The sequence below is a fragment of the Setaria italica genome, chromosome V (assembly GCF_000263155.2).
Source record: "Setaria italica strain Yugu1 chromosome V, Setaria_italica_v2.0, whole genome shotgun sequence".
NCBI lineage: Eukaryota > Viridiplantae > Streptophyta > Magnoliopsida > Poales > Poaceae > Setaria > Setaria italica.
In genome coordinates, this window is record NC_028454.1 from 17,317,687 (window position 1) to 17,389,134 (window position 71,448).

Sequence of the window (71,448 nt, forward strand, 5' to 3'; positions counted from 1 at the left end):
GACAGAAGCAACTCGAAAGCAAAAAAAAATGAAGAGTACCTTCTAGCCACACGACAGTATTCGAGTACTCGAAGACACCATAACTGCTGCTTGGAACTACTCGCATAGTGACTTCTGAGTACTCAGAACTGTGCCGCTCGACTACAAAGTACTCGGGGGCTTCTCGGGCATGCATCCCAGGCCCACGAGTAGGCCCTATGCGGCCCACTAAGGGGCGCACTCGGACATGATCAAGACTCGGGGACTACGCAACAAAGCGTATCCTACTCAGACTCCCAAAGACTAGTTAGGTATACATATGGAAACTACTCTGTCTACACCGAGTAGAACTCTGTAACCGTACACGACTAGGATTCTAGCTTGTAACCCTGCTCCCCCGACTATATAAGGGCGGGCAGGGACCTCCTCAAAAAACAACTCCCTCAACTCACCCGAGTTCAATACAATCAAGACACAGGACGTAGGGTATTACGAGATCTAGCGGTCCGAACCTATCTAAATCGTGTTCCTTACATCACCAGTGACACTTACCGCACAAAAGACCACCTAGGGTACCCCCTAGGCGGGTTGCCGGTCTGAAACATCGACAATAACTGAGAATTGCAGTGATGCGGACCGATTTACATCCTGTAGGAGATACCCGACTACCAGCCGTGTACAACTGTCCGGGTTGCACATAACAACCTTTCGATTAGTCGTACCTAACGATCAGAAATATGACTACCCGAACCCTGGGACGCACCCCCACATGGGACCCCACGTCTGGCCTGATCTCCATGTGAATTTCAGGCTACACCCCTTCCATTCCCTAGCACGGGTACGAAATATTTCCGATCAGAGAGCCAACTAACCTACAAGGCTTTGCTAGTCCCATACACAATAAGCAACCAAGTAAACTTACTTGATCAAAGGTTAAGATAACAAACCAGCCTTAACCAAATTAAACTTACCAGATAGAACTACTATCTCTAAGTTCTATCCACATTTCCAAAATCCCAAGCTATTTTCCTTAATTAACACGTATGAAAAAAATTAACCTGAAAGTTGGGTAACCAAAGTTACTTAAGGTATCTAAGCATTGCTAAGCATGGGATAATTACTAGTTAGTTGAACAAGTGGCAAAGATGTCCTATAAACAAGGTAGGATCATGCACAAGAGTGGTTTGCAATGAACTCTTAGACTTAATGCATTCAAAAGGAAATAACCAATAGATGGACACATGAATAATAATTTCTGAAAGTAGATAGGCTTAGATGCACCGGGGCTTGCCTTGATCCAAAAAAGGTTAGTATCCTCAGAAGATCCTCCCTTACAAGGGATCAATTCAACCATCTCTTCGAATTCATGAGGTTCTTCAGATATTTCCAAAAAATCCACTTCGGGGCCTTCAATGTCTATGATAGATTGCATGCATTAGTTAGAGATGCAAACTTTTTGAAATCAAAGACTATAAAACTTATCTTCATGATAAAGTTGCAAGCCAACACAAAGCTACCCATAAAGATTAACCCCTACCTTAAGCATTTTCTTTTATTTAGAAAAGCATTATAATTAATTTTTGATCTGAAAAACTTAAATCCTACGAATTAATAATTATTTATAATTAATAAAACATTATTCAGAATTTTTATTCATTTTATAAAGATTAAGTATTTATTTAAATACCTTAAATAAAGGTACTCAATAAATACCTAACTTAATTATCTTTTCCTAGGGTATAAGAATTTTTAATGCATAAAGGAAAATAAAAACCTAACAAAATTGGTTTCACTATTTTTGGACATTTCTATAAATTTTGGTGAATTAAATATGAAAACTGGATTTAAAACTAATATCTAAAACATCTAAATCTATTTTTCCCGAAAACCCCCTGGAAACTCTTTTCTCACCCGCCCTCCCCCTACCCACACTCGATGACACGCGGGCCTGTTGGTCAAGCACTGACGCCTGCCCTTGACTGCGGCTTCCCCGACGGGTAATGCCGGCAACTCGCAACCGGTGACCTCACTGGCGATGAGGACTAGATGGGTGGACTCCCTAGGGTGTGGCGCATCTATGGGTGGGGTTCTTGGCCTGGGCAGTGGGTTGAACAATGGCTGGCAGCGGCGGCAGTGGAATAGGCAGACCCGGCCGGCACGCAAGAGCGGCGGCTCGCCGGCGATAAGACTTCTTGACTAGCGACATCTTTCCGCACCCCCTGATGGTGTATTAATGGTGGTCATCCTCACTCTGATGGCGGACTTCACAAGGTGAATGGGGCATGGCGGCGACGATTGACCGGCGGCGCATAGCTCACCCGTGACAGCGCCAAGGCGATAAGCTACACGGTTAACACTTCTACGACCCAAGCAGTGCAGCGCTCGCCTTTACCCGCGTTAACCGTGGCCGGAGCAGACCCTTCCATGGGGGCGGCCATGGCCGACACGCGGCATGCGGTGGCGTATGCGTTCCGACCAAGCCGGTGGAACTCTAAGAGCACAAGACGAACCAAAACACTCTCTAGCTCACACATGACACCCCCAAACACCGAGACAAAGCCCGCGACCCCGGTGACCTATACCTCCACGGCGGCACCCTTACCAGGCAGAACGGCAACCGGCTCTGGAGAAGAACATGGTGAGGAGAAAGCTGTGGGTGTTGGGTATGGACGGTGACTTGCGGGACGGGTTGAGGAGTTCATGGCAGTGGTTCTGGTGGAGGTTGACGAGCTGGCGGCGGTGGAACAACGACGGTGCATGATAGCGATGATTGACTAGAGTGGCACAGTGAAAAGCAGGGGAGCACTGTCAAACGGGATAATGCCAGCGGTGGAAAGTAATTTATATGAAAAATTACCGCCTCTCGTCCGCCACATCCTGCCTACTACCTGCTTCCATGGGGGCTCACCCTTGCCAGCGGCAGCGCCACGCTAACTGTCAATGGCGCCCAGCTGTTCTGCAATGTGACCTGTCCTGTTCCTCTCTTCTTTCTTCCCAAAAACTCAAGATTTCAATTCAAATTTACGACTGAAATTCCATTCAAACTTTCAAACATTTTTTAAACAAAGTGGTAGAGGATCCTTTGATCTATACTTGATTGATTCGCACCGATGACTAAGGACCACTCTATCACTAAGAATTTTAATATGAAACTCGAGCCATAGTTCGGTCCTGTCAAAGCTCAATCGCCAGTTCATTCAGTTTTGTCAGAAACTTTTTAAAGATTTTCAACATTTTAACTGACTTTGGATCCATTTTTGAAAAGGTTCTGCTGAGATTTTGGCCAAGGCCCAACGGGTGAAGTTGTAGTTTAGGTTGTATACTACAACTTTTATAAAAGGTTCAGATTGAGTTCGGTTTCAAACTTCGGAGAAAATCATCATGCCAAGTTGAAGACTTTCACTGTTTTAGACTTGAGCTGATGTGCTCAGTTAGAAGTTAACGCTGAGTTTATCCTAGAATTTGAACAGTATCTAGGGTGATTTAGCCCAAGCTCCAATTAACAAACTTGTTCTCCAAAATGTACTCTACAACTTTTGTAAAAGCTCCAACTTTATATCAGCCCTAGAATTTAAAATAACAGAAGCCAAACTTCTCCAATCAGCTATGTTTTTCAGGACTTAGTGATTTTGAATATGTGTTTGAATTGCTTCTGAATTTAAATCTAGTTTTTGAACCTCTTCCTCTTTAAATTAGACAAAGTGCAAATAAGAAAAGTTGTTTGTAAATCAAATCTCTACAACTCTTAGATTGACAAAAATTCATGTTATTATATAAAATTTCAAATTTAAGAATTGGCTCCAAAATTTAGCTTTTAAAGGGCATTTTTGACCTTTCAAGTGCTAGATTGGTTCATAATCCTTCTAATTGAGTTTAGGCAAGCTAATTAAAAATAGGGTTGTTACACCGAGACCTGGTCGTACTTTGGTCCGTGTGGGAGAGAGTGACTTGGGGCTCAGACGTGCGCTAAGTTTTTGAAGTGTGGAGCATGTGGAAGTGATAAGCCCGAGAGAGAGTTCAGACGGGGAGGGCCCATCCCGTTTTATAGTAAAGGGGACGACCTTAGAGAGAGAGGGAGAGAGTACGTGGGTGCTGCCTAGTCTTGTCGAGGCCCACGTCGTTGGGTACGGTATGGCCGTCGTCCTCAGTCCTTGTTCACCTCGTCAGGCCACTCATTGTAGCGGGTAGGTTGCGGCAGCACACTACAGGACGTGCGCAGGTCGTGGCGTGGTACAGTTCCTCGTACGGTAGTTGACCTGGGTGCTTCCTCATATCTATTCCACCTGCTCCCTGGGTCCACACTGATGAGGACATCACCATGCTGGACACACATGAGTCATGGTCTTTCCCAAGTTACAAGTAGTCACCAACTCGGTCGTCGCATTCATTTCGGATTCAACCGACACCACTACACGGTTTTGACCATATCTCCCTCATACGACATCAAAACAAGGAGGTTTTTGATGCGTTGGAACGGGGACGACGATGCCGTTATTTTGGTTTTGGTACTAGCTCCAGAAGATTCATGGATCATTATATGTGACCATGACAAGGTGCTGTGTGGGCCAACTTGGCTTTGTGTCATGTCGGGCCTTAAGCCCAAGTTGTGGGCGCCCCCTTCCTGGTCACCCCCAACCCTAGTTTGCCCCTTTTGATATAAACTCAGTAGCCGCCACCTTAGAAACTCGAGTTTTGTTTAGTTCTAGTTTTCCTTTGAGAAACTAAGATTGATTCGTTGTAACTATGGCGACAAGTCCTTTTACAGTGATCCAGGGCCCCCTGTTCTTGTTCTCCTCGACTGTGTCAATTCGTCCTTTCAAATTGAGAGCTTGAACCCTTCTTAATTCATTCATATTTGCAATATTAGATTGTGTATTTATACTTCCTTGCTTGTGTCCTTCGATTCGCTTGCAGGGAAAGCCTTCTCGGCGAGGTTAATCAAGTTGTGCTTGGTTGATAACCAACGGAGCAGCGGTGTAGTGGTTGCAGGGATTCGAATCGTGTTTGATTGGAAGCCTGGATCATCAACGTTGAGTCTCCAACAATCGAATTTATCACTACCTTTCGGAAGATCAGGCCAGTGCTACATCAAGTGGTATCAGGATTCCAGCTTACCCGTGAGGTATACTATCGTATTTCCCCTTTAGATTCAGTTCGTGTCCAACACCTATAGTCCAAAAAAACCCACAAATATTTACACTTTCCGTTGTCCTATCGCCTTTTTAGCCTTTGCAATTTCTATCTCAGATTCGCTTTGTTGAGTTTGTATCTGTAGTCGAGTCTTGTTGCTGGTTTAGTGTGTTCGTGGTCGTAGTTTCAACCACCCGTCGCTGTTTGATTATTTCCGCTGTTATCCTATCCACCTTTATCCACACAACAAGTCGAGCCCCCACATTACATGACTTGCCCCGCTAGCCGTCTTGTGTGAACTCTCGCCGCGCAATTCCTAGATAGGTTGCATGTTGTATTGTGTCGCCTTTGCATTGCAGCCCTTCTTGATTCATCTGGTGAATACCTATTTGTTGATGCCGGATTTTGACACGTGTGAAATCGGCGTCAAGAAAGGAAGAAATCAGGAGATGCGGCAAGACATAGAGGTCACGGTTGGAAATCGGCCGATTGGTGCTACAGTTGAGGATCGGCCGATTGGTGCTGCAGTGTTTCCGCAAATGGAGTTGGTAGAAATCGGCCGATTGGGAGGCTGGAGCAATTGGGCCGGTATGGGCTTAAAAGTGAATTATGAAGATAAAGAAGGAGTCAGCCCATGAGAGCATGATGATCAACTCCAGTACGAATCATACTTGTAAATATTCGTTTTCGTTTAAAATTAGAGATAGAGTTCTAGTCGGTTAAGAAATCATTTGTAACAGGCTATAAATAGCCACCTTCATAGATCTGTAATCATCACCAAAACAATACAACAAACTACTATTTCCTTGCACTTACTTTCGAGCAGGCGACTTCGCAAATACTTTTCTTCTTTTCACGAGTTCATACGGGTTGGCGGGGCTGCATCAACTTGACCTTCGACTGATTATGTAAGTTCCGTTTATCGAGTAATATCTAAGCTTTAACTTCGAGCGCATCGCTGTCGTTTCGTTTAGATTTATTCACTAGTTATCGATATTCACTAGAATCCTAGGTCTTGCCTGTTGTTCTAGTTTTATCACAAGTTATCCAGCTAGGAATTGGAACTTTCGGCTTTCTTGTACTTCGTTACTCAATCTATTGTTTTCTGCATAGCCGATTCAGATCTATTCCTAGTGTTGTTACTGTAGCGTTGTTTAGATTACTCTAGCAGTTTTCTTTACTAACGCTGCCCGGTAATCGGCCGCATTATAGCCGATTTCTTTATTACAGCAAATCGGCCGATTCGCTGATAAGCTTTCTCGAGATCGGAACTTTAGCCGATTGCAACCTCTGGGATCTGACATGTTTCTTTCCTTGCCAATCAACAGGTCAGATTGGCTGGCACGCTGCGCGAACCGCACCAGGGCGATCATCCGAACAGGAGTTAAGCAGATTCTCCCGGGTCGTGTGTCCGACGCTAGAGATTCGATCAGCCGATTTCTAGCGCCAACACTATTATTGCATACTAGGGATGTTGGTGCCCCTATATTGCTTGCTGAGAAGGTTTGCTCAGTCGTGATTGGCGTTGGAAGAATAGGGAAGCTTTGCCCTAGCCGCCGCCGCCCTACCAGCCGTGTTGTGCCTTTCCAAAATCCTGATTCCGGCGACCTTCCTTAAAACAGGCATAACTTTTCACTCAAAACTCTGATTGAGGTGCATTTTTTTTCAAATTTTCAAAACAAAAATTTACACATACAATACAACCCCTTCGGTATTTTTCTGATTCTCAGCTTTCCCAAAAAAAATCAGGAAGTGGGAGTTTTCAAGCCTCTAAGTTGTTGCACGGTTTTCAGCAAACGTGTCTATTTTTCTGCAGACCACATCATACCTCTGTTTAAGGTGAAAATTTTTGTGGTTCCATTTTGTGTGATCCTTGTTTAGAGAAAAATATCAAAAAAATAGTTGAGAAAAATAAAAAAGTGGCTTCCTACTAGTCCTGGAGGGAAAATCATGGAAAAGAATTAAAACAATTGCATGAGTTGCTGGTTGCTTGTTCTTTGAGTTCTATCCACCATCTTTCATTCCATCTTGTTGTGCTACATCTAGGGACACATCTTAGCCAGCAATTGTGACTTGTACTTTGGATACTTATTGAATTTGGCTAATCTGCTTTGGCTATTGTTTTTCCTTGCTACCATATTATGCCTGCCCAAAGCTCCACATATACTTCTGTCAGTAAAGGTTCTCCTTGCAACTGTTACACCCAAGCTTGACAACAGATTGTACCACCCTTTTGGCTTTCGTAAAAACACTTGCAAGATGGTAGTAAGCCGTTTGAGATATTACTTTCCACTTTCACCACCACCCAGTAGTTGCTAGTTGATAGGGATAATACTTTTGTGTTGTCTTTTGCTGTCTTCTAACCATGTCAGGGAAAGAGAAAGGAGTGGAGTCCCCTTCGGACTTCAATGAGTGTGTGTCCAAGGACGAGCTTACGAAGCTTCTTCCTGACCAGCGCACCTACGTTGATGGGAAGTTTGATGACTTGATGCGCAACATTAACATTCTGGTTACCCGGATTGAACATGTTGAGCAACGACCTCCCCCAGTGCCGCCCCGCCGACCCACCTTTCATGATGATATTTTGGAGGATGATGATGATGCTGATCTTATTGATGATGCACGTGACATGGACCATCTTCGGCGTAATCGTCGTGGTATGGGAGGTAATAATCATCACCGTGGTACTAATGATCCTTTTGCTAAAACTAAATTTATCATGATTCCTTTTGCTAGTAATGCTGATCCTGAGGCTTATTTAGATTGGGAACTTGCTGTTGAACAAAAATTTAATTCTCATTTAGTTCCTACTGAGCATCGAGTTAGGCTTGCTACTAGTGAGTTTACTGGTTTTGCTCTCTTTTGGTGGAATGATCTTTGCAATAATAATAATGCTAATGTTGTACCTCAGACTTGGAATGTTTTAAAACAACGTATGAAATCTCATTTTGTTCCTCCTTATTACCAACGTGATTTGCGTATGAAACTGCAAACTTTAAAACAAGGTGAAAAAGGAGTAGAAGAATATTATCAGGAATTGCTCATTGGTCTAGCATGTTGTGATATACATGAGGATGATGAAGATACTTGTGCTAGATCTTTTGGTGGTTTGAATCGTGATATACATGATATTCTTGATTACAAAGATTGGAACAGGTTCAACCAGTTATATCATCTTGCTCTTAAAGCTGAAAGAGAAGTACAGGGACGTCATCAACAACATACTTTCAGGTCCAACCCTGGAAGATCTTTCCAGCAGCAGTGTTCTGACATCAACAAAACCAAGGCTTTTGTTGCCCAGCCACCAGCGACACCGTCTTCTACTACACATGCTTCCGAGTTGAGCAATTTGTCTCCTGCGCAGTCCTAACCGTGGAAGAAAGCTATGGCCCCTGGTACGTCATCGAACAACTCCAACAAAATTGTGTGCCACCGCTGCAAGGGCATTGGACATGTCATGAAGGATTGCCCAAATCGTCGTGCTTACATAGCCACCATTGATGGAACAGAATATGTAAGTGCTAGTGATGTTGAGGAGGAATTGGCTCTTGCTGCTAACATTGTTGTAGATGAAGCGAATAAAGAGGAGGAGGTTGCCATTGATTCTCTGGCTGCCTCGGTGGGTTATGAGAGCCTTCTTGTGCAGTGGGTGTTGACTTCCCAACTAGGGCATGAGGAAGAAAAGCTCCAACGCTGCAATTTGTTCCACATGTTTCTCATCGTCAAGATCACCGTGTTCTCACCATAATTGATAGTAGGAGTTGCAACAACTTGATGAGTTCAGATCTAGTCGAGAAACTTGGCTTGACCACACGTGCGCACCTGCATCCGTACCATCTACAATGGTTCGACAATACTGGTAAGACAAAGGTAACTAGATCAGCGCGTGTGCATTTTTCTATTGGCTCATATAATGACTATGCTAATTTTGATATTGTACCTATGCAAGCAGCTCTCTTTTGTTAGGCTGTACATGAAAATTTGATGTTGATGCTTTACACCATGGTAGAACTAATACATATACTTTTATGCATCAAAACGAGAATATTACTTTCCTTCCTTTATCTCCTGCGGATATTAGGAAACATCATAACGAGCTTACTGAAATTGTTAAGAATGATCATACATTAGTTCCATCTCACGCTACACATAATGGGATTAAGTTAAAAGAGGGTGATTATCTTACCACCACTGCTCCTATTGCTACCTTATGTGATAATCATGATGCACCTTGCTATACTATGTTTTGTCGAGATGTTTGTGTTACCGATAATCCTATGTCTCGTACTTTGCATCATGTTGTGCCTAACCTTTTGCAGGAGACTGATGATGGGATGGAGTCAAGGACGACTCCAATTCAAGTAGGGGAGTATGATGAGGATGTCGTCATACTAGACACACACGAGTCATGGTCTTCCCCAAGTTACAAGTTGTCACCAACTCGGTCGTCGCGTTCGTTTCGGATTCAGCCGACACCGCTACATGGTTTCGGCCATATCTCCCTCATACGACATCAAAACAAGATGTTCTTTGATGCGTTGGAACAGGGACGATGACGCCGTTCTTTTGGTTCTAGTTCTAGCTCTAGAAGGTTCGTGGATCATTCTATGTGATCATAACAAGGTGCTGCATCACCAGTTTTGAGCCAACTTAGCTTTGTATAGTGTCGGGCCTTAGGCCCAAGTTGTGGGTGCCCCCTTCCTGGTCGCCCCCAACCCTAGTTTGCCCCTTTTGATATAAACTTAGTAGCCTTTACATTAGAAACTCGGATTTTGTTTAGTTCTAGTTTTCCTTTGAGAAACTGAGATTGATTTGTTGTAACTATGACGGCAAGTCCTTTTATAGTGATCCAGGGTCCCATGTTCTTGTTCTCCTTGACTGTGTCAATTAGTCCTTTCAAATTGAGAGCTTGAATCCTTCTTACTTCATTCGTATTTGTAATATCAGATTGCGTGTTTATACTTTCTTGCTTGTGTCCTTCGATTCGCTTGAAGGGAAAACCTTCTCGGCGAGGTCAATCAAGTTGTGCTTGGTTGATAACCAACGGAGCAGCGTGTTGCGGTTGCAAGGATTCGAATCGTGTCTGATTGGAAGCCCGGATCGTCAACGTCTAGTCTCCACCAATCGAATTTATCACTACCTTTCGGAAGATCGGGCCAGTGCTACATCACACACTGAGCGGGCGTCCCCGGTCGATTGTCCCAGTCGGCCCCGGCCGTTCCGGTCGGGGGAAGTGGTGTGGTTGGTACGACGCATCCCCGGTCAGGGGAACTCGGTCGGGATTGGGTTGTGGTCCCACCCCCGACTAGACCCTTCTGGTCGGGAGCCTGGTCGGAGGATCCGGTCGGTGGTCGGATCTTAGTCTCGACCTGCGTTGCGTTGCTAGGCCGGCCTAGAGGCGCGTCGCCGCCATGCCTCTCGTTGGGCCAAGCGCAACGGGAAGACGGTCCCATTAGGGATCCCAAATCTACAGACCCGTCACTCTGTGTCTTGCATGCTGTCAGGGGGAAATTCTGGGAATCCAAGGTGGTAGATTGTATGGAGGGAATCGTCGTACCTAGAGCTACATGGATGAACGCAAGGACACTGGGGACTTTACCAAGTTCGGGTCATTCAGATTGGTGTAATACCCTACATCATGTGCTCGGGGTTTGTATTCTCAGCATATTGAATATGGCTTGGATTTTTTAGGGGTCCCTGCCTGCCTTCTAAGTACGGGAATAGGGTTACATATCCGTTTCGATCTAATCCTAGTCACTTATTAACTTTCAGCACAAGCTATCTCTTTACATACTTGAATAACCATATCTTTAACTATATCTCTTCACGCTGATCCTTCATCTTGATCCATGTGTCTCTTCAAAAGCCATTTGAATGGGCCGTGCCACCCCCTTGAGGCTATCAGGCCCGTCCGAGTGGTACGTGAGGGTTATATCCCTAACGCAGCAGTACTGGAATTAACAAATAATGAAATTATTCATTGTATATGAAGCTATTTTAACTAGGAATTAAATAACACCTTGTCACGTTTTTGAATGTAAGCCCTTGTTTACCTCACCCCCAACTCCCAACTTTGACACTATGCAAAAAGAAGATTCCCCATCACATCAAACTTGCGGTACATGCATGGAGTACTAAATGTAGACGAAATCAAAAACTAATTGCACAGTTTTGTTCTACTTTGCGAGACGAATCTTTTGAGCCTAATTAGTCAATATTTAGACAATAATTCACAAATACAAACGAAACGCTACAGTGTCGCATTTATGGCAAAATGCTAATTTTGGAGCTTCCAAATTGGCAAGTAAGCAAGGCCTATGAAATGGCCATTGGCCTGGAAAGCAAGCGGCATCGCATAATTGCTTCGTGGCGCCCAAGATTCTTGCGAGGAGCCCACGACCCAACATTCACGAAGACTTTATTTTTGAGGCCAAGATTCACGAATACTTTGCCAACAACTCCTGCCGCTAAAGCCACACGCCGCACCACTCCGCCACCACAATTAACCCAGCCCAAACCCTAAGCCCACCAGGCCACCACTCCCTCCCTCCCCTTCAGCCGCCGCCGCCACCACAACCCCAGAGGCCAGAGCGCCAGCACTCCTCAACATCCCCGTCTCCATGGCCGCCGACGCCGCGGCCTCCCTCTGCGACGATCTGGAGCCCGCCACCGTCCGCACCCGCATCCGCGACGTCCTTGCAGCGGGCGCCGCGCGGGCCGGGGAGCGCGTCGTGGTCGGGGGATGGGTCCGGACGGGCCGGGAGCAGGGGAAGGGCTCCTTCGCCTTCCTCGAGCTCAGCGACGGCTCCTGCGCTGCTACGCTCCAGGTCATCGTCGATGCCACCGTGCACCCTCTCGCGCGCCTCACCGCCACGGGCACCTCCGTGCTCGTAGAGGGCGATATCAAGGAGCCGCCGGAGGGTACCAAGCAGAACGTCGAGCTCAAGGTCAGCCGCGTTCTCGAAGTCGGCGAGGTCGACGCCGCCGCTTACCCGCTGCCCAAGGGCAAGGTCAAGCTCACGCTCGAGAAACTCAGGGATGTCGTTCATCTCCGCTCGCGGACCAACACGGTGTGTGGCTTTCCTTTTTTATTATGCCCAGATCTTGCAGTTCTATAACTGTTCAACAAAACTGATGCTAGGGTTCGTCAATTCTGTGATTCCGTGGATCGGTCAAATAAGAAACATACATGCTCTTGCGGTCTAAATGTTCACTCCAACTTATGACAATTTATTTTGTGTCTCTAAATCATCTCATTTGAGCCCTGCCTTGCGTCCATAACCATAGGCGAAGGTCTGCATCCCTGTTACATCAGAACAGTTGCCTGATTGTTATGTGTAGTTTCTGAATTCCCACATCCTACAATTTGCCAATTAGGAGCTTTGATGGTGTCACGCGAGTAATTTCCAACATTCCTCTTTCGTTCGGTAACCAACGCACTTGAATCCCTGCATGAGCTGAGCTTTTTGAGCAAAGCTTATGTTCTAACTAAATGAACCTCAAGCCCAGATTTTCAAACTCAAAGATCTGTTGACTCTCTTGGGCTCAGTTAATAGGCACTTGGCAGCCATAATATTGACATCCTTAATGAGAATATGGCACATTAAACACATACCTGGGCTATCAACTTTATATTGAGTGTGTGGGGTAACATCTTGTATGTTAATTTGTGCATGGACCCCTTGCTGACTGTTGATATTTCTTCAAGGCTGTTTATGGAGTGATTGGGGGACCTTCCCTTTCCCACTGATTGCTATTTATCTATGGTCACTGCTCAGTTTTGATTTTTCTCCTAAGGCTGTACAATTGTGCTGTTTGAACTGAATTGCTATCATTTTGAGTGGACAAGCCTGAGGCTATTGACATGTGAGAATTTTATAACATTCATTTGGTTTTTCATTTCTGAGCGGTTTGTTAGTCACTGTGACATGATATCTTGTCAAAAGAGCTTTTCCTTGCTTCTTTTATTCTTTTGGATCTAAGATGTACTGGCACCATGGTATTTGTTTCCTCTTTCATTCAGTAATATTTTGAGATGATATGTTCTTCTAGTTCTGTAATAATTTCTGCTGCGTTTTATTGATCTATCCTTTTAAATTTTTATGCTCTTCCACCACCTTATGCCAAACCATTTTTTCAGATTGGAGCAGTTGCTAGGATTAGGCACCAGTTAGCCTGTGCAACACACAGGTTCTTCGACGAGAATGGGTTTCTCTATGTACATACACCAATAATAACTACAAGTGACTGTGAGGGTGCTGGTGAGATGTTCCAAGTGACAACTTTGTTTAGCCAGGCTGAAAAAACTGAGAAGGAATTGAAAGAGAACCCTGCACCTTCTGATTCTGAAATCGAGGCAGCTAAAGTTCTTGTCAAGGAGAAAGGAGATGCAGTTGCACAGCTTAAAGCCGCAAAAGCCAGCAAACAAGACATATCAGCTGCTGTTGATGTGCTTCATAGGGCAAAGGAAAATGTTTCGAAGCTGGAGGAGAGGTCCAAATTAAAGCCTGGGATTCCACGCAGGGATGATGGATCAATAGCTTTTGAAAATGACTTCTTCAAGCGTCAAGCTTTTTTGACTGTGTCCGGACAGCTTCAGGTTGAGACATACGCATGTGCTCTTAGTAGTGTGTATACCTTTGGACCAACATTCCGGGCAGAGAACTCACATACATCACGCCATTTGGCAGAGTTCTGGATGGTTGAACCAGAACTCGCTTTTGCAAACTTGCAGGTAATTAAAGCTAAATTGAATTTGTCTTTAACTGCTGCTGAAATATTTTTCCTTTTTGATGGTACAAATTAAACGAGAATTATTACAAACAGTTTTGCAGGGATGTTGATTGTGTTTTAACTGTTTTGCAGGATGATATGAACTGTGCAGAAAAATATGTACAATACCTTTGTAAGTGGCTGCTTGAGCATTGCCGTGAAGATATGGAGTTCATGGTGAAAAATTATGATAAGAGTGCAATTGAACGTCTAGAGCTTGTTTCCTCTACTCCTTTTGTGCGGATTTCATATACAAAGGCTGTGGAGCTCTTGAAAAATGTTACTGACAAGAAGTTTGATAACAAGGTCGAATGGGGAATTGATTTAGCCTCTGAGCATGAAAGGTATACACATCAGAATTTGATTGGCTATTTTTTTTTCTTTTTAGGGGATTATGGTTTACCTTTTTCAAAGGTAGATTTTTGTGCTTTGTTTGGAATTTTAATTCTTGTCTTGCCATGTTGAAGGTATTTGACTGAGGATATATTTAAGAAGCCAGTGATTGTCTATAACTATCCGAAAGGAATTAAGGCATTCTATATGAGGCTCAATGATGATGACAAGACGGTGGCTGCAATGGATGTTCTTGTGCCTAAGGTATAGCTAAGCCTCTCATACATCAAACCTGTGCCCATATCAGTGCACATGTTCAGTTCTTGTGTTGTGGGGAGGGAAGTTGTGGTTATTAGGGTCAGTGGGATATTGACCTGTTGAATTGCTGGTTTTACCTTGTCACTCATTTTTGTGCTGGAATGATTTTTGAAGGTTGGTGAGTTGATTGGTGGAAGCCAAAGGGAAGAACGTCTAGATGCTCTCAAGCAGAGGTAATGTGGCACTCAACTTAAAGATGAAGACATTTATTTATTTTTTTAACTTGCCCGATGGTCTTCAACTTAAAACTGGTCGAAATATACAGTATTGATACTTGTCTTACTCTTTGATGTAAGCCACATTTTATCTGCATTTGGAGTCTTATACATATGAATGTGCTTTGGGTATATGTTTAACTACTTCCCCCTCAGTTTAGTTGACTGTAGGTGACAATATCTATGTAGCACAGGCTAAATGTTATGTAAGCATGCCAAAATATTAAATTCTTGTACTGTTACTTTTATTACTAACCTGATGTCCTGATTTTCCATTACTCGTTTGTTTTTTATTTTAGTCGATTTCATCCATCTGCTCAGTTGATAATATGACAAATTTTCTTGACAGGATACTTGATGCTGGCTTGCCTTTAGAACCCTATGAATGGTACTTGGACCTCCGCAGGTTTGGTTCTGTAAAGCACAGTGGCTTTGGGTTGGGTTTCGAAAGGATGATACTTTTTGCTACTGGTATGGAGAACATCAGAGATGTCATACCCTTCCCGAGGTACCCAGGGAGGGCTGACCTGTGATCTTTGAAGACCTTGGTTAAACAGATGCGAGTTGATTCCTAGTGATTTTGGAATGATTTCACCGATCAGTTTGCCCTACTTTGCACATTGGATTTATTGGAGGTGTCATGTAATTTTCAGTGTACTAAATTTGCAACTGGAGATCAATTGATCAACATTTTGTCTCTGTTAGTTAAATGCTCAACTAGAGCCAAAAGTTTAATGGTAACACTGTAAGGAATTATAGTCATGTAAGGTAAAGTTGGTGTTTTGTTTTACCTAGTTGGTTATGAAATATTAATCTTGCAACTTTAAAGTTTTTGTTAGATTAAAGTCACGTTTTTGCTTGTGCATTTTAGCTTACATTCTGCAGGTTCAAGCAAACAAGACTTTAGATTGTAACAGTCCACCGGTTAGATTGTTACACATGAAGTCTTAGTGCCTGTTTGGAACGGAACGGAGGAATATAAAACATTGGAAAGGGAAATAATACATGAATATGATAGGAGTGTAGTGATAAAACAGAGGAAAGAAAAAATACAGGAATTTTACAGGAAGAAGTGTTTGGAAAGCAGGAATATTAAATATAGGAATTTTATTGGAAGAAAGAAATCTCATTCATTTTAGGACTAATTCATTTTTTTAATACTATTCATTCGTTTGAGAGACTTCTATGGTCCAATACCCAGGCCCAAAAGAGGTGTTGGGATGCTCCGATCCACCCGTTCTTCCCCAGAGGCGCATCCTTATCTACTTGACAGGGAAAGAAAAAAAGCAGCACATCACAGTTGTCACCGTCCCTTCGGCGACGGCAACCTCAACCAAGAGTGGCGGCAGACTGCAAGATGCGTGAAGCTGGGTCACGGCGGCGCCCAGCGCAGCCTTGAGGAGCTCTGCGACCTCAAGCACTAGCGGCGACGAATCCACGACCCCGAGCGACAGCGACAACGGCAGCACGCAACATCCGTGAGGCCGTGAGGGCGGATGAGTCCTTTCTTCTTGTTCCTCTGTTTGTCTCTCTTATTACTCCTAACTGATTTTTTGGCAAGAAGAACAAGCTTCTTTTTATCTCATCTCGCCTCGCCTCAATCTTCCGCGAAAACCACGGCTCGCACTGGATGCTTTTTTTCCTTTGTTTTCTGAAGGAAGCCATTCCTTTCCTCTGGAACGGCAAAGGTGATTTCCTCCATTCCAAACGGTGTATGATGTCAGCAAAACAAAGGAACGCTTTTCCTTTAAGCCCTTAGATTGTAACAGTTCATGGGCCAGAAATCAGAATGCTACAGCCCCTCCCCATCTTGCCTATTGACAATCCATAATCTATAGGCTAAAATCCTAAAGCGCGCAGGGCTTAATCTCGTACTTCTACGGCTCCGAATTGTTATGTGGAAGCAAGCAAAGCAATCTCTGCTCGTGCGTACCAGCTTGCTGCCTTGCTGGTCTGGAGGGAGATTACTTTTACCCCGATCATCGAGATGCGACAGATAGAGTTTAGTCAAGTCCAATGGATGTGTATGATGCTTCTGAAGAAATTACAGGTTTAATTCTATGTTCTTAACGGGGAATAACAAACGAGTGTAACAAATAGCTGCTGTTTTGTTCGGCAAAATGTAACATAATAGGATTACTGATGGTAATAACGTGTGAGCAACTCCGCTGGCAACCTCTTCACCGCTCCCATCTTGGGCAACTGCTTGCTTTCTCTTTCCAAGATCTGCAATCGAGATGGGAAGCCAAGCCTGCAGGAGGAACGGCGGTGTCATCCATGGCAACAGGAAGGTCGTCCTCGACGCAGTGGCTCCCCTATCTTTTCGTTGTTGCTCATGATTTTTCTCTCGGTGGCTGTCTGATGTCTTGTGAAGATTGGGCTTTTTTGTGTTCAATTTCTTCTTATATGTGTAGATTGATTTTCTTTCCAATTGTCAGTTCAATTTCTCTTGAAACTGGATTAGGACTATCTTTTTGAAGCTGCATCTTTTGTTGTTCATCAGGTTCTTCCTTCCGTTTGTATTTGGATTTCGCAAATTGAAAGAAAGCATACTATCTGACAATACTACTGCAGTTGAACTAAACAAAGAGCGTAATCATCCATTTCGTCGTTGAAAGCACTGCAATCCCGTGGAATTTGCATTTAGGTTACCCTCTACCAACACCATCATAGTTCTTTTAAGCTTTTGTTAACAAAAAACATGAGTTAATAATTTAGATTATTTAATTTGAACACAGATGTATCGGCTAATTCAACCTGAAAAATCTAGACTAATGGAAAATGTAGCAATTTACTTATGCCCCGACAACCATTTTTGGGTTGCGTCCACCAGAATTTAAACTCAAGGTCCTAGCTTGACACCATATTATGGCTTCAAACCTTTTTAAATTGTTTCCACCAAGATTTGCTACATGTACCTGCTTTATCAACCTAAAACAACTAATGGAGAAAAGTGGATATTATTCTTTAAAAATTATGAGTATAAAGTTTCATCTTTGGAGACATGAGATCGATCATATGGGAGTTTTGAAGAGCCATAGTTGCCTAAACTGAATTCCTATGAAATAAAATTGTGAAAACGGAAGGGTGCTGTGCGTATCAAGATTCAGGGACCATTTATGTCATGGATACAGTATCTATCTGTCACGCGAGCGTTGTAGAGTGTTGACTATTTCACTTGTCAAGCAAGTCGACGTCAGAGCCATCATAAGATTATTATATATTGGGTAAAAATCCTTATTATTAAGAACACACCGACCACGCAAAACACTTTCTTTATTTTCGACGCCGAGGCAATCTTTCATAGCAGTGACAAGAACCATTCTTGTTATCGCCTTCTTCACCAACCAGATCACTGGCCGTCCATCATCGCAGCGACCCTCTGCACCGCCGGGCGGGCCATGAGGTCCTGCCACCACGACCTGACGCGGGGGAACGCGTCGAACACCGCCGCGTATGGCATCCCCATAAAGTAGTGCGTGTAGGGGAAGTGGCTCAGGTCCGCCAGGCTGACATCGTCGCCGGCGAGGTACCTGCGCTCGCCCAGCCGCGCCTCGTACACCTCCAGCACTTTCCTCAGCTTCTCTACGCTCTCGCCGATGACCTTCTCGTCGGGCACCCCGCCGAGCGCCGGGACGACGCGGTGTTGCACGAACACCGCGTGCACCGCCGGCTCGTACAGCAGCGCCTCCACGTCCAGCCAGGCGTCGACGAGCGCCGATCCTTCGAGGTCACCGTCACGAAGGAGGTTGTTGGTGCCGGCGTCGGGCGTCTTGAACTTGCGGAGAACGTACCGGGAGATCGCACGGGACTCTGAAGAGATGATGCAAGAATTTTCTCATGTCCTTGTTGAAAATTCTAGATGAAAAAAAAAAGGTGCTGTCTAACTTTAGCTGAAAGCGAGTCGACGGATGCATAGTACGACGCCCACCGGGCTTAGCTCCCAGGCCGTCGGTGTGGGGGAAGATGAGGCCGCCGGAGTGCGGGAGCTTGTCGTCCATTCACCAGGACGCGAGGGGCATACGTCTGTAGCGGCGGGTGTAGATGGAACGGCGCTGGTGACGAAGGCATACGCCGCGGTGGGAAGGAAGAAGGACAAGACGGAGGAAGAAGAAGGGGAGGATGAAGATGAAGCCGAGGAGGCGCCCGTCGACAAGCAAGGACGAGACGCGGATCGCAGCTCCATCTCGGGACACCATGTCCAGGTAACTAATCAACTTCCCTTAGCTCGTCCTAGCTCTGCTTCGCCTTCCGCTGTTCCTTGCCCACAAGGTGTTCGACGCTTTGTGCCTGGAGAAGCAGTGAGAGAGTTTGAGGACCAGAGTGTGAATGCTAGGCCAGGTCGGCGGCGGAAGGACGAGACGCGGATCGCAGCTCCATCTCGGGACACCATGTCCAGGTAACTAATCAACTTCCCTTAGCTCGTCCTAGCTCTGCTTCGCCTTCCGCTGTTCCTTGCCCACAAGGTGTTCGGCGCTTTGTGCCTGGAGAAGCAGTGAGAGAGTTTGAGGACCAGAGTGTGAATGCTAGGCCAGGTCGGCGGCGGCTTACGCTGGCACCGAGAGTGGTGCCTGTCTCACAACGAACTTGCTCTAGCAAGCTAGTAGCAGTATTGGCCGAGGTAGAAGATGAAGCAACAGGAAGGGTTACGGGATGCAAGAGTTTGGAAGGGGAAAATTGGAGCCAGAAGGAAGAAAATGCCTGCAAGAGATCGTCAGATCCTCTTCTAGGATTACGAAAAAATGATACAGGATCTCGCTTCTGGCCATTGGCAAACGATGAAAACTCTGTAGATGAGGAGGAGGAAGACAGTAATATTGAAATTCAAATTAAGAAGAAGGAAACTATATGGATGGGAAAGAGGTGCTGTGAGTCCCTAGTGGAACAAAGGGCATCCTCAAGCAATGGAACAAAGGAGAAAGAAGACAGCCTAGCACAAAATTTGGGAATTAAACTGAGAAACAGAAATAAAATGATGAAGACTGGGAAGAAGATCAAGCCGTGGATTGGTCCGTTGCCTAGGAGAGAACATCCAGTAAAATGCTCACTAGGTGACATTTGGGTGAAAGATCTCCGGGCATCAGCATCACCAAATGGCTGCAGAAGTCTGGAGAAGTTCTTAGCAGATGAAGAAATAGTCATAATTGACGGTGAAAGCTCATCAGAGAACTGGTCAAAGAAATTAACAGATAGCAATTTTGAATTAAAAAATGAGCAATTGTTTCATCTTCAAAGCCCAATTACATGGGTGGGTGAAACAGGATTTGTTCAGATAGGGGCCCACTCTATGTTTCAATGCACTAATGGCCTTGGACGGCTCTTTAAACATGGAGGGAAGCCCAAAGGGTTCAACAGTTATTATCACACCAATTACCAAGGTGGTGCCTCGACAGGGGGGAGAAAGGGAAAAATGATAACTGGGGATAATAAAGACCTCACCTCTCAGCATCTCCCCATCCTCACTTTTGCCCAGACTGAAAACCCATCTAGTCAGGAAAGAGGCGCGACTGTGGCAGGAGGAGACGCCAAGATGTGGCGAGGCTATGGAGCAAGAGGAGCGACAGGAACCAGAAATGTTCAAGGAGGCCGAGCAAACTGGGATAGGCTGCAGGAAGGGGAACAGAGAGAAGGCTTTGGAAGGGGGGGCGGTTTGGTAGTGGCCACACCATGATCGGGGACAGAGTAGGCATAGATGAGGCTCCTGGAAGAAGGTTTGTGTCAAGAATTAATGCTGGGGCTAACAGAATTCGAGAAGGACAACACCAAAGCTATGGAGGATGGAGGGGAAGACATGGGTCAGGAGGTCCTAGGGAGAATCTGAGGGGACATGGGGGATGGAGCAGATGGCAAGAACGCCCACAAAGACCAAACACGCAAAAAGAAGAAGGCAGAGGGAATATGGGGGCAGGAAAACAGCAAGAAGAGGAGATCAAAGGAAAGATGAAAATAAGTGAAGGTGAACAGAAGAAGGAGGATGGGGAAACAACAGAAATGGACATCTTGATGATAGGAACAGCAGGAGAGGAAGAGAAGGGAGATGACACTAAAGCAGGTGTCAAATGTTCTAGATGCACAAAGAAGGGGCATGTAGCGGCAAGATGCACAAGTACTGTGTACTGTGTTATTTGCAATAGTGAGGAACATGTTAATCACAGATGCCCACTGTTGAAACAACCTCGACCTGTGGCACACGCTGTGGGATATGCTGTCCATGGGTTGGGTTTCTATCACATTCCACACCCACCATTACCTAGGGCAAGGAAGGACTCCAAAATGGCCCTGATCAGAATTGGAGGTGGACAGTTACCCAAGGAACAGGTGATTACACAGCTTCAGAGATTGTATCCTGGAAAATGGAAATGGGAGCTTGAGGAGAATGAGGACAACACTTTCATCACTAAGTTTCCATCAAAGGCTGAACTTCAGAGGGCTATAGCTTTTGGAGGGGCAGATGTTAGAGAAGAAGGGGTGCAGACAGGACAGAGGTTACAATTTGAAGCATGGCATGAAAAGGAGGAAGGGTTTCTACTCCCTAAAGTTTGGGTAAGAGTGTTTGGCTTGAGGAAGAACTTGAGAGAATATATGAACTTATGGGCTGTGGGGTCAATGTTGGGATCGACCCAAACTGTTGATATGGAAGTGACTAGAGAGAATGTTTTTGGGAGAGTATGTGTGGCAGTTCTTAATCCATTGCTCATCCCCTCACACCTAGATGTAGTGATAGGGGATCATTATTTCGAGCTAGACTTTGAGGTGGAAAAGTTGGGGACAGATGAAAATGGAGAAGAGGCTATTTTTGACTGGAAGGGTGATGCAGCAGGAGAAGGGGAGGGAGAAGATAGTGAAGAGGATCATATGCAGGATGATCCAGAGATAAATAGAGAAACAAAAAGAAGGAAAAACAACACTGATTATAAAGGGAAGGAAAACAGCAGTACAGACAACATACAGGCTGATCAAGACAGGGAGCAAAAGAATTCACTGAAAGAGAGAGTTCAGAATATGAATGACAATGAATTCCTGCTGTTTCTTAAGGAAAAGGCTGGGGAAATAATAGATAAGGCAGTGGATAAAACGTTGGACAATTTGGCAGATCAAGTGATGAATGAGAGAGATGAAGGGCAGGACTCAGAGAACAGTTGGGAGGAGGAAGAGGGAAGAGATGAACTACAGAAAGTGGCTGCAATCCCAGAGGTAATAATCACACCAACAAGGGCTAGTCCAAGGTTGGCTCAATCTGGAGATGAGCACATCCTATCAAAAACAGAGAAGATGGCGGCAAGAAAGAATCTGGAACATAATGAAGGTAACACTGAAACTCGCTGTTGCTTATCTTTTCCTATGAATACAGCCATTCATAATGTTGAACAATTAGGAATTAGGGTGGGAGACAGTAGGCAGGAGATGGAAAAGATGATAAAAGATTTATTTATCTTAGAAAGCAGAGTTAAGAATCAGAATGATCAGGTAGATAATCAGAGTGAAATGACCATAGATAGTGATAAAGAGGAAGAAGACATAGAAGAGATAGAAAGTAAAGCTTTACAGTTCCTTTGTGGGGATTTATTGGAAGAGGTGTTTGATGATAATAGTAGCTATATGGGAGAATATACCAAAGTAGGAAAATACAAGTCATGTGCTAAGTCACATAGGAGGTACAAGTCATGTGCTAAGTCACATGGGAGGACTTGTAAAATAAAAATATCTAATGTTAATGCCAAAATTGTTTCTAAATGAAAGGAATATTCTGGAATAGCAGAGGTCTTAGTGACTTGGCTAAAACTAGATTCCTCACCGATACTGTTAAAGAGCAGAACTTAGCTTTCATAGCTCTTTTGGAAACAGGAAAAAAAGATTTCACCCAGTCCACTTTAAATAACTTTTGTGGGGGAAGAAATTTTATTTGGCATTGGACACAACCACATGGCAGATCAGGAGGTATTCTCCTTGGAGTTGATCTAGATGAGCTGGATGTAGGAAGTATAGATGAAGGAGTTTTTTATGTAAAATTTAGACTGAGAACTAGGAAGGATAACTTTCATTTTGTGTTGGTGGCTGTTTATGGGGCAGCACAACCTGAATACAAAGAGGCTTTCCTCACAGAACTAGTTCATGCCTGTAGCAAGGAAAATTTACCTATTGTGCTTGGGGGAGATTTCATATCATTAGGAACCCAAGTGAAAAAAATAATGAAAGATATGATGATAAGTGGCCTTTCCTCTTTAATGCTATCATAGATAGCTTAAATCTGAAGGAAATAGAGATGTCAGGAAGAAAATACACTTGGGGTGGTAATACTGCATGAGACAATACATGAGTTGTGTAGGAAAAAACAGGACGGGATAATTCTCAAATTGGACTTTGAAAAAGCCTATGATAAGGTTAACTGGACTTTCTTACAGCAGGCTCTAAAAATGAAGGGTTTCTCTCCTACATGGTGTAAATGGATTGAAAACATAGTTAGTGGGGGAAGTGTTGGGGTCAAAGTTAATGATGACATTGGACATTTCTTTCAAACAAAACAAGGGCTAAGACAAGGAGACCCCCTGTCCCCAGTGTTGTTTAATGTGGTGGCTGACATGCTAGCAGTCCTAATAGCCAGAGCCAAGGAGAAAGCGCAAATTAAGGGTCTAGTACCCCATCTGGTAGATGGAGTATTATCTATCCTCCAATATGCAGATGACACAATCCTTTTTATGGAAAATAATATAGAACAGGCTAAAAATCTGAAGTTAGTACTAAGTACATTTGAAAAACTCTCAGGCCTCAAAATCAACTTCCATAAGAGTGAATTGTACTGTTTTGGGGAGGCAAAAAATATAGTCAAAGAATATGTGGAGATCTTTGGGTGCAAGGAAGGAATTATGCCTTTTAAATATCTTGGAATTCCTATGTACCATCGTAGACTTACCAATAAAGATTGGAAAATGGTTGAAGAGAGGTTCCAGAAAAAACTAGCAAGCTGGAAGAGTAAATTATTGTCAGTTGGAGGAAGGTTGGTACTAATAAACTCTGTCCTTTCTAGTTTACCAATGTTTATGATGTCCTTCTTTAGAATACCTAAAGGTGTTCTCAAAAGACTGGACTACTACAGATCTAGATTCTTTTGGCAATGTGATGAATACAAAAAGAAATACAGATTGGCCAAATGGAGTATTTTGTGTGTACCAAAGAGCGTAGGAGGATTGGGCATATCAAACCTGGAAGTGCAAAATAGATGCTTGTTAAGCAAGTGGCTATTTAAACTTTTGAACGAGGAAGGGGTATGGCAAAAATTACTTAGAAGAAAATACCTAAGTAATAAAACTCTTACTCAAGTGAAGAAGAAAAAGGGAGATTCACAGTTTTGGGGTGGACTCATGGAAATAAAGGATCAATTCATGGCAATGGGTAGGTTTGAAGTGCATAATGGAAAGAAAACCAGATTCTGGGAAGATGTATGGATTGGAAAGAAAGCTCTGAGGGAGAGATTCCCATCTTTGTTTAACATAGCTAGGAGGAAAAATGACACTGTGGCCAAGGTCTGTGGAGCGGTTCCCCTGAATGTGTCATTCAGAAGAGCTCTCACAGGAGATAAATTAAATGATTGGCTAAAATTGGTGGCTGAAATAGAAGGTCATGGCTTGGAAGATCAGGAAGATAGATTTTGTTGGAGCTTAAACAAAAGCAAAGAATTCTCAGTAAAATCCATGTACAGAGAGATAATGCAAGTTGAAGGAACTCCCTCCTTGTGTGCAGAATGGAAGTTAAAAATACCTTTAAAGATCAAAGTATTCTTATGGTATTTGAAGAAGGGAGTGATCCTAACTAAGGACAATCTTGCAAAGAGAAGATGGCAAGGTAGTACCAAGTGTTGTTTTTGCAACGATGAAGAAACGGTGCAACACCTATTCTTTGATTGCCATTTAGCAAGATGCATTTGGAATACAATTTTCTTTTCATTTGGAATTCAACCGCCTGTTAGTGGTCCTAATATGCTGGGTTCTTGGGCTAGAGATTATCCCTGGAAATATAGAAACCAGATGATTGTAGGAGCTGTTGCACTATGCTGGGCTATTTGGTTGAATAGAAATGATGTGTTGTTCAAAGGAAATATCACTAACTCCTTTTTGCAGGTAATGTTCAGAGGGACTTATTGGGCAAGGGCATGGGCGATGCTATCTAAGGAAGAAGAGAAAATTGATTTGAAGAAGAACTGTAGCAGACTTGAAATTACTGCTTTGGATTTCTTCCATAAATATGGATGGAACTTTAGGAGAAGATTGATGTCTTAGGCTGTCTGGCGTCAGGGCAGATCTTGAAAGGTTTATGTGCTGATGGCGTGGGTCTTTCTTCAGTTTACCTGGAAGCTGTCTCTAGATCTGGGACCTTGGTCTGTTTTAGTTCGATCCTAAGAAGTATCAGAGATCTTGTTTAGTCTTGTCTGAACTCCGTTTTGGAACCAGACTATAGACCTAGGAGCTTGGTCTGTTTTAGTTCGATCCTACCTTGTTTAGTCTTATCTTAACTGTGTTTTGGCTCTAGTAGTTTCAGGAGCAGCCTGAGAGCTGCTTGTTTTGTGTCCAGGTTGTAAGTTGGTGGCTGTAGACATCCAATTAAGGATGATCGAGGCCGGACAATGTTCCTTAATCTAAAAAAAGATGAAATTGGTTAGCTTGTGGAATGGTGCGCGAAACTTACGGAACAGCATCAGGTCTCCGTCCTGGAACGCCGGGACCTGCCCGAACGGCTGTGATTGGAAGAGCAAAAGATAAACCAGGTTGTCAATTGCAATCGCATATACGCCTCTGGCGGGTAGAAACTGGGCCGAAATGCATGTCGTTACGTTTCTGTCAAGGTGCTCGGCACCCTTGTGCTCCTTGGCATGGAAGTCGACGTCAACGACATCGTACTCGGCGCCCACCTCCTCCAGGCACACCAGCGCCGCCGACCCGAACACCTTCACCGGCGACATGGATAGCTATTCGCTAGCTTGCTCTGCGTGACTGCGTCTGCTTCTGCTCGCAGAGATACAAGCCGGAGCAGGATCTGCTTCTGCTCGCGGAGATAGAAGCCGGAGCAGGATGCAGGCTATTTGCAATTTGCACTGTGCAGTGTCCGTTGCCCTTATATGGCATCTGTGTGGGCAAGGATGAAACTGGTACCGATATTATCTGTCCATTCGTCCGATCGTGGGGGTTCAGACACTAAAATGAATAGTTCGTATTCATTTTAGTATCTGAACCCTCCGTATCGTATTCAAATCTACATACTCAAAGTTGGATATTTATGATGCGAATAGGATGAATATCAATATTCGACACATCTTGGGATTAATCATATCCGTATTCGATCCGAGAAAAAAAGAACGTATCTGGTGCAAACTATCTACCCCGTGCAACCTTGGAAACTATGAATCAAGACCACAAGATGCTAATCCAATGAATAAGATTAGTGGTGGGATTATTTTGCGCTTAACCTCCACCACCCACTGGCCACTTTATCCAATACCTCCTGCGTTGGGGGGGCAATAATTCCACCTTTAACCCTATTCATTGGATTAACATTTTGTAACTTTAATTCATAGTTTCCAAGGTTATACGGGGTAGATGGTTTGCACCACATACATTTTCAGAAGAAAATAAATATAATGTTTGTATCCGCGTTCGTATCTGGTCTGTTTTCATCCCTATTTGTGGGTGACCAGCTTGGATCGTTTATTAATTTATTATGGATAGCTTCTTGTGTGTTTCCTGGAATTGTAGTGAGTAGGTTAGGAGTCTATTCCATTGACTGTCGCAGAAAGTGAGAAAGGTACTGCGACTGCGAGTGCATTCACTTTTGGAACGAAACGGTCTAGCAGAGGGATTGGAGCATTTCGACTCCTCTCACCATCAGAAGGTGCTTGACAACACGTTAAAGCAGACAGTAATTCTAATATGCAAGTTTCAACATATATAATCGTTTGACTTGTAATACCCGATACGTTCGATATTCCATTAATTTTTTTGTGTAACTGATTTGCAATTACATATGGTTGTAACATGACAAAGTCCACAGTCCACACATCACATTCACACATTATAGAAGTAGTACGCACAGCAAAATACACACTGGAAAATACGAATGGGATGCTATGACGCGTACCTCTGACGATCAGTATTTGGGCAGCTGGGCGACGAATCGAACAGCGATGCATATGGCGTGGCCATGAAGTAGACCGCGTAGGGGAAGTAGCTGAGGTCCGCCAGGCTAAACTTAAAAAATGTATTTGATTTGCATATTATATTACTTATATCAGATTTGTTCACAAACATCTTGAAAGTATGTCCTATTTCTACAAACTAGGCAGAAAAACTTGAACTTTTGCATACTGAAGAATTTCTACAAACATTGCTCAAATTAAGTTCATAATTTGTAATGACGCAGCGGAAAAACTTCCAGGTTTCTTTGTACACTCTACATATAATTAATATTAAAGCATCTTTATTCTGGTTTCCAACCAAATTTGAACATATAAAATTCATTAAAGAACATTTCATCACCAAAGCTAATACATAAGTTAATACATAAGTTAAGAACACCTGTATAGATCCAGACTCATACAAATAACACATAGGTCCCAGCCCCCCCCCCCCCCCCCCCCAAAAAAAAAAAAAGAAGAGATGGGTGTTAGAAAATATGAATTCACAAGAAATGCTCCTGACATTCATTTAATAAACCCAAAACATTTCTAATAAAACATATTTTGGTTCCACGAAAGGTCCCCAAATTGCAGTCTGTGAGAAGCGCAACTTTTGTCTCTCACCGCCACAGGTGAGGTTAGGCAGTCTCGCCGATGAGCACCAGGTTCTTCCCTTGCTGCTTCTAGGTGTCGTGGAGTACTCCAAGGATTGTTGCTACTTGTCTGCTACCCCTTGTCCAACAGCTGTAATTTTATACTTGTAGCCAAAAATTTCATACTGCTAATTTTGCAAATCTGCTAGTGCGGCTGTTTTAATTTGATCTATTAGGACACTGTAAGTCTGAATCTTGTTACGTCTTAATATGCAGCTGTACCCCTGTATATAACTGCTATGCCGATCACATCTTCTAGGTGTCGTGGAGTACTCCAAGGATTGTTGCTACTCGTCTGCTACCTCTTGTCCAACAGCTGTAATTTTATACTTGTAGCCAAAAATTTCATACTGCTAATTTTGCAAATCTGCTAGTACGGCTGTTTTAATTTGATCTATTAGGACACTGTAAGTCTGAATCCTGTTACGCCTTAATACAGCTGTATGCCTATATATAACTGCTGTGCCGATCACATCTTATCTCCCAATGTGCTCCCTGACGTGAATGTGCAATAACAACATCACTCCATCGGTCTCAACTTTTGCAGAGATATGAGAAGGTTGTAGGCAGAAACTACCTGTTTGCCATGTTTTAATCATACTGCCTGCTAAGCATCTTGAATAAGTTGGACTTGTGATGCAAAGGTTTATGATCTGTTGTTCAGAATATGATGACCTGATGTTTGCCATGTTTTAATCATACTGCCTGCTAATCATCTTGAATAAGTTGGACTTGTGATGCAAAGGTCTATGACCTGTTGTTCAGAATATGATGACCTGATGTTTACCACTTACCTTAATGTAGAACATAGATCCAATCTGAATATTTCTTGCAATTAATATGGTTGATCAGTACTTTGGTCCTGCCTTAACCGATCTATTTTATAGTACTATGATTCATTTTAATTTGAGCCAAGTCAAAAGGACTTGTGCAGTAATTACAAACTTGTGTTTTCTGTGAAGTATGCTCATGTACTAATTATTTAGCCATTATTTCTGCCAGTTTACACATTTGGTAAAACATCGAATTACTTTGTGCCATGCTATTAGCCAGCTCACGTATTAATTATTTTCCCAGTATTTCATACAGCGACGAAGTCATGGCTGTGATTCATAGTGGCATGAGGTTATATGCAAGTCATTCTTATTTCATTTTTCCTTGGGACAATGCTTTACTTTGTACTGCTGGTTAAAATCTCACTTATGTTTTTGCACGAGATTCATGAATCGATTGTAAGATGTTTCAGTTATGGGTAGAAACAGATTATTTAAGGTTCGAGCTCTGAAACATCTAGAATTATTGAAAATTTCTTTTAGCATTTTGGCCTTATTTAATTTACACTTCTGTATATACTAATGCTTAACTGGGATATAAAGGAGATCTATAAGATGTGATATCTTCTCAACGGGTTTTTGTGCAGAACTACACACATCAGTGTTATCTCGACGATTCAAGCTTATATGTGCCTGCTCCTGCTACTGTTTATTGGTTCAGATGTGCCTATACTGAAACATGCACACTGCAGCTCGCAGCTCACTCTGGTAATTACTCCTTGATACGATGAGTTATGATGTGCCTGTACGATGAGCTCTCAAACAGACCTTCCCTCCAGTGTTTTTAGTCCCGATCGTTTTTGAACCCGGAATTAAAGGAGCTTTAGTCCCGGATCTAAATTTTATAGTCTCTCGAAACTCTTTTAATCCCGGTTGGTGATTCCAACCGAGATAAAAGTGGAGCTTTTAGTCTCGGTTGGAGCCACCAACCCAGATAAATGGGTTACGAGTCCCGGCTGGTGGCTCCAACCAGGACCAACCAGGACCAAAAGACCCCTTTTAATCCCAGAAGCCACTAACTGGAACTAAATATTTTTCCCACAGGCAGCCCCTCTCTCCCCCATCATATCTTCTTTCCTCCTCTCCCTTTCTCCCTTATCTCCTCTCCTTTTCTCCCTTATCTCTAGGCACAGGCAAGCGTGTGAAGGGGGCTCTCCTGCCGGGGCCGCGCGGCTAGCGCGGGAGCGCATGGGCCGACGGGGCACATGGCAGCCGGGACCGCCTCTTGCGTGCTCGACGTGGCGGGGCGCCGGCAGCTGTGGCCAAGGCTTCATCAGGCAGCCTAGAGGCACGGCGGCCTCTAGTGGGGGCGCGGCTCCCCGCAACATGCCATTCAGCCAATGGGGGCACGGCTCCAACCGGCGGCAGGAGAGTAGCGGTTGGGGGCATGAGCGGCCAGGACCGCACGGCTGGTGCGGGAGCGCATGGGTCGGGGGGGCACGCGGCGGCCGGGACCACCTCCCGCGGCCAGCCTGCTAGGGGCAGTGGGGCGCTGGCGGCCGTGACCAAAGTCATGGGGCGGCGCGTGGCCTGGGGGCATGGTGGCAGGCGTGGCCCGGCCTCCAGCCATTAGTGTTGGAAATTACTACCGCAAAGACTAGGAACTCACCAAAGAGCATGAGCCCGCCGTCCTGGAAGGCTGGAATCTGTCCAAATGGTTGGAATGAGAAGGTCAATTGGAAACGGTTTAATCAAGTGGGAGCTAGCACAATCGTATTTGTAATCAAATAAGCAGGAGATCATCCACAGAACACCCTATTGTGTTGTACCAAATGCCAAGTGAAAAAGGCAATCCAAGAAATCAGAAATAAACATCAGAGATTCAGGACCACATACGTTTCGCTCGAGGTGCTCGGGGCCCTTGTGCTCGCCGGCGGCGAAGTTGACGTCGACGACCTCGTAGCCCACACCGACCTCTTCAAGGCACAACAACACTCTTGATACATTCGTCGAGATTGCCGGCCCGAATACCTTCACCGGCGCCATGCCCTCGTCATCTGTTCTGTACTGCTAAGTAGAGAGTTTCAGCACCCTGCTGGTCTCTTTAGACTTTATCTGCAGCCTGCTGCAGGCGTGTTGTAGTACGGCAAAGGAATGCGGGTCCATTTTATAGTGGTCACTGCTCGAAAACGAACGGATCTTAGCCCCGGTTGGATAGGGCTATAGATACTAAAAATCCAATCGGGACTAACTATTCGAGATAAAGGACTAACTATTCGAGATAAAAAGAGTCCTTTAGTCCCGGGTCATTCACCCGCGGTTAAAGACTCCCTTTAGTCGGGACTAAAAAGTTTTAAAAAATAAATAAAAAAAGGTCACCTGCGCCGGCTGCCGGCCGCTCACCCACCCGCGCCGCTCACTCGCGCCCCCCACCCGGCCACCTGGGTCGGTCGCCTGCGCCCGTGCCGGCCTGGCGCCGCTAGCTTTTAGATTTTCTTCTTTCTTCATTCCCGTTCGCAAGGGTAACAACACATGTGATTTCGCTTGCCTGACGGCCACACAGAGCTCGACCTCGGCCGCGGCATCTTGCAGCCCACAAGTAAAGGGCATGTATAGGGACCACTCTTGCTGTGCCGCCGAGGAAGCCCTGGCACCCACCACTTGCACTTCCGCCAGATCGATCTTTGCCTTGTGCGGATCCCCTACTGCTTGGGCTAGCCTGTGGAAGGAGAAGAAGGGGCCGCAGAGGGGTGCGGCCGGACTGGTCTAGGAGGTCACCGGCAAGGATGCGCTGGCCGGATAGGTAGCGACACTGCCAAACTGGGGAGGGAGGTCGTCGGCCCCGCGCTGCCCGCCCTGCCACCTTCACTGCCCTACACCTCGCCCTGCTGCCAGTGATGGGTGAGCAGAGGGGGAAGGGGAGGGGCAGTAGAGGGGGAAGGGGTGGGATGGGAGGGGAGGGGGCAGCGGCGAGAGAAGGAGGGAGGGGGCGGGCCGGGAGAGGGAGGTGGCGGCGACGATGGGAGGGAAGGGGTGGGGGTGGGCTGGGAGAGGGAGGGGGCAGCGGTGGCGGGAGTGAAGGAGAGGGGACAGGTCGGGAGAGAGGGAGGGGAGGGGTGGTAGCAGGAGCGAATAAGGGATAAAGGAAGAGGAGGAGAAGATAAGGGGAGGGGGGAGGGGCACGTGGACTAGATTTTATCCCGATTGGTTTTCAACAGGGACTAAAGGCCCCCTTTAGTCCCGGTTGATGTTTCCAACCGGGATAAAATATCCCCCTCGTCCCACTAGCAGTTACAATCGGGACTAAAGGGGGGACTTTAGTCCTGACGGTGGCTTTCGGTGTCTCATTTTTAACCCGAGATTAAAGACACTTTAGTCCCAGATCCAAAGTTAATCGGGACAAAAGTACTGGATGAAAGGTCAGTTCTCTAGTAGTGGGTGTTGATGGGCTTGTAGCAATAATTGTATGTTAGAGTCTTAGAGAATTGTAACCACAAACAATAATATTTTGGCTCAACAACAGGAAAACTATGTGAAGGCGGAGGGAACGTCGTTGTCTTTGCGTGACGTCACTCCATGGGTCAGCTAATAATTGGGCTAGCAATAATCAGGATTATATGTGGTTGTTAGTCTGATGCATCGCACGATATATGAGGTTGACCAAAAGCTTGGTGAACAAAGTTTCACGGACATGGCTCACTCCAGTTTGGGTCCTTAAACTTCATATTAAGCTTCAGGGTACGGTTTGATGTTGGTGATGATGGTCACCGGGACGAGGCACGGTATGTAAGTTCAAGGACCATGACGCCGTAAGAGGGAGTGAATTAGATGTTTAAAAAATTAAGACTGCGAGCATATAAAAAATCTATTTAAACTTCTATCTAGATGTGCACTAGGAACCGTGACACCTTAAGAGGAACGTGAATTGGGTGTTCCAAAAACTAATACCCCAAGTACATATAAAAAGCTATTCCAACTTCAATCTAGAGGTGCAATAGCCTTTTCTATGTATTGCTATCTCTACCGCAAAAAAGTTTTGCACCCTAGCTTCAATCCTATAAACTACATATGATAATTCTACGAAAGGTAAACGCGGAATGTAAAGTGCAATAAGAAATGCAAAAGGTAAATGAGGTAGAGAAGGCAAACTCCTATCATGGTGACACGGTGATTTTTACCCAAGGTATCACAAAGCAAAGCTTTTCACCAATTCTCGTTGTTAGATCCCCTCTCAAGGGAATACTTGCGCACACATCAGCTTCCCGGTCAAGTAACTCCGTAGGATAGTAGATGGGCCTTCCCGACATGCAAGTGGGTCTCCGCCTAGCCTCTCCCAAATGCGCCTTGCCGCTCTTCACTTGATAGAGTTTCAGCAAAACACCAAGGGCCTCTCCTCCTTTTCACATGCACCAGCAGCCAACTCTGCAAACGCGGTTGGAGGGTCTCGCAAGATTTACAAGCCTCGGATTTACAACTCTTGATGCGTGCAAGCACTGATAACAAGGAGGTGTGCTAACCTCACCTAACTCTAGACAAAATCCTAAAGCAATGCGCTAAAAGTCCTAGACTAGCACTAATCAAGAACTAATCCTTATGCTAATTGCCTTAATATTCTCTTGAGCACTTCGGTGGATAGAGCACTTATGTATGTGTGTAAACTAAGCATATAGCTTCTCAAAGTTCTAACAATCTTGAAATGACCAGGAAACGGGGTATTTAAAGCCTCATGCCAAGAAACTAGTCATTGCTCCAACGGTCATAAAAACTGTAACATCCCGGTTTTTTCCAGAATGTTATTGTTTGCAAAAATGTGGGATTTTAAAAAATTTTGTGCTTGAAGTTTTTTTCAAAATCATAAGGCTGTCTTCTGGTGTTCTCTCACCATTCCTAGTAATTAAATTAATTAAATTGCTTTGCGTGCTAAGGACAATCTCTATATTAGTGTGATTTGCTTCTTAATTGGTTTATTGGTTCTTTGATTGTGGTTTATATTTGAAATCTAAATTCAAATATAAATCTAAAGCTAACTAAACCTAACACAGCCCATAACAACCCAACTAACCCCACTAGCCCACCTAACTAACAACCCAAGTTAAGACTGGTGCAAAAACTAGAACTTATGGTTTTCCAATATCGGAACTTCCGGTCCCAAACCAGAACTTCCAGTTTTTTGATATCGCAACCTCCAGTTTTGTGCCCAGATAGCCTCCACACTGCAGTCTCTGTCCGCCTAGCCCCACATGTTAGCCTCCCACACCACTGTTGCCCTTTCTTCACGGTGCGCACGCGCGCGGCACGGGCGCGATAGCGATGTGCGCGCCCACGCACGATGCTAGCCACGCCTACCATACCTTTTGTGTTGGCGCCCGTGGATGGTTGCCACGCCGCCCAGCAGCATCCTCCACTGTCCATCTTCGCCCAGAAGCCTACTGCCTCATATTAGAGCTCCACACCAACCACTCCCGTCCTCATCCGCAATTGGGTTTTTTCCCTTCATTGCCGCCGTTTGGAGAAGAGGAGAAGGAAGGAGGGGCGCAGGGGATGGGGAGAGGTCGCCAGAGGAGAAGAAGACCGCTGCTGCCCTGCCGGGACACTGCCAGAATGCCAAGCCCGCGTCGCTCGTCATCGTTTCATCTCGCTAAGCACCCCTACACCCTCGTCTGCAAGCCGACCAAGTGAGCCTCACGAGCCCTGATCTCCTGGATGAACCACCGCCGCATCTGTGATGTGAATCGCGCGTTCGCGCACGCGTGAAGCCCATCTCGGCCAAACCCTAGGCAAAACTGGAACCTCCGGTTTTGAAACCGAAACATCCGGTTTTGAGCAGCCCAGCCTGCTGTAGTTTGTAGAAACCTTAGCAAGCCTCAGCCAAATGAACCCCAAACCCCTTTTGTGGTGAACCCTAGCTTCCCAGGACCATCCAAAGCCCTTCCTAGGAGATCTCCCCAAGTGGAGAGATCTACCCGTGGAAAACCGAAGCTGCCACTTCCCAAACCGGAACTTCCTGTTTCAAAATCAGAACATCCAATTTTCCCAAACCAGAACTTCCTATTTCAAAACTGGAGCATCCAGTTTTCCTAAAAACCAAAACTTCCTGTTCCAAATCGGAGCTTCCGATTTTCCAAAGTCATAGCCTTCAGTTTTTACCCCAGAGACCAAAAACACCCCTCTACAGCTTAGCCACCAGCCTAAAAACTTTCCAAAGCCACCTGTGAACCTTAGTGGCAGTTTGCATCCAGTATGAAGCTGACCTACAACCAGTTAACTGCTAACCCCTTTGTTTCTTGGTTTTGCCTATCAAATCAAAATACCGAAAAATGATTTCAACTTTAAAAATTCTCAACTAAATCATATGATTCTAAAAATTATGAAACCAATTTCATAAATATACTAAAATCAGGAAACACACGTTAGACTAGGCTTTGTTCTTGTTTGGTTCTTCTTTAGATTTCTTTTGGAGTTACTTTGCAACTAGACCCTCAGTAATTATGATAATTGTGTAATTAGGAGCTGCCAGAGACTCGGAGCTGAACCTGTAGTTTGAGCCGTTTGAGGACTACTACGAGAAGGAAGACTACTTAGGTTCACACCCATTCGATTTGAATACCTATTAGGCATTGCAAGTAGTATGCTAGTGCTTTATTTCTTCGTATGATGATGATAACCATGCATAGCCTATTTTTATGCCCTGAATCCTTGTGTAACCTACTACCACATTGCTTATATATGCTAGTGCGATGCTTGCAGGTGTATGGGATATTGTGATTAGGATTCTTGGCGTGAGTAGGTATAAAATGGCAGGAGAAGGTGTTTTTAGGATATTTGATGGGGGTGAGCTTTACAAAACCCAATCGTTAGTCTGATAATGATTTGGGGCTTGGGGTTCATTCTCAGACGTTGCCTATTTCGTACCTGTTGTGGGTACATTGATTGAGGAGCATAGGAGTTGGAGATGGTGACACCTGTGATGGGTGATGTTGTGTCCGCCGCGGTGAGGCCCTTTCATGGAAGATTAGGAGCTCGCCCCGGTCTGAAGTTGAGTGGGTCACCATGCTTCACGGGAATATGTAAACATACACACCACTCGCCGAATTATGGGTTTAGGCCCGGGTTGAGACTGGCAAGTACAATACCATACCTGCCGTAGTTAGAGTACGTGTACGAGGGAGTGGTGTTGACCTTTTGCCCCCTAATTTGCTTTCGCCCCCGATTGGCCTCGGTGGGAGTGCTTCATAGTACCGAGGTGTTCCACTTCGAGGGATCACATCCGAGCCCAGTTCTGGGATCGTATCATAACTCCCAAGTTCTTCGCTCGGTAGGGTGATGTTATCTCGGTCGATGGACCATTTGCGCTCACCCCGAGATGGGTCAAGGTGTACATACTCTGCAAAGTTAAAACTATACGTATAGCCGCATCCGTGCTCATGGACAACTTTGTGACATCACAACTCTCCATTGTTTTGGGATTTTCTACCTCCCCCTTATAGCTACTTTAAGTATGGTGAGCCGTAATTGTAGTCGGGGAAAGGAGAAGTTGCTCCCTTCTGCTTTTAGGATCTGACTGTAGTTGTTGAGAGGCGAAGAGAGGGAGTTTTTGCCTCACCTATAGCAGGAGATAAGATGATGGTGATAGGGACCCTGTCGTGGTAGGTGTGCCCGATGTGCTGAGAGATTGGGATGGTGGATCTGAAGATTTTTCTTTATGCTTGCTGCTGCATAGGAAACCCATGCCTACTCCTTGTCTACTATTTGACCCTTAGTACTTATGCCACTTAAAGCTTGCATACGGGTGGTGACATGGACCTGTCCTATTCCTTGGGGACAAATCGTGAGTGTGTAGGTATGGACTTGGAGTGGAAGGCCGATCACGAAGAATTCATGAAGGAAGGGTTGTGTTGCTTCGCTCAAGGATGCCTATGGGAAGATGGTGAAGACTGAAGATGAAGACTTGAAGCCCTAGTTTCTGCTGCGTATGAGTTTTGTTTGTCATTTAGCCCAAGGGGAATATACCATACTCGTATTCTGAGTTGTTTCGGATGTAAATATCAAATGTTCTACTCTGGTTTTGTTGTATGGAAATGATATTATGCTGAAATGAGTTTTGTATGTGATAGCTATTGATCTAGGGACTATCACAAGGGTACAGGGATTCGGATTTTCAGATTACGAAAATCTGGGTCATTTCAAAAATAGTGATCACTGACTTATACTATGACCCCGTCATAGCCATCACCATATCATATTGTGATCAACGATTGATCCTATGCTCCAGGTAATGTAGTCACAGTATCCTTTGGTGTATGGATAAAGACTTCCAGAACCGAATTTGCATCGATACCAAGCTGATCACACCGATTCATGCTATGACTATGACTGTGATCATTGTATCATCCTATGACACATGTAAATTTCAAACCATGCCAGTCACCAATTCATGCTATGCTCCTTTCATGACAACAAATGTATCATCCTATGATGAATGTTAACTTCAAACTAGCTAATCACCGATTCATCCTATGATCACTGATTAATACTCTGATACGCGATTGTGATCACCGTATCATACTATGATATGCGACTATGAGGAATCTTCTTAGTTTTGCTTCATTTCTTCGTGTGTCTCTGTCCCAACTTCTCTTTTATGATATCTTGGGTTGCTTTAAGGTGTTCTAGGGTCTTGTACGTGTCCTCTTGACCTTTGCTTGATTCTTATCACACAGGTCCATTACCTTGCAATCATGTGACTAAACCTTGTATAATTGCAAACGTTGTTAGTCCCATAGGTTAGTGTTGACACACAATCACCAAAATCACTAATGGTCTAGCTACGATCATTTTCCTTACAGGTTTTTCTATGTATTGCTATATTTATCAAAAAAAGTTTTGCACCCTAAGTTCCAATCCTACAAACTACACATGGCATTCATAGGAAAAGTAACATGGAATAAATAATATGAAAGATAAATGAGGTAGAGAATACAAACTCTCGGCACGATGATGTTTTACTAAGGTATCAGAAAGCTCCAGCTTTCCCCTAATCTGAATAGAGCCCTCGCAAGTGAATTCAAGGACCAAGCTGTAATCTGACAGTCCTTTCCCACATGCTAATAGGTCTCTACCTTATTTCTCTCGGATTCTCTCCACTATCTTCACTAGGTAGAATTTTGGCGAAACACCAAGAGCCTCCTCTCCCTTTTAGAACTATTGGTGGTCACTTCACAAGCGCAGTTGGAGGGTCTTGGAACAGTCACAAGCCCATATTTATGACATTTTAGTTCACGCAAGCACTAATAACAAGGAGGTGTGCAAATCTTACCTAGCTCTAGGTTAATCCCTAAAACAATGCGCTAAAAGGCCAAAAACTAGAGCTAATCGAATCCTAAGCCTTGTTGCTAATTGCCCTAATCTTTTTTTGAACACTTTGGTGCATAAAGAGCACTTGTGTGTATATGAGAACCAAGACTATAGCTTCTAGTTCTAAGTCACTTCAAATGACCTTGTGGAGGGGTATTTATAACCTCATGTTAAAAAATTGATCGTTGCTCTAATGACTAGAAAGTCTACAAACACCGGATATCACTGGATGAATTGGTGAAGCATCTTTGCAAAGTTGTTGCCGCATGTTGCTCCTTAGGCCACAAACGAACCAATCTGGTACTATTTTTATTGAGTCACCAAATGAATCGATGACCTCCAAAGCTGTCCTTTTTCTTCGTCATACATCACCAACTGATTTGACGAGGGCCTTCTATTGTAGACACAATAGCATCCAGTGTTACCCTCGAAATATATAGAGCCAAAACTGAGCTGAGCCTATTATCCCCGACTCATCCATTATTATTGACACCAGATTGTCCAGTGTACATAGTACCTGTTCTTGTTCCTTCAAGCATCGATGCGGTGCAATAGGTGTTAGCACCGACTTAATTAATGATTTATGTTGGTGATGCATTGTCAAGGAGGATTCGCTTTATGTCTTCGCATATCTTCGTCCGGTAATTTTCTAAATCTTTTTTTACTATTTTTTAATGGCTTCGTATTTCATCCTTTGAACCCATATAACATCTACAAAGTTATATCTTGAGAAACACATTAATATCAATGACTATGACTTAATCACCAAAATAACAAACAATGACTTAGCACCATTTTCCTTACACAAGTAATGTATGAATCAAAGAGTGTCTCATGATATCATAAAAGAGTGTGGAACACTTGGAGCTACCTCTCCCACCCGCATTTCATTGACATTTTATGGCTGAAATATGTTCACTACAAGAAATGTGTTGATCTATGATGAAAATTTTATGACACATTTGTTCTTATCATAGATCTATGATGTTTTTGGATGCAAATGTCATAAAGTTTGATATCCGAGCAAATTTAGTGATAAAGTTATGGAATGTCATAAATGTGCCACTATAGCCTAAAAGAAATCATCACTCACTATTAAATGTGATTTTGTGATGATATAAGGTTCACGAAAACATCATAAACCAACTAGGATCCCACATGTAAGTTTAAGCTGATAAATAGGATGATAAAATAAAAAGGAAAACGTCCTCCTCCCATGGGTCGAACCTGTTACCGATCGAATGGGAAGTTTTTACCGCAACCAGGTCCCACATGCAAGTTTCAGGTGAGTTGGAAGCAGAAGTTTTGGTAAGTTATGTTAGTCTGAGATGAAAAAGGAAAGGAAAATAAAAAGGAAATAGTGTCGATAGCAAGGCTTGAACGTTTAACCTCTTGAATGTGCTGAGACAGACTACCACTAAGACATGAACTATGTATGTTTTTTCAAGAGGACACATTTTATATATTTTGGTTCTAATAAGTGTCATCCACATGCCAGTTGCAGGCCCAAGCCTAGGGTATAATTCTCATTTCTTGACACGGCATACACTACTGCAAGAGACTCACCGGCACTGCACTCTTATTGGTTGTGGCAAAGACTAGAGCTAGCATCGGTACGCAAATCTACAACTGCCCATGATGGGAATGGTGAATCCTAGCGGTCCTAGTGGTGAAGGGAGGACGAGGAGGAGCTCTAGTCAGGTCAGTCCCCTATTTTGTGCTGCTACTTTCCCCTATCATCCTAGGGAAATAAGATTTCTGGATTTGGGGATCTGGGTTGAAGATACTAGATTCCGATTTTATCGTACCCTTAGATTTGCATTCTGGTTGGTGTTAAAAGTTGATAGGCTATAGTTTATGAAGTGAATCTCCATCATGATTTTAAGAGTTTATGCTAGAGAATCAAAGAGAATCATTTTCAGCCACAAAATCGCTTCTCTCAAAGAATCAACTCCCATAGGTGCATAGCAAAAATCATGTATCTAGAAAAGCCAAAATGACCGACAATTTGAAACAGTGGGAGTAGTTTATAATTTGATAGGTTCATATATTTTATTTGCTTCCACAGGTGCTTGGAGTCACTGATAGCTACAGCTCGCTGTGGCCTTTCTATGTGAGGTATCATTGGACATTTGACAACTCTAGGCACCGGTATGCATGCTGTTGCGAGGTAAACAATAACTTGTTTCAATTCTAATAAACCTTGCTTCTACTTTTGATGTTAGTGTTGTAAATGACGAATTGTATGAACGTAATCGGTGTCTGCAGAATGAAGGGATGAAATGCACGTTGTTTAGGTGGTTGATCCTGAATGGGATGCTAGGACTAAAGGTGTCCTGGTGAAGCTGATGAAGAGGAAGGAAAAAATTGAAGAGGAAGCAAGGAAGTGGGAAGAAGCATGGAGAATTGCTAAGAAGGAGGCCAATAACACAACCTATGAGCTGCACTTGATGAAGCGATACTTTGGGGAGGCAACCAATTCCCTGATGGACACGAGGAAGAAAATGAGAAATGATGCATTGCTGAAGAAAATGGAAAACCCTTATAGCGATTACGATGCAAGGAAATGGAAGGAAGAATATGTAAAGGCTAATATGGAGCTTGAAGAGACTACCGTTGTGCTGTAGTAGGTGAAGGGACACCTCGACCAGGCCACCAATGTGGTGAAGAGGATCAATCAATCGATTCTAGAGGACAAATATAGAAGGAAACTCATCAAGGATGATTTAAGGCATAATGTCACTCATCAGGCCAAATTATGATGAATGGCTATAACATGCCATCTTATGAAACTTGTTGCTGCTGTGATGTTTGCTGCTTGTTGCTGCTGTGAACCTTGTAGTGATGAATGGCTATAACATGCCATCTTATGAAACTTGTTGCTGTAGTGATGTTTGCTGCTTGTTGTTGTTGTGAACTTTGTAGTGATGAATGTCTATGACATGCCATCTGATTATGTTGCTTTGGTTTAATCTACTTTTAATTTGATTCTAGCATATTTACCATTTAGAATTCAGATACGCTGCATAATTGAGGAACACTAATAATATAGATATTGGTAGTATATATACAAATGCGTTACAGGTGTTACAAAATGAAAGATCACTAATCTACTAATAGCTAGGCAACATCCATGTTCCTCGCGACCAAATCTAGTTCCCAGGAACCCTTGTAATGCAGATCGCAGGATCATTGTTGATGCCTACCACATTTCTTAGTCCCTACTAGTACATCTAGTATTGCTCCTCTTCATCATGCCGATAAGTTCCTAGGAAGTAAATGTGATTTCCCTTCAGGTTAGGCAAGCCACAAATGACATGCTCTTGTACAACAATGCACTTGCCAGGTCCAAACAGAATGATCTTATTCTGGAACTCTGGAGTTGTCTCCCAGGGAATAGGCTGCCAAATGTCACTGGTGAATGAATGCATAGTAAATTCCACCACCTCAACATCTCTCTCGTTGATGTCCCAGGAGCCAATACTGTGTATCCTCTCCTCTCGAACAACAAAGAACAATTGGTCTTGATCTTGGAGTAGAGAAGAGTTGCTCATGTCAAGAACCCATGATAATCGGAGTCCAACAACTTGAGGAGGTGCTGGAAGATGAAGCCCCAAGTAGATCCATGTGTGTTTAGAAGGACTGCACCAAAAATCTTCCAAAGGTATGGTAGTCTAGTTGGATTGGCTTCCCAAATGCCAGATGTAGATGGGCAATGACCCTTGCGATAGAGAAGATTTCTGCGCTAGTAGGTGTTTCGAAGCCTAAGATACAAGCATGGAGAGTAGCCATATGGCACCATGTTGGAAGTCAAGGAAGGATAATATGCTCCCTAGGAGACAAAGGATTCAGCAAGAGCACAGAGCTCCCATCTCTGTCATCTATGGCGACTAGGCATCCAGCCACTGCAACCAATCAAACTAGTCCTTTTCCCAACTAATGTTGGAAACGAGACCTCAAAAAGCTGGTGATCTATGACGAATGTGAATATCACTACTCCAGATTCACCAATATCTTCGGATTTCAGAATCCAAGGGGCAAACAGGCGTGCCTCACCTGAACTAGCACAGTTCCAACTCTTACAGACTGCTTTCAACCTAATGAAATCTCTTGCATCACTGATCTTATTGGCGATGCTCACAAAAAGATCTGGCATAAGATTTGCCCAGGAAGGAACCATGATTGACGAGAGATTGACTAGACAGCCAAAGAAGAAGGTAGAGGGAGAACAATGGAGGACTCATAATAGATAGAGAAGGGCGAAGTTATGGACGAGGCAGAGGTTGCAGTTCGAAGAAAGACAAATGATAAGGGAGTGGAAGCGGTTGGCGAAGGTCCATTGTATTGATGTTTTGCAGAAAGGACCTTCCTAAGTAACAACTGCATCTGTCTATTCGTGTACACTGGATCATCTTGTTTAGCTACAGTTTATCGGACCGGAATTTCCTATAAAATGATGATATTTAGCTATTCATGGGCACATTTATCGCTTGTTTAAATGCTATGGCTTGTATGCCTTGGAAACAAAAACCAATGAAACTTTACATTGTGTGGAGCAGTTAGTTTCTATAAAATAAATGGTATCACAAAATGAAATTAATTTGTTGGAAATAACATGATGATGTGGCACTCATGGAGAGATTGGAGGACCGCTTTATGATTTTACATTTCTTTGCGGGCAATGGAGGGACGGCCTCATCCGTGTTTATATTATTACAGTATTATCCCATTCTCTTCCCTTGTCGAGTAAGCTACTTCATTCCTGCAACCACCAAAAAACCCTAGTCTAGTAGTGCACCTCTTCCTCTCCCCATGGAGCCATCATCTCCTAGAGCAACGGCATATGGCACATCCTTTGATGAAGAGGAGAAAGGTCCAGGGCTGATGGATCCGGAGCTGAGTGATTTGTTGTCTCCTAGAGCGATGGCAGACACATCCTCTAATGATTTGGAGTATGTGGAACAAATGGAAATCGCCACCATCCACAAGTCAGCTAGAGGTGGCCGTGGTCAAGGGTGTGGAAACACCGCCACTCGCCGGGGCACCACTGTCCCCAAGCGCGGGGCCCGAGCAGGAAAGAATGGACTGCCACTATACTCGTCAGTCGGTAGTAGTCGATCTCCACCATCCTCGTCGAGCGGTGGCCATGGACCTTCGTCAGGGTCCTTGACCAGCGGCCATGGAGCGGCACCATCATCCGTGGGAAGGGGCAATGGAGGGACGGCTTCATCTGCATGCAGCGGCAAAGTACGCCGCAATCTTCCACGGGAGGCGGAAACGAAGGGATGGCCTCATCGGTGGGCAGCTGCATCAAGGCCCCAGGTGCACCTTCGACCAAGAAGCGACGCCTTGATTAGTGGTACCTGGTGCTAGTAGAAAAAGAAGTAGTAGAAGTAGTAGCAGCAACAACAATAGAAGAAGAAGTAGTAGTAGTAACAATCTGTTATCATCTTAGATATAGATCCCAAGTAGATCCCATTGTGATGCGGTTTTATCTTCGATCTTGATCCCAATGTCATGCGATTTTCTCTTTTTGATCTAGATCCAGTTGCTACTGTTTCCTTTTGCTAGTAAGATGGGTTTAATTAAGTAGCATTATTATTGGTAACACTTTCATCCGGTCAGTTCAAAAATGTAGTAGCGAACTTTCCCCCTTCATTCGGCTAGTTCAAAAACAGACCAATAGAGCAAGAAGGCCTATTGCTTGCGCTATCATCTGGTCTGTTAGAAATCAGGGAAACGGACTTTCCCCTGTTAGAACAAATGTGTCTTATAACATAGATAAACATAACCACTTTTATTATAAACAACACACTCCAAGTACAAATGATACAAATGCATACATAGGAATAGATCCACTATTGGTACAAGTACAATGACACACTCTAACAAAGGAATGAAGGATACTTAGGCATACATCTACTGTTGGTACAATGGCACACTCTAACTAATGAAGCACAACAACACATAGGAATAGAAATGGTGCACCGACAACATACTACTACCATCACTAGCTCATGGCAACTCCGCGGCAGCACGAAATTTAACAAAATGGCTATCCTGGCGCATATACTCTTCTAAAGCACGATGCCTCGCCCTAGCATCCCACAACCCATGCAAGTGAAATGGTGATGGTATGAGCATAGAATATGAGGTCACAAATGGTCCATTGCTTGTGACCAATCTGGCAAAAAGGGCAGACCCACACACCATGGAGACGAACATGGTTGAGCCCGAATTGCTGAAGCAAAGCCAACATAGACCATTTTAGCACATTCAATTCATCTGGTTTGATGAGGACTAGTCATGGAGGTGGCATTTTAATGGGCAGCAGCAGAGGTGGAGGCCTCGGCCGCGGGTGAAAAGGTGGTGCCATGAGGTTCAGCTGATCCTGAGGTGCCGTTGCCAGCGGCTGCATCAGAGGTGCCATGTGGATAGGGTACTGCTGAGGTGCCATTGCAATGGCTAAAGTGCTGAGGTGTCATGGGGGCAGGCTGCTCCCGCTTCTCTGAGTCCTCCAGTTAGTTCCATGCTCCATCTCTTCCTGTCCTACCATTCTTCACTACATACACAAACGAATAACAAAGGCACCATACACTTACAATGCTGACCATATCAATACCATGCATGTACAGTAAATGAGATAGATAGGAAAATGAGCTCACGTACCTCCAATCGAACAATGCAAGATGGTGAACCGATGAGTGTAGGTGTTGCCTTGCAAGAACGTTGTGCACCTGCCTATTTATTGAGCACTACGGTGGGCACGCGAGCTCGGTATGGCACCTGCCTATTGAGCACTATGGTGGGCACGCGAGCTCGGTGTGGTAGGCCAAAGTTGCAATGAAAAACATAAGATACTCCTAATATATTCAGGCCTAAGCCTACCACAAATGTAGGTAGGAATTTTTAAATTTGCACATCGGTTACATGTGTGCACGATGGGTGTCACGAGATAAGCCCAACATATGCAGGTGTACATTTCGCTAGACTGTCCTGCATACAACACAAGACATTCATGCGAAACAATTCGTGTGAAATTATGAGTCATAGGTTCCCTTTTGAATGTGAGTTAAATGAAAGAAAGATGTTGCCATTGTTCATCTAGAGAAAGAATATACTTGTTGTCATGTCGCACAAATCGATAAGGTCGGATAGTCCTTACGTTATCAGACGCATGGTGCAGGATGTCATGACTAGTCCAACTCATATATGGTGTGTAGTTGAAAAACGTGAACTAGTCGATGCAACTAGGCCTAGGTGGAATATGGTGGACCAAATACCACCAAAGGGCACGAATCAAGACTGGTAATGGGCATTCATGACCACGACTGTAGGGACATGTCGATTCAAAACTGGTAACAGGCGTTCGTGAGTCATGACTGCCACTGTAGGGACATGTCGATTCAAGACTAGTGACGGACGCTCACGAATGGTTGTTTCGGAATGAAACACTCCCACCTATAAAAGGCAGTGCATCCACAAGTCGATCATTGTCATTTGCAGTTATGGCATTATACACTACCATGTTCCCTGCAACGCAAGTCAACTTCTCAGACTCAAGTGCGGAAGCAAAAGTACAAGGAACTATTCTGTAGTACAAGGAATCCAGTACATTCATGATCAGAGGCTGTCAATGGAGGATATGTTGCTACCCTATGGGTATTCATGATCCGTGATACCCACCAACAAAACCAGAAGGAATTTTTGTCATCCTCATTCTCATGAATAGCATGCATAAGGTAGGTGTCTCGTTGCTATGAATACACATGCTCACATATGCGCTCCAATGGTCAACCCTGTGAATGCTCACGTAGGTACGAGTCTTGTTTCATGTGGTGGCTGGAGATGCAACAAATTATGATGATACGTTTCGAGTTCAAGATTATAGGAACTTGAATTCAGGAATGGGAATCTAGAACATGGTTTTAACTGCCTTGTGGGGCATCATGAGATTGAGCGTGTGTGGGACCATTCTGGTTGTGTAAACATATCCTACACTATTACAATACTGGAGGACGACTGCATTGAAGTTCCACCTCCATCAGTGGGCAAAAGCATATGCACAACAATTGCAGCCCAAGCTCCTGTGGACGTCGTCTTTGACATAGGTGGCCAGGTGATTCAAGCAAGATGGGCCGATGTGGCGGCACTATCTCGTGTGATGGAGGCATTGCTCTATGGCAGCGTAGTGGAGTCAAAGTCAGAAACTATTTCAATTAAAGACACTAACCCTGATGGCTTCTTGCTGCTAATCAAATACGCCTGCGAAGGATCAATCCCATAGGAGGTTGATTTATGGGACACCCCTGTCAACGCCTGGCCTGTGTTAATGCATCGAATAGTTGAAGTTGCACTGTGTGTCAAATATGTAGGACATGGTGTGTGAGAAAATTGTGACCACATTTCTACGATAGGCATTTGAGACTAACTGCACACAATTGTAGGAGAAGTGCATGTCTCTCATAGCTCTAATCTCATTGGATGGAATTCTCATAGAGGATTCTGTGTTCGTGTGTTACCACCGTCCCGAAGTTATTAAGAGGATTTGTGTGCTTGCTTTAAAGAATGTCGAGTATAGATTAGGAGGTCGCCGTCAGGGTCCGCGGTAGTTTTAATGTATTGTTTAAGTGTATTTTATCATGTAAACAGTCGAAATGGTACATTAATTTGTTGCACTAAAGTATATTTGTAATGCAATAGTTGGATCATCCTGTAGACTTGAATCTACCAAGGAGGATAATCCGTGTAGTGCTCATCAATGCCATGATGCCACGGACTGTCCCAGACTCCTTTCTGGAACCGCTCATCTACATAAGGTCACTAACGCTTGGGTCCGAGTCCCAAGCAATCCAACATGCCAGTGACCCAGGTCACGTGGCGGTCTCCAAAAGAGTTTCGTCTCCCGTTATCGACCACAAAGGCGGGATCTGAAATTTTGAATTCCCTGCTCCTCCTCCAGTTGCTCCCCAATTATATATAAATAAAAGAGGGGAGCCAAGCATCACACATCCCGCCTGGTAATTCCAAAATTAGTTCCCTCTTCTCTTCCTGCCGAATAACCCTAGTAGATCTGTGGTGGTGGCAGCAAGCACGACCTCGGCAGTGCTGTCAAGCTGGACTGGCGGCAGGCTACCTCAGCTACGAGCGGTAGGCTTCCTCGATGACGGGCTTGAAGCTGCGAGATGGTTTGGAACCGTCGCTCTGTCGGCTTCCCTGAGGCTGCCACCGGCAGCTGTCATGCTTCACTACGTGCAAAGAAGACCAAGGAAGCGGCGCATGCCTAGGCTGCTCCATTGAGGGGGCATTTGGCACCTCCTTCTCTTCATGTTCATCAAGTTAGCAGTTTCCTCCCCATATTGCTAAATTCAATTATTAGATTGCTTCCCCATGCTCTTTGGCTTTCAATATTTTAGTTGCACGCTTTGGTGAATGTGGATCTGTTGTACCCTATTGCGAGAGTTGGTGAAAAATTACTGCTTTAACAGATCCCCATTATCTTTCACCTTTTCCAATAATTATTTTTATGGCAAGTCAAATTACTTAATAGATGAAATTATTAGATTGCTTTCCCATGCTCTTTGGCTTTCATTATTATAGTTAGATTGGGGAATGTGGATCTGCTATACCCTATTGGTAGAGTTGGTGAAAAATTACTACTCTAGCAGATCCCCTTTATCTTTCACCTTTTCCAATAATTAGTTTTTTAGAACTTAATAGATGAAATTGTTTTAGTTTGCAAATGATCTCAACCATTCCCACATGTTCTTATGCTTAGTTATTTGTCCGTTCTTAATTTATACTTAAACAAATGCATCAACTGAAGTTTGACTATATCCTGTTTTAGCCGGCCAAAGGGTCAACATCTGTAGTCGCTCCTGTTCAGTCCAGCTCTAGGGTAACAAACTAAACACATGATGATTATTGACATTCCTTCTTTCCTCAGTTTAAATTAATTACAAGATCACAATCTGATTTCGGATCCACTATTGCTAGATGGTAGTTCTCAAATCAATGTTGTTTGTTGCTAAAAAAACCTGATGAGGCAGCGGAGTACTCAAGAAGCTTTACCAAATCCTTATGCAGCAATGTTGATGGGGAGGAAGTTGACGCTGACAAACTAGAACCAGATCGGGTACAACTTTGACAACGGTTTGTTGCTCACCAGGAAGAGTTAGCTACCTTGAAAAAAAAGACAGAAGAAAAAGAAATAACTCTCAAATTGCAGTCAGTCGAGATTGAGAAATTGAAAGAGGTAACACAAGATAGTGAAGAACTCCTTCGTCAACTGCTAACCTATACAAGAAGTTAAGATCAATGCTCTACTTTGTCTCTTGAGATTATGACCTAGATGCAGCTATGTTAATCCCTGTTCTTTGTGAGACAGTTATGTTGTAATAGTTTGTGATATGCAATGAACAATATGGTAGTGGTTGTCTTGATGGAGAATAATGATTTGTTTTCCTATACACATAAATATGTGTGTTCTATTTATTATTTTGCCAACCAGATCAAAATTGAAATGAAATCAATTATTTGTTAGGCTCGATTATTTTTGCCTTAAGTGGGCTTAGCCCACATATAATTGGAACAAAATTCAATTTAATTCATAAATCGGGACTAAAAGGGTCGCAAACAATTTGCATAACTTTTGAGCTCGACCCAACAACAAATGGGCCTACCGAAATCAATTTTGGGATATCTGAACAACATTGGCCTGTGGGAACAAATTTGGCCTCAATCCAATAATAAATGGGCCTACCGAAATCAATTTTGGGCTATCTGAATAATATTGGCCTATGGGAACAATTTTGAGCTCAACCCAACAACAAATGGGCCAAATTCATTCTATGACGAAATAATTTGTCAAAATTGTCAAGCCACATCAAATTCTATCCATCGTGGCAAAATAGTAGGAACCAATCTATGATGTTTTTGTTTGATGATTCGTAGGCGTCGTAATCTTAGTGATGCAGTGAAATTAGGAACGTCACTAGTCGCGGTTTATGACACTCAACTAATGACGAAGGGTTTTCATCACTCCTGGGTCATAAATCACAGTCTCTGATGCAAAAAATGCGTTTATGACACTTTTTATTTCATCATAGGATGAAAGATTTCTTGTAGCGGTTTATCGGATGTATTTTACGGTCTACCTTTGTTGACACTCGCTATTGACACACTTTTACCCCTATTTATCTTCAATAATAACATGAATTTAATACTTAAACTATTGATTACAACTAATAAACTGATCATTTTCACATGTGCAACATATTTTGGAGGGTGTTCTATTTTACAAGGAATTGGACCAAAAAGTATATTTTTGGATAAAGCACTGAACGAGCATCGAACCAGACAAAGACGGAGGCCAACAGGCCTAGGAAGGGCCTAGGCCGATCGGCCCCGAGGAGCCAAGGCCGATCGGCCTAGGGTCTTGTGGAGCCTTCTAATGCCCATCTTTGGCAAGCAATCCTCCGAGATGATTTAAGGGCTAAGTTTGTGAAGATATTATAAGGATCACTTCAGAAATAAAGAGGAATCAGATCAAGCAGAGATTTGGAAAGTCATTGAAGATCAATCTCATCCTGAAGCAACCGACGTGCCAGGCTCATGTGCAAGTGAAAATAAGACTTCAAAACACTAGAGGAGACATGGGGACGAAGTAGGACACGAGAGGGCAAAAAAAAGGTCCAGGCCGATGAGCTTGGTGATTTCCTTCGCCCCCTCGTCTTCCAATTTTGGCCACGCGCTCTCTGGATTATAAATACCTCAAAAATCCACCGAGCCCTAGATCAAAGACGGTGTACTCAACGTGATGCAACAGAGAAGCAGAAGGAGCTTGAGGGACACCTATCCAGAGAGTCGAGGGCTGTGTAGTTGTCGGGGACTAGTGTAGGATAACCTCTGCCAGCATGATCAACGTGCGAGGAAGATCATGCTGGAATTCTAGAGCTAGAAGTCATCAAGATCAAGGTAGGATCCCATTGATGATCTTGTGATGTTTAAACATTCATGGTGAAGTAATAGATGTGTTCATGTTCTTAGTGATCCAAGTATCTCCTTTGATGGTTTTGTACTTATTCGGGTTTGCTTGCTTTTCAATCTATAAATTGATGATGGATTTCCTAGGGTGTTCTTGTGGTCGCGGTGACTAGATTTGCATGCCTGATCTATCGATGAGTATGACATGTTCTTATGATCATACCCTTAACCTGTTTGCATTGATAGAGGTGATCGTGAGAGGATCTTTCTTATGTAAGGTGGGGGGTTTCGGGATCCGGACCAGATGTGTAGATTGAAAGATGATTTTTACTAAGATCATATCTGCGTTGATTTGCTATCCATGCTCAGAATTACAACATATGCATAGTCTAGGTTGCTCTAGATTGATTACCTTTGCTCTATCTTGTATCTGTTTGTACATACTTCGTCGATTGGATCTGAATCTCGCATAAATACCATGTTAATACTAACAATGCTAGTTCAAATAGATCTTGTGCTATAAGTTCCACAGATTGATAAACCTTGGGGGAATACTCTGAGGGAAGAGCTACAACTGATTCGTACACTTGCGGTTCACAACATGGCATGCTAACAGCCGTCAAGAAGCTTTCCTCGCGCCGTTGCCAGGGAACTAATAGTCAAGTTCTAGTTTAACTATGCATCTTTATATATAACTTTTTGTTCATAATTTTTTAGTATTTATTTTTAATCTTTTTATTTTGTGCAATCTCAATCAAAATTTTAGATCTAGTTCTTGTATATATGTGTTTGCTTTCGCTAACACTAAGAGGAGATGGACCGCTACCTCTCCAAGAAACTGAAAAATTTTGTGGATGATCCAGAAAAACTTTATAGGCAAGGAAGAAGTTTAGCACAAGGAACAAAGCTAGAGATTGAAGCTTTAGCTTTTAAGGAAGAATTGGAAGTGTCAGAAACATCATCATCATCATCATGTACTCCAAAGTTGACACCACTAGCAAGTCTAGGAGGAGCAACAGTTGCTCCAGAAGTACCGGAAGCACCTGCAATGGGAGATTAACAAGCCAAATGAGAAACTTTGCATTTCAAACATCAATGCCTTATCTACCATGAATTGGGTGGCATCCGCCGACCATTTGGGATCGATACTTCAAGACTGAGGATTTTTTAGAGTTCACCTTTCACTGGCAAGGAAGATGCTAATCTTCATCTACAAGCTTTTACGCAGCTATGCAACACCTTCGACGTGGATGGAGTTACCCAGAATGAACTAAGGGCAAGGTTGTTCCCTTAGTCTCTACTTGGAAGAGCACTTCAATGGTTTTACTCTCTATCGGTGGTAAAAATTTATAATTGGGATGAGTTGATGAAGACTTTCTTAACTGAATATTATTTGCCAGCCAAGACTCAGAATCTCAGAAGCAGGATAGCTACTTTTGCTGAATATGCTTCTGAGGTGATTGCTGAAGCTCATGAGTGCTTCATCCGTGTAGTTCCACACCATATGTACCTGAAGGAGGACCTAATCCAGAAGTTCTATCAAGGGTTGACACCAGCATCAAGGGCAATCATCGATGCATCGGCTGGAGGATCTATTATAAACATCACCCCAACTCAAGCTTTCAAGTTATTCAAGAAGGTTGTAGACAACGATGCATGGGCATCATTTGGGTGCCTATTCCCAGCTCAACCTATTGGAAATACAAAAGGAGTGTTGCAGGTGGAGCGTGATCAATTACTTAAAGGAAGATCGACTCGTTATGAGGAGACTGGAGAATATGGAGATATAGGAAACTCAAGCTATGGAGCTGAAGGTAGCAGAAGCAAAATCAATATGTGAATAGTGTGGCGACCATGGCCATGTCGGGAAGAATTGTCCAGAGGAAGCAAAGTTACTAGACTACATGAAGAAGGGAGAGTGGTTTCCACTATCCAACTATCGCTATGGACAGAATAGACCTCAATTCAATGCAAGCTCATCCAACCAGAACATAGTGCCTCTACGCATTCAGCTAAAGGAGTTCATGGAGGAGCAAGGCAAGATTAACAAAAACAGTATCAGTAAGTTCAAGGCTATGGATAGGATTCTGGAAAATATTGATAGCAAGGTGACAGAGGTCGGAAGTTCAAATCACCAAGTGATGAACATGATGAAGATGCTGGAGACTCAAGTTACACAATTAGCTGGGCATTTTACAAGCAATCAAGGAAAGTTGCTAGGACAACCGATGAATCCAGAGTTAGCTAAAGCTATTAAAACTCGCTCAGGCAAGGAAACAAAAGATCCAGAACGTTCGGCGGGAGCTAGGAAGCCTAAACCAGCTACAGAAGCAGAGATGAATTCAAAGGAGAAGACACCTACCCTAGCTCCGAACATTGAAATAGAAGAACCAAAGTTTGAGATGGTCGATCAAGATGACACAAAGATTCTGCCAGAGAAACCACTCCATCGTCTACGTAGAACTGACGAACGGTTTGAAAAGTTTGTTGCAGTTGTGTGCAGGTTGAACATCAACATGCCACTGCTGGACGCTCTACAAGTTCCAACCTACACTCGCTACTTCAAGGATATCCTGACAAACAAGCAAGAGATTCCGTAGTTCCCTACAGATCACATCAAGATGACAGAAGAGTGCAGTGCTGCAGTCGCTAATCAAGCTCCCGAGAAAAAAAGAGATTCTCAATGTCCAACAATCCTGTGTTCAATTGGAGCGCTGATGTTTGAAAGGGCACTATGTGATCTTGGCGCAAGTGTGAGCGTCATGCCTAAAGTTGTATTCGAGAACCTACGCTTGTTGGAGTTGGAACCAATTTCTATGTGCCTGGAGTTGGCGGACAACACCGTTCGCTATCCTGAAGGCATTGCTGAAGATGTACCTGTGAAGATCGGGAATCCCTTTGTCCCTGTTGACTTCGTGATACTCGAGATGGAAGAAGGAGCTAAATGCCCGCTCATCCTGGGAAGGCCATTCCTGAAGACCGCAAGAGCAAACATAGACGTTGGAAAGGGCGAGATCAAATTTGAAATTAATGGCACTATGAGCACATTGAAGTTTCACCTAGGCTTTGAGGTATGCAACATGATATATAGCAAGTATATACCACCATATCATCATGTCAAGTAGGAGGAGAAACAAGAAGGTAGAAGAAAAGAAGCTAGCAGAAAAAGTTGCTATCATCCAGAAGAAGGAAGAATGCTAGCCTGTGAAGACCAAAAAGATAGCCAAGTCTGTGCCTACATAAAAGTTGAAGATGGTGAAGAAGTGGGTGCCGAAGATCACTGCGCAACAATCGAGTGCTGGTTCGAAATAAAGAATTGAAGAGTCTAGCTATAGACTATAAACGAAGCGCTTTGCAGGAGGCAACCCGATCATCGAGTCAAGAATAAGCTATTGGGAGGACAACCTGGGAGTCATTTGAAGTTTCAAGTAAGTGATTCATAGATTTTGCTACATCATACCTGGTGAACATTTAATAAGTAGAACCTTCGAACAAGATAATATTTGAAGTTTTATTCGCTCAACAATTTTCTATTCCTCTCTTTTTCATAAACCAATGACATGAGCCATCCCAATTTTTATTTCATTTTTCTTGGAAAATCAGAACCATATATCCCTATCCTATCAGACTTTTCATCTTGACCATGATGTTTAGCCTGACTTATTTTTATGATAAACACACGAGTAAAGCTTGTGTTGTTCTTTGTAAATTTTTTACACATGCTAGGACTCCCGTGACCACAGGATTTTGCTTTGCTTAAACTTGAAAAACTCATCAATTTTCATAGTATTAGAATTTTTCTAAGCTATATTTATTTATTTATTTCAAAATCCCTCTCTCATTTTTGGCCAAAATTAGAACCTAAACCCATTACCATGCAGTTGAAATCGAAATTGCTTCATCTCAATTCATGAGAATGAACGCTACCAATGCAACCAAAATTAATGTAGTCAAAAATCCTTTCTACTTACAAATGTTTTGATGCTTCAAAACTCCTCTAATATTCTTGAACTCATTGCTAGCTCTTAGTTAATTTTTAATTTTCAAAATTAGAGGAGGATTAAGCATCTAAACATGATTTGGAGGGTTTATGAGCTTCATTTACACTAATGGTTTGATTTGTGATCACGGGAACAATCATGAAGGAACTCTTACCTACCACACATGCATAAAAAAGTAAAGAGTGGCCTGCCATACTTGTTTGTTGCAGCTCAAAGGATAAAATATTGAGTGAAATTGAGAAAACAACAAGTCTATGACACATAGTTGCATGATTTAGTGACAACACAAAGGAGTGGAGGAGATTGCTTGGACGGTACCTTTCATGTGAGGTGCTGAAATTTCAGTACAATTGTTGTCCAAGATGCATGTGAAGAAAAAAGAGGAGGAAAGGAGCTAGGAAGACATCAAGCCGATCGCCCTGGTGTGCTTCAGGTCGATCGGCTTGAGGTCTTTTTAAGCCTCTAGGCACCTCCCTTTGGTATGTACCCCCTCTCTTACTTGTTCATCATATTTTTCATCCAACACACCAAGAACACCTCTAAATAGCCTCTAAAAATTTTGAAACTCCACTCATACAAAGAATTCCAGCTACTAGAAAAATTTCAGCAAGCGCCTCATGCTAGTCCTTGCTCTTGTGCAAATTTTCTCATTGGAAAGAAACCCTAGCGAGCTGTTTTTCTTGAACGTGCAGCTATGAAGAGCTTTGGAAGAATTTTTGGAAGGTCAAAGAAGTCTTGTTCATTGGCCGAAGCATCATCTACATCAAGCGCTTCGCGGTGGCACCCGGTCTCCAAGTAACTGTGAGGCATGGACGTCGATGCGGCACCACCACACAACGATCGTATGTTGCTTGATGGGATGAACACAAGGAGCTCCTCCATGCAGTTTGATGAACCGCGTGGAATTCCCGAAGCCAAGCAGGATATTTCAAGGAGAGCAACTCGCTCTCATGGGGGCTTCACTGAAAAGAAGTAGGCATACAGCTTCATGATAAAAAAGCAAGGAGGAAGAGCGGCTGAAGAATATTGAATGCAGAATCATCACCAACCATGACTTCGATGATGACTTTCTTCAGGATATTGGATTTCATAATGATATTTACAAGCTCCTAGGAAATATTGGGTGGATGCAATTCACTCTTAATGGCCCCTTAGTGTATACAAGGATGTGGTAGTGGAGATGTTCATGACCATGAAAAAGGTCATGCAATGGAACGAGGAGATAAATGAAAAAATTCCATGCCTATCCTTTAGAATAAAGGATGAAGTAAAGATTATTACGTATGGAGCAATCACAAAACTACTGGGTTTCAATCCAAAAGCCCCAATATATGGAGAACTGGAAGAAGAAGACTTAAAGGATTCTGAAAGAAAATTGCAAAGGAAGAAAATAGGCAATGGAAAAATATTTGAAATCCCATACTACAAGTATTTCATTTTTGGATGAGCCACTACGGCTCGGGAAGAACTACTTTATTGTGCGGTAGTGAGAAAGAAAGTAACTGACCCCTCCTTGGTGATGATAAACCGATGGCTTGCTGAAGCTACATCAGGGATTGGAACTATTGGATCAGGTTGCTACCTGACTACGAACGCATCATTTTTGAATCCAGATATTGAAAGGGTCCCTGGTTGGTTCATTAAAGGAGGAAGCACATATGCCAAGACAATAAAAAATGCAAAGTTAATTTGTGGCAATGGGTAGGAAGGATATACAGTTGGAGTCATTAATTTCAAGTTACCCGACAAAGGACTGGGAATCTTTCATGTGGGCAAGACTAATTGGTGGGAATAAGGAATCTTATTTTCAGCAAATAAAGAGAAGAGAGGACAAAGAATAGGAGAAGGCTCATCATCACAGGCAGCTCCAGAAATACCAGTGCCACCACCTAGCTCAAGATACTGGCAGACAAAGTTTCAAAATGCACCAAGTTAAGAGAGAGTTTATGAAGGATGGCAGCAAGAACATTGACTGAAGGCGCTAGCAGAAGCATGGGCACAAGGCCCATATGCACCACATCTCCAGCAGCCGGCGTATCCAGTATGACCAAAATTTCAGCAGCCGGCATAGCCACCTCCACCAGCACCATATGCTTTCCATGGTTACATGCCACCTCCTTTTCAAGGACCCCCACCATATACTCCATTGTCTGCTCAGTTCAACCACCTGCCAAAGCCATAGAGAAGTGCACGCATAATAGGCACGTATATACAAAGGAATTTACAAGATGTAGGTACTGTGAGGCAAGCTGCTGATAGGATTGAGGATAGCAATGTGACCATCTCCTATTAGTTTGGCATCATGGGGATTGTGCCTCCAGATCAGTATCAAGGTGGAGCGCAGAGCACTACGAGCAAGGGTATCACGAGTACCAATAGCAAGGAGATGCGCCGCAGGGAGAGCCACATTATGCCCACCGCAAGATGACCTGTACTAGGGACTGAAGGGGACGAATAAAAATGCGCACGTGTGGTTTGAGTTTTCTTTTCTTTTCTTTTTATTTATTTTAGCATGTGTGTTGGGTTGTGCGCACATGCGTAGTATTTTCCGTTTTTCTTTCTATTTTATTATCTCTTTATTTTCAGTTTGTGATTTCACCATACCTTGCTTAAATAAAATATGCATTACTTGAACATAATGATATGTGATTAATTGTGATGGTTTAAGTTCTTAACATGTTGAAAGATGATGATCGTTGCAATTTTGTTTAATTTTTGTACTTGATTATTGCACTATTGAACTAATGCTCTCTCTAACATGAACTGAAATTGACATAAATACCAGCTTATCTTCTTGTGGAGGTTATGATAATTTGGACCCATATATTTGTTTATTGCTCTCTCTTTTAAATGGATCAAAAGCTCTTATATTTTTGGTTGCAACTCATGCTAACTTTGTTAAAAATACCTTTTGGAATTGCTCTACCCATCCAAAGCGAAATATTTATGAGCCATAGATTGCAAAATTTATTTTTGGATGAATTAATTCAAGATCTACTTCTGTGGTACGAGATTTAGAAGCTGGTCATTCCTTTTGTGAACCTCTTATTGCTAGCCTTTCTGTCCATGCATTGTGAATTTCTGCTCTGGAAATCTCACAAACCTTGCTGGACAACCAAACCTAAACCCAAATATATCATTTTTGTGACTACCTCCTTGACCACAACCCAATTTGAAAATGGAAAATATTTAGATGAAGATTCGGAAGAATATTCAGTACCTTTTCATGAAAATTTGGACCTCAAAGCAACCACTAGTGTGTGGAATAAAAAGTGGAGGAAACAGAGGCCAGAAGGGGCCAGGCCGATTGGCCTTAGGTGTCCCCCCTGTTGCCCCTGAAATTTGGCGTGGAAGCCCCTCCAGTGGAGTAAGATAATTTTTTCCAGAAGATCGAAGATTTTGGTACTTACGTCACCAGTTTATTTTTCTTCTTTTTCATGCTCTAGGACGAGCATCATCTAAGCATGGGGGAGAGTCATCGCATTATCTCTTACTACTACTGAGTAAGTAATATGTTGCAAAGAGTTCTGAGGAGTAAAATAAAAAATATATATTCTAGAAAAAAAAGAAAGAAAGAAAAAGGAAAAAGAAAAAATTGGAAGAAGAAAAAAAAGAAATAAAATACTCCTCAATTCTTTGGGCTTCATAGAGATCCCAAGTGCTTTCAAGATTAAGGATTACTCCGTACTTATTACTCCAACCATGTGCAATCCAATTACGACGACTTCATTTGTGCCTCCTGATCACTGTTTGCCCTTGCACATGTCCACTATCTAAATGTGTGTGTTCATTCTCTCCCTCTTCATAAACAATTATTTTCCATGATCTTTTTGGCAAGTCTCAGTAAGATCCATCAAAACTATTTCTTGTTTTGATAATATCCTGATATTTTTGCTAGGACTAACCTTCCCAAAGATCCAAATAAAGCCCTACACTTGTTTTTGAGTGATGACAGGTTGGAGAAGTTCTAGCATAGGTTTGAGAGACTTGATGAGCTGAGAGAACATGAGCAATCGCAATGAAGTTTAAATTGTTGATCTCGGTTCAGTTTCTTTTTGAAAAGGTTTTTATTGAAAATCTTCTGAGGTTTGTTTAAAATTGAGAGCAAAAGAATAAATTTATTGTGGGATGTGCTTAAATGATATCTACCCTCCATATTAGAGAAGGTTGGTTGCAACTTGAATATTAATTGAAAAATCCTACGAGAGCATTATATTTTCTTGTGTGTGATCAAGTGTAGGATTGAACACCGAAATGCAACGCTCATTTCTATTGAAGACTTACTCGAGAGCAAGGTTTAAGCATGGGGGGATTGTTGATGCTCGCTATTGACACACTTTTACCCCTATTTATCTTTAATAATAATATGAATTTAATACCTAAACTATTGATTACACCTAATAAACTAGTCATTTTCACATGTGCAACATATTTTGGAGGATGTTCTATTTTTGCATGGAATTAGACCTAAAAGTATATTTTTGGATAAAGCATCGAACGAGTATCAAACCAGATAAAGACGATGGCCAACGGGCCCATGAAGAGCCTAGGCCGATCGCCCAGAGGAGCCCAGGCTGATTGGCCTAGGGTCTTCTGGAGCCTTTTGATGCCCATCTTTGGTGAGCAATCCTCCGAGATGACTTAAGGGCTAAGTTTGTGAAGATATGGCAAGGATCACTTTGGGATCAAAGAGGAATCAAAGAAGATCAAGCGGAGATTTGGAAAGTTATTGAAGATCAATCTTATCCCGAAGCAACCGACGTGCCAAGCCCACGTGCAAGTGAAAATAAGACTTCAAAGCACTAGTGGAGATTTGGGGATGAAGCAGGACGTGAGAGGGCAAAAGGAAGGCTTTGGACGATTAGCCTGGACCCTCCCAGGCTGATCGGCCTAGGGGTTTCCTTCGCCCCCTTGCCTTCCAATTTTTGCCACGCGCTCTCTGGACTATAAATACTCCAAAAAATCCACTGAGCCCTAGATCGAAGATGACGTACTTGACGTGAAGCAATAAAGAAGCAGAAGGAGCTTGAGGGACACCTATCCAGAGAACCGAGGGGCGTGTATTTGTCAGGGGCTAGCATAGGTGAACCTTTGCCGATGTGATCACCCTGCGAGAAAGATCACGCTGGAGTTCTAGAGCTAGGAGTCATCAAGATCAAGGTAGGATCCCGATTGTGATCTTGTGATGTATAATCATTCATGGTGAAGTAAATGTGTTCATGTTCTTAGTAGAAACTGGCACGTGTCGGGATACGAGGTAGGCTACGCTAGCGTAAATCAAAATTTCTACCGCGTATAACCAGGAAGAACTGCCGTATAAGGATCACGGGATTACCACTCGACGCACTACTGGTGCGGAAGATGTAGATATGCGTCGGTGCAGTGAAGACGATCACGTAGTCGTACGTAGTCGATCAACGTAGTCGTACGTAGTCGATCACGTCCAGCAGCTCCTCAGCAGCTCGTCCACGTGCACAGCAAGATCGCCTCCGGTGCCGCGGCTCGTCGTCGGCTCGTCGTGGCTCGTCGGCGGCTCGTCGATGGCTCGTCCAAGTGCTGCAGGCGCAACACCTCCAAGGTATCCACACGTGCAGGGAGGAAGCGTCGCAAGCCGGATTGCTAGATCCGCGAGTTGCAACAGGCGAGGGCGTGGGAGGCGCGGCAGAAGTGTTTCGCCAAAAGGTGTGAAACCCTAGGGCGCCCCCACCCCTCTATTTATAGGGGTTCCTGATGGGCCTCTGGATCCGAGGCCCATTAGTACTCCTAAACCTAATCCAACTCGGATCAAATCTGAATTGGGCTTCCAGCCCCTTAAGTGTGCGACCCTTTGGGTTCGGATACGTATAGACATGGCCCGAGTACTCCTACTCGGCCCAATAGTCGGTAGCGGCCTCTAGCAAGACGTGCCAACTCCTATACGCACACGAAGATCATATCAGACGAACCATCACAACATAATATACATGATATTCCCTTTGCCTCACGATATTTGGTCTAGCTTCAAGCCGACCGCTCTTTCTCGATCCTGTGATTCGGAATCCCTTTGTAGGTTAACTCTTAACCGTACGTAGCATGGCCATGCATTTTCGGATCCGATCACTCGAGGGGCCCAGAGATATCACTCTCAATCAGAGAGGGGCAAATCCCTTCTTGATTGACCATGTCTCATAGCATGCTTCTTGACAAACCCGAAAGCTACCTTTATAACTACCCTGTTACGGCGTAGCGTTTGATAGCCCCTAAGTAGGTCGATCCACATCTAGAATACATGCGACAATCTCAGGTCTAAGGACAAAGCGTATATGTTGTTTAAAGAGAGAACTACTTCTCGTGTTGGGTCAGTCCTAACACATGTCTCCACATGTGTCCACATTATTAGTTCAACATCTCCATGTCCATGACTTGTGAAACATAGTCATCAACTAATACATGCGCTAGTCTAATATTCATGTGTGTCCTCACATGAACTCCGACTAGGGACAACTTTAGAACAACCATACAAGTAAAGAGTTTCACATACAATTCACATAATTGCAAATCAATTCAAGTAGCCTTTAATGGATATTCAATGAACACAATATACAAATCATGGATACAAATGGAATATCATCATCTCTATGATTGCCTCTAGGGCATACCTTCAACAGTCTCCCACTTGCACTAGAGTCAATCTAGAAGGTACCTAATACCCATAGCTCTTACATGTGCATCATGCTTAGCCTGCGGGAGTGGTTTTGTCAACGGATCAGAAATGTTCAGATCCGTGTGTATTTTGCATATCTTGATCTCACCCCGGTTAACGAAGTCTCGAATGAGATGAAATCGCCGCATTACGTGTTTGTTCTTCTGGTGGTTCCTTGGCTCCTTTGCTTGCGCAATTGCCCCATTGTTATCACAGTAGAGATTCAATGGGCTGGACGCATTCGGGAACACACCAAGCTCAATGAGGAAATTCCTTATCCAAACACCTTCCTTCGCGGCTTCCGAAGCCGCGATGTACTCGGCTTCTGTCGTAGAATCGGCCACCGTCTCCTGCTTGGAACTCTTCCAACTAACAGCACCACCATTTAGCGTGAACACAAATCCTGATTGTGACTTTGAATCGTCTCTGTCGGTTTGGAAACTAGCATCGGTGTAACCTGTTACAACGAGCTCCTCCTGACCTCCATAGACGAGGAACATATCTTTAGTCCTTCTCAAGTACTTAAGAATGTTTTTCACCGCTGTCCAGTGACTCTCACCTGGATCAGATTGGTGTCTACTTGTCATACTTAGCGCATATGAAACATCTGGGCGAGTACTTATCATTGCATACATGATAGATCCAATAGCCGAGGCATATGGCACTCTACTCATGCGATCCCGCTCATCAGCAGTCGAAGGACACTGAGTCTTGCTGAGATGTATGCCATGTGACATAGGCAAGAACCCTTTCTTTGCCTCTTCCATGCTGAACCGCTTCAACACTTTGTCAATGTAAGTATCTTGGCTTAGACCTATAAGCCTTCTCGATCTATCTCTATAGATCTTAATACCCAGAATATATGCCGCTTCCCCTAAGTCCTTCATCGAAAAACTATTTTTCAGTGAAGTCTTTACGGACTCAAGCATAGGAATGTTATTTCCAATCAGTAATATGTCATCCACATATAAGATTAGAAATACTACAGAGCTCCCACTAACCTTCTTGTAAACACAAGACTCTTCTTCGTTCTTGGTGAAGTCAAACCCTTTGACCACTTCATCAAAACGAATGTTCCAACTCCTAGATGCTTGCTTCAATCCATAAATGGATCTCTGAAGCTTGCATACCTTTCCAGCATTTTTCGGATCGACAAAACCCTCGGGCTGTATCATATACACGTCCTCAGCTAGGTTTCCATTCAGGAAAGCTGTCTTGACATCCATCTGCCATATCTCATAATCGAAATATGCAGCTATAGCTAGAATAATCCGAATGGACTTAAGCATCACTACAGGCGAGAAGGTCTCGTCGTAGTCAACTCCTTGAACTTGTCGAAAACCTTTCGCGACAAGTCGTGCTTTATAGATGTGAACATTTCCATCCATGTCCTTTTTCTTCTTATAGATCCACTTGCACTCTATGGCTTTAACACCATCAGGCGGGTCAACCAAGTTCCAAACTTGATTGTCTCCCATGGACTCTATTTCGGATTGCATGGCACTCTGCCATTTTTCGGAGTCTGGGTCCATCATTGCTTCTGCATATGTCGCAGGCTCATCATTGTCCAACAATAATATTTCCCGCATTTCGCGGAGCCTTGCCGACCTTCGTGGTTGTGGCGGTGCTTCTCTTGCCATGGGTATCTCAATTTGTTCTGCTACGTTAGCATCACTCATTGATTCTTGCCCGATTGGCTCATCTTGAACTTCTTCAAGATGCACTGTCTTTCCACTCTTTTCTCCTTTGAGAAACTCTTTCTCTAGGAAAACCCCGTTCCGAGCGACAAACACTTTGCCTTCTGATCGGTTGTAGAAATAATATCCCAAAGTTTCCTTTGGATATCCCACGAAAATGCACTTATCCGACTTGGGTGTGATCTTGTCCGACTGAAGTCGCTTGACAAACACTTCACATCCCCAAATCTTTAGAAAAGACAAACTAGGAACCTTTCCAGTCCACATCTCATATGGTGTCTTAACTACGGATTTAGATGGTACCCTATTAAGTGTGAAAGCTGCTGTTTCTAGAGCGTATCCCCAAAATGACAACGGTAGGTCCGACTGGCTCATCATTGATCGAACCATGTCTAAAAAAGTTCGATTACGTCGCTCGGACACACCATTTCTCTAAGGTGTTCCTGGCGGCGTAAGTTGTGGAACAATTCCGCAACTCTTTAGATGATTGCTAAACTCGTGGCTCAAATACTCGCCTCCACGATCAGATCGTAAGGCCTTAATTTTCTTGCCACGCTGATTTTCAACTTCATTCTGAAATTCCTTGAACTTTTCAAAGGTCTCAGACTTGTGCCTCATCAAGTAGACATAGCCATATCTACTAAAATCATCAGTGAAAGTTATGAAGTATTGGAATCCTCCTCTAGCCGTCGTGCTCATTGGTCCGCATACATCACTATGTACGAGTTCCAACAAGTCTACTGCTCTCTCAGGAAATCCTGTGAATGGCGTCTTGGTCATCTTGCCTAGCAAGCAAGCCTCGCATGTCTCGTATGATTCAAAATCAAACGAAGTTAGAAGTCCATCAGAATGGAGCTTCTTCATGCGCTTATCACTTATATGACCCAAACGACAATGCCACAAGTAGGTAGGACTCAAATCATTAGGCCGAGGCCTTTTAGCACTTACATTACAGACAGGTGAACCATCAAGATTTAAAACAAACAATCCATTCACAATGGGTGCAAAAGCCATAAACATATTATTCTTAGAGATCACACAACCATTGTTTTCACTCGCAAATGAATAACCATCCTTCATCAAACATGAAGGAGATAAAATGTTTCGACTTAAACTAGGAACAAAATAACAATTATTCAACTCCATAATAAATCCTGACGGGAGGTGGAGTTGCATCGTCCCGACGGTCAAAGCAGCAACTCTTGCATTATTGCCCACGCGGAAATCAACTTCTCCTCTTTCCACGCTTCTACTTCTTATCATTCCCTGCATCGAATTGCAAATATGAGCAACCGATCCGGTATCAAATACCCAAGAATTAATAACTGTATCAGCGAGAAATATGTTGTCTATAACATTAACAACAAGCGTACCTGAGGTAGAAGTACTCTTACTTCCGCCGTTCTTCAACGAAGCTAGGTACTGCTTGCAGTTCCTCTTCCAGTGACCAAGTTCATGACAGTAAAAGCACTCTTTATCTGGAGCAGGTCCAGGTCCAGCTTTAGCCTTGGGCGGTGGGTTTGGCTTGGACGTTCCAGCCTTGCCCTTCTTCTTCCAAGAATTGCCCTTCTTCTTAAAGCTGGGCTTGTTCTGTATCGCCATCACATGGCTGGTACTAGCGTTTTTCTTAATGTCAGCCTCTGCTGTCTTGAGCATACCACACAGCTCATTCAGACCCTTCTCCGTCCCATGCATATGGTAGTTCGAGATGAAGTTCCCATAGCTAGCCGGAAGAGATGAAAGAATGAAATCAGTGGCCAACTCTTGGCCCAGTGGGAAGCCTAGCTTCTCCAACCGTTGAGTGTAACCAACCATCTTGATTACGTGTGGTCCTACTGCTGCGCCTTCTGCTAGCTTGCTCTCAACAAAGGCCTTAGACACATTGAACCTTTCAGTCCTGGCCTGTGTTTGGAACATGTCTCTAAGCGCCACGATCATATCGTGCGCCTCATGGTTTGTTTCGAACTGCATCTGCAGCTCGGGTTCCATGCAAGCAAGCATAAGGCAGCTTACTTCGAGGTTGGCATCACATGCTTTCTTGTAAGCATTCTTAGCAGCGGCGGGTGCATCCTCAGCAGGTTCTTCTGGTAGTGGGTTGTCTAGAACATCTTCCTTTTTCTCAGCCCTGAGAACAATTCTCAGGTTGCGGATCCAATCCGAGTAGTTTGTTCCATTCAACTTGTCCTTCTCAAGGACCGAACGCAAAGCAAAAGATGTGGTGGTGTTGCTAGGTGCCATTTAATCTACAACAAAAGTAATGCAAAATACACTAAGACAAACGTATCCATGATAGAGCAAATTACATTAAACTATTTTAACAGAATCTACTCCCACTAAAATCAATATCCCTCTATTGAAACTTAGTGATTCAGGATCCACAACTAACAAGTCTACTAGTGAGCTTTAGCATCACCGCTAGCAAACGAGGTAGGTCGGTAAGCAACTTTTGCTAATCATATCACATATGACTCCTGTTGTTGGGTGACATCTCTATGTCTCGGCGCCCAACCTTTATGCCCCAAGGTCCTTAACTGTTAAGATGACCTCGTTAAGTTAACCAACCCTTATGCGTGTAAGTGTCCGACACAAACCCGTCTAGTCAAGGAAAACTAGTGGCACCCTAATTTCATAGACCCACCACTAATTGTACAAGACATGGGACGGCGCAAGTTTTAGTTGGGAGGGCATACTAACTTAAACTTTGTGAGGGATCGTTCTACTTCTAACATCACAGCATGCAGAAAGTAAAACATAAAACAGAATAGCATTCACACAGTTGTGACACAGTATGGCCCGTTTTTCTTATGGTGATCTCCATCTCCATAGAACCTGTTCACCATGGTGATCTCCATCTCCATGTTCCATGTGCGCCATCCTCCTGGTGATGAGTCCTCCAAGAACTAGAGCATGCTATTACGCCTAATAGCTAGTAAAGAATCTAGTAATGAAGATTACATAGTTGCTTGGATCATCACAGATTGGTACGCAGACCATTAATTACAATAAAGTGACAACACATATGGCTCCTGCCGTGTTGCCGTACGCGCGACACGCAGGTCACGAATTAGTTACACACATGCATCACATACACAAGGGGGCCATACTGATCACAAGATATATACATACATCCTGCAAAAGAGAGTTAGGCGTCCTAACGTTCCAAACTTGGGAGGCCCGAAACTCCATCTTCCAAGCCGAATTTGGCAAATCTAATTTCGCCGAAAACGGCGAAGCGGTTGAAATTCACGTGTAACTTTTTCTGTAGATCAATTTTCGTATAGAAATCGCCCCGATCCGAGATCGTACCGAAAAGTTACGGCTGATTTACCGAAGCATGCGCATACGGCAAAATCCCGACCCCAGCAGTAGATCACATCTACTATTGCACATCTAATGCGCCTGGCGTATGACCCTGGATCTCGATTTGACCAATCATATTGATCTTCCCTCACTGCAACTGGATTTACGTGTATCACTTAACTCCGATGGCGGAAACCGACTGGTAGGAGTATGTCGTTACACTACCATTGCAGCAAGGGCACGAAATCAGGACATAGATCAAACAGAGAACTCGCATATCTCCATATGCACACATCCCGAATCCAAAACTAAGCAGCTAAGGCTCTTGATACCACTGTTGGGATACGAGGTAGGCTACGCTAGCGTAAATCAAAATTTCTACCGCGTATAACCAGGAAGAACTGCCGTATAAGGATCACGGGATTACCACTCGACGCACTACTGGTGCGGAAGATGTAGATATGCGTCGGTGCAGTGAAGACGATCACGTAGTCGTACGTAGTCGATCAACGTAGTCGTACGTAGTCGATCACGTCCAGCAGCTCCTCAGCAGCTCGTCCACGTGCACAGCAAGATCGCCTCCGGTGCCGCGGCTCGTCGTCGGCTCGTCGTGGCTCGTCGGCGGCTCGTCGATGGCTCGTCCAAGTGCTGCAGGCGCAACACCTCCAAGGTATCCACACGTGCAGGGAGGAAGCGTCGCAAGCCGGATTGCTAGATCCGCGAGTTGCAACAGGCGAGGGCGTGGGAGGCGCGGCAGAAGTGTTTCGCCAAAAGGTGTGAAACCCTAGGGCGCCCCCACCCCTCTATTTATAGGGGTTCCTGATGGGCCTCTGGATCCGAGGCCCATTAGTACTCCTAAACCTAATCCAACTCGGATCAAATCTGAATTGGGCTTCCAGCCCCTTAAGTGTGCGACCCTTTGGGTTCGGATACGTATAGACATGGCCCGAGTACTCCTACTCGGCCCAATAGTCGGTAGCGGCCTCTAGCAAGACGTGCCAACTCCTATACGCACACGAAGATCATATCAGACGAACCATCACAACATAATATACATGCTATTCCCTTTGCCTCACGATATTTGGTCTAGCTTCAAGCCGACCGCTCTTTCTCGATCCTGTGATTCGGAATCCCTTTGTAGGTTAACTCTTAACCGTACGTAGCATGGCCATGCATTTTCGGATCCGATCACTCGAGGGGCCCAGAGATATCACTCTCAATCAGAGAGGGGCAAATCCCTTCTTGATTGACCATGTCTCATAGCATGCTTCTTGACAAACCCGAAAGCTACCTTTATAACTACCCTGTTACGGCGTAGCGTTTGATAGCCCCTAAGTAGGTCGATCCACATCTAGAATACATGCGACAATCTCAGGTCTAAGGACAAAGCGTATATGTTGTTTAAAGAGAGAACTACTTCTCGTGTTGGGTCAGTCCTAACACATGTCTCCACATGTGTCCACATTATTAGTTCAACATCTCCATGTCCATGACTTGTGAAACATAGTCATCAACTAATACATGCGCTAGTCTAATATTCATGTGTGTCCTCACATGAACTCCGACTAGGGACAACTTTAGAACAACCATACAAGTAAAGAGTTTCACATACAATTCACATAATTGCAAATCAATTCAAGTAGCCTTTAATGGATATTCAATGAACACAATATACAAATCATGGATACAAATGGAATATCATCATCTCTATGATTGCCTCTAGGGCATACCTCCAACATCTTCTTTGATGGTTTTATGCTTATTTGGGTTTGCTTGCTTTTCATTCTATGTATCGATGATAGATTTCCTAGGATGATCTTGTGGTCGTGGTGACCAGATTTGCATGCATGATCTACCAATGGGTATGATATGTTCTTATGATCATGCCTTTAACTTGCTTGCGCTGATAGAGGTGATCATGACAGAATCTTTCTTGTGTAAGGTGCAGGAGTTTCTGGATCCGGACTGGAGGTGTAGATTGAAAGATGATTTTTACTAAGATCATATCTGTGTTGCTTTGCTATCCATGCTCAAAATTATAATATATGCATAGTCTAGGTTGCTATAGATTTGTTACCTTTGCTCTCTCTGTTATCTGTCTGTACATACTTAGTAGATTGGATCTAAATCTCTCGTAAACACCAAGTTAATACTAACAATGCTAGTTGATATAGATCTTGTGCTATAAGTTCCACGGATTGATGAATCTTGGGGGAATACTTTGAGGGAAGAGCTACAACTGATCTGTACGCTTGCGGTTTAATCCTTGGCGTGCTAATAGCCGTCAACAACCTTCCAGTCAAAAAATTAGATGACTTTTTAGACAACGAAACTGAAGTTATGGCTAGTTACAATCTTGTACTAAAACGATATTGAGTCATTTAGGATCCATATATATTTTGACCCAGTAGCCCATTATATGCTGTTGCAGAACATGTCGTCAACGGTGGGATCTTCTCCCTCTCGTGTCTCTCATGACAAACACAAGAACAAAGTACATAAGTAGACAATATAGATGGAGCTTCTCCTTATTTCTCATATCGATGTCTTACAATAAGGGGTGCTCCTCCGATATATATACTCCGAACTAAGCCTAGAGTTTTGGTAAGAGCCCACAAGCAATCGGACAAGGTCTAGGACTTCTAGTCCTCCTTTCCTTCTATACTAAGTCTTGTTGTTTTACAACACTCCCCCTTGGGCGATTACCGCGAATGCATATGCCTCATCAAAAACTCCATCAGAAAATCCAGTGGGAAAAAATGGTTCTTGGAGAAAAAAGCACATATCAACCGCGACTGTAACATGTTTGCCTCATTAAAAACCTTATGTGAGAAACCTTCGGGTAAAAACTCACAAAGGGGAAAATAGTACAACATTAAACCTTCATGGTTACATAGTATTCTATAGATTCTATTGTTCACAAATAGTAATTAATCTTCAAGATTTATACATGAACTTCATGATTCTTGCAATAAAGATCTGCATGATCTAAGTAAATGAGTGGTATACCTTCATGAAAAATATAATTAATCATCAAGTTGATTCCTTCTCAGTACAACTTAAAGGACTTCATACCTAAATATGATTAAAGATATGCTCCCCCTCATGACAACATCCTTTGAACTTCAATGTTCAAAATGCCTTAGTCACATTCTTCATAAATGTGCATGAGTACAATATTTTGTCCTTCAAAGACATAATTTGTAATTCTTCTAGATTATATTAGAAGAAATGATTCAAGCACTAGTACCCACTTATTTAAATGTGCAACCAAAAATAAATTTTTTATCCTTTTAGAGGAATCTGGGATAATAAGTTGCAAATTTACATATCTTTTTGATATTACATTTCAAACTTCAATACTTGAATGTGAAATAATATCAACTCTATCTAATTGGATTCTAAGTTAACACCAATGATCTATTTGGTAGATCTTCAAAGTTTGGCTACCTCCACTATAGACAATGATCAGTCTTCATCTGGCATTTGAGGGGATAATTTGATTTGCCAATCACCAACATACCTTCTATGGTATGTGCGGATACTTGCTACCGATGATAGCTAGTTACATATGCACTTATATGTGCTTGTATGGTATATTTAGGACCATATGATTCCTCACTACATTTTGTATGAAGTTTCATTCATATCTTCTGGATTATTGGTGCCCATTCAGGAATTGACTAATAAGTCATTCACTGACTATATCCTTCAAGGATTTCCCATTTCTTCAATAATAGTATTTCTCTTGCATGAGAAATTCTCTCATGCAATAAAATAAGTGATTTACACAATCCTTATAATTTGAGATCTTCTATGAACTCTTTTATCTATAACGTGTTATTCATAGTAACTCACTTGTATGACTTTATTTCCTTAGAGGATTTGCTCTTCTAGAGACTATTAATATTCATTCCGAATTGTTATCATCCTTAGACATTTAATAGTTGATATGAGCTTTAATTTCTATCTATGATTTTTATTCCTTCGAGCAAGATGAGTCCTTCAAGGATCATTTCTCATGGATTTTCAAAATCCATCTAAGCACAATATTCATTCATACATAATGGGAGTTTACTAATCTTTTGGAAGACTTATGAAACATAGCATTTCACCATATCATTATTTCATAATGATTCTTCCAATTTGAACTTTTAGATTCAAATATTTTCTTCATGGCTCAACCTCAATTGCATTCTTTCATTGATCTGATATGAGTGCTTCATGCAACTCTACTATATTCTCATTAGAGAAATATTTGCAATGATAGAGGTAATGTTGTCGATATTCACTATTTTTCTCCCATATCTTCAGGATACCATAATAATCAACTAGTATTTGCTATCCAAACACAAAATATTGTGCACGCTTTATACTATTAGGAATTCATCTTCATGATGATCATTTCTTAATCTGTGAGGTATTTGACCATAACGATCTTCTTTTCAAAATTCTACAAAGGTTTCATAAAATATTTTGACAAGTTCATTTGATCCAAAACCAACAGGCGTCCCCGTAGATTTTAAATTAATGATCAAGTCATTTGCCATGGTAAGTATACTATTAAATACCCAGGATATATCACACATAGTATTGTGTTTACTGCAAGTAAAGTTAACTTCCAGTTAATAACTTCAGGTATGTTTCTCCTATTTTCCGATTTCCCATTTGTGAGTATTTGTTATGTGCACGATCTCACAAGGATAAAGTCCTTCAGGGAGTTTCACTTCAAGTGTATTTTCCACATCAGGTGGTGCCCTTCATAGGCTTCCTCATATTTTAATTTTTGGCATTATACTTTGCTTCATGCGACTATGATTGAGTGCGTGTTTCTATTCCTGCTTCAATATTCTAGGAATATTACAAAGATCATTCTTCCATTGAATACAAGGCATTCATATGGGATTTCTCTCCTCCTAATGCCGATACTAGATCTTCATAAATATAGCATACTTCCAAAGATATCCCCATGAGCTTAATGTAATGGAAATTTAGATCCATATTTCCCAGCTTCAAGTTGATGCCCATTTGTACGCTAAGATGGTGAAATAAAATTCACGCACTTTATTCTAAACTTTAGGGGTTATTTGTTATGTAGTGTCCTAGATTTCATTAATATATTTAGTAGTTGCTATGTTCTGCGTACCAATAATTTGGATATCTTTAAGTCTACCGAACTATTATGTTATCCAACTACTTTATTTGTTTATCCAAAATATTCATCAAATTACTCATATAATTTTGATAATTAAACTTCAAGATTTAAATTTATGCAAAATATAATCTACATAAAATTTCTTCTGGAAAATTTAATTGCTTTTTCATTCAGGAATTCCCCATTTGCTATTGAATCCATAATACAAATTATTTTGCACATAATGGACTAACAGGTCCATTATCTTAATGTTTTCAGAGCAGCCCAGGTCACTCTGCTTTGGTTCTTAATGTTTTCGGACTCCATTAACACTTTCAAACGATTTTCTAAAAAAGAAAAGAACATGTTGGACTGCAATGTGTTATGTTAAAATAATATTTTTGAGCTATTGAAATAGTGAATTCAAATTGCCCATTTCTTTCTAAAAAATGAAATATGTTCATGTAGACCTTGTTTCAATCTATTACATTAACAGTATCTTGGTCCAAAATCCAAATTATTTCCAAAACAAACACATGATTTGAGGAATAATCGAAATATTGCAAATTTCCCTATAAATGAGAGTTTTCACCAGCTCTTTTTTATATTTCCAGGGTGCTTGAAAGGGATTTGGCAACCAAAAAAAACCATCTCGGAGCATGTCTAAACACATCTCGAAGCATGTCTACAAGTGATAAATGTACGCGTGCGGACGCCGTTTACGGTGGGAATAGCAACAACTGCGGTTATCCACAATTCCATATCCACACAATCACAGTTCCACATCCACACAATCACAGTTCTACATCCACACGCCCAGCTTCGGGTACCACTGGCAATGCATGCACCTGATGGATCGACTTTACCAAATTTGAAAATTTAGTAGCTTATTGAAATCTGAAAACTTTGATCGACTTTGCATAAACATTTCAGACTGTACGCAACCAATACGGAAAAAT

At 43.1% G+C, this 71,448-nt stretch overlaps 5 protein-coding genes across 6 annotated transcripts in view; 2 read left to right on the forward strand and 3 right to left on the reverse strand.

Annotated features, from left to right (window-relative positions):
- The first annotated feature begins 11,598 nt into the window (after nt 1-11,598).
- Nucleotides 11,599-15,585, forward strand: LOC101768284 (asparagine--tRNA ligase, cytoplasmic 1). Its single transcript, XM_004968709.4, has 6 exons — nt 11,599-12,179; nt 13,250-13,843; nt 13,975-14,225; nt 14,349-14,478; nt 14,647-14,705; nt 15,097-15,585. Exons 1-6 carry the CDS (start codon nt 11,730-11,732, stop codon nt 15,278-15,280), a joined length of 1,668 nt encoding a protein of 555 aa, XP_004968766.1. The 5' UTR covers nt 11,599-11,729; the 3' UTR covers nt 15,281-15,585.
- A 2,248-nt stretch (nt 15,586-17,833) lies between these two features.
- On the reverse strand, nt 17,834-18,946 carry LOC111257325 (probable glutathione S-transferase GSTF1). The gene is made up of 2 exons (XM_022826655.1): nt 18,772-18,946; nt 17,834-18,584 (listed from the first exon to the last, which is right to left on the reverse strand). Exons 1-2 carry the CDS (start codon nt 18,944-18,946, stop codon nt 18,100-18,102), a joined length of 660 nt encoding a protein of 219 aa, XP_022682390.1. The 3' UTR covers nt 17,834-18,099.
- Nucleotides 18,947-21,020: 2,074 nt separating this feature from the next.
- LOC111257326 lies at nt 21,021-25,329 on the forward strand. Its single transcript, XM_022826656.1, has 4 exons — nt 21,021-22,053; nt 22,099-22,214; nt 23,009-24,194; nt 24,867-25,329. Exons 1-4 carry the CDS (start codon nt 21,021-21,023, stop codon nt 25,019-25,021), a joined length of 2,490 nt encoding a protein of 829 aa, XP_022682391.1. The 3' UTR covers nt 25,022-25,329.
- A 1,156-nt stretch (nt 25,330-26,485) lies between these two features.
- Nucleotides 26,486-30,455, reverse strand: LOC101755175 (probable glutathione S-transferase GSTF1). 2 transcript variants are annotated; one of them, XM_022826516.1, is made up of 3 exons: nt 30,233-30,455; nt 30,006-30,042; nt 26,486-26,978 (listed from the first exon to the last, which is right to left on the reverse strand). In XM_022826516.1, exons 1-3 carry the CDS (start codon nt 30,380-30,382, stop codon nt 26,500-26,502), a joined length of 666 nt encoding a protein of 221 aa, XP_022682251.1. In that variant the 5' UTR covers nt 30,383-30,455; the 3' UTR covers nt 26,486-26,499. The 2 variants fall into 2 exon arrangements, with proteins under 2 accessions (XP_022682251.1, XP_022682252.1); XM_022826517.1 differs by lacking the exon at nt 26,486-26,978 and having other exon boundaries at nt 29,156-30,042.
- Nucleotides 30,456-71,359: 40,904 nt separating this feature from the next.
- The window catches only part of LOC101767877 (probable glutathione S-transferase GSTF1), a 1,401-nt gene continuing 1,312 nt past the window's right edge, over nt 71,360-71,448 (reverse strand). Inside the window, exon 3 of the mRNA XM_004968708.2 lies at nt 71,360-71,448. This exon is cut by the window's right edge and continues 585 nt beyond it. The gene's annotated coding sequence lies outside the window, so the exon portion shown is untranslated.

Bases quoted from the DNA above. Each gene is read 5' to 3' on its own strand.
- LOC101768284 (XM_004968709.4), top strand. From the start codon at position 11,730: ATGGCCGCCGACGCCGCGGCCTCCCTCTGCGACGATCTGGAGCCCGCC. The intron at 13,844-13,974 runs GTAATTAAAGCT...ACTGTTTTGCAG, and splicing joins TCGCTTTTGCAAACTTGCAG to GATGATATGAACTGTGCAGA. The intron at 14,479-14,646 runs GTATAGCTAAGC...TGATTTTTGAAG, and splicing joins TGGATGTTCTTGTGCCTAAG to GTTGGTGAGTTGATTGGTGG.
- LOC111257325 (XM_022826655.1), bottom strand. From the start codon at position 18,946: ATGGTGTCCCGAGATGGAGCTGCGATCCGCGTCTCGTCCTTGCTTGTC. The intron at 18,585-18,771 runs GTATGCCCCTCG...CAAGGACATGAG, and splicing joins CTACACCCGCCGCTACAGAC to AAAATTCTTGCATCATCTCT.
- LOC111257326 (XM_022826656.1), top strand. From the start codon at position 21,021: ATGGCCCTGATCAGAATTGGAGGTGGACAGTTACCCAAGGAACAGGTG. The intron at 22,054-22,098 runs GTAACACTGAAA...CTATGAATACAG, and splicing joins GAATCTGGAACATAATGAAG to CCATTCATAATGTTGAACAA. The intron at 24,195-24,866 runs GAAAGAAAGCTC...TTTTGCAGGTAA, and splicing joins CTGGGAAGATGTATGGATTG to TGTTCAGAGGGACTTATTGG.
- LOC101755175 (XM_022826516.1), bottom strand. From the start codon at position 30,382: ATGGCGCCGGTGAAGGTATTCGGGCCGGCAATCTCGACGAATGTATCA. The intron at 30,043-30,232 runs GTATGTGGTCCT...CCATTTGGACAG, and splicing joins CCGAGCACCTCGAGCGAAAC to ATTCCAGCCTTCCAGGACGG. The intron at 26,979-30,005 runs GTGAGTTCCTAG...TTTTAAGTTTAG, and splicing joins CGGCGGGCTCATGCTCTTTG to CCTGGCGGACCTCAGCTACT.